General features: G+C 41.5%; 2 protein-coding genes and 1 pseudogene across 3 annotated transcripts; all 3 read left to right on the top strand.

The window, feature by feature from the left end:
• Nucleotides 1-15,546: 15,546 nt before the first annotated feature.
• Nucleotides 15,547-19,734, top strand: LOC121300459 (annotated as a pseudogene).
• A 136-nt stretch (nucleotides 19,735-19,870) lies between these two features.
• LOC121300824 (amyloid-beta A4 precursor protein-binding family A member 3-like) lies at nucleotides 19,871-37,511 on the top strand. 2 transcript variants are annotated; one of them, XM_041229716.1, is made up of 11 exons: nucleotides 19,871-19,974; nucleotides 23,178-24,327; nucleotides 25,439-25,469; nucleotides 26,834-26,979; nucleotides 31,425-31,511; nucleotides 32,626-32,814; nucleotides 32,965-33,144; nucleotides 33,583-33,795; nucleotides 35,572-35,691; nucleotides 36,777-36,917; nucleotides 37,098-37,511. In XM_041229716.1, exons 2-11 carry the CDS (start codon nucleotides 23,218-23,220, stop codon nucleotides 37,167-37,169), a joined length of 2,289 nt encoding a protein of 762 aa, XP_041085650.1. In that variant the 5' UTR covers nucleotides 19,871-19,974; nucleotides 23,178-23,217; the 3' UTR covers nucleotides 37,170-37,511. The 2 variants fall into 2 exon arrangements, with proteins under 2 accessions (XP_041085650.1, XP_041085651.1); XM_041229717.1 differs by lacking the exon at nucleotides 19,871-19,974 and adding an exon at nucleotides 19,998-20,238.
• Nucleotides 37,512-44,881: 7,370 nt separating this feature from the next.
• LOC121300827 (calponin-2-like) lies at nucleotides 44,882-58,316 on the top strand. The gene is made up of 7 exons (XM_041229721.1): nucleotides 44,882-45,216; nucleotides 48,526-48,647; nucleotides 50,131-50,197; nucleotides 52,066-52,203; nucleotides 52,690-52,806; nucleotides 53,319-53,465; nucleotides 56,324-58,316. The coding sequence occupies exons 1-7, from the start codon at nucleotides 45,154-45,156 to the stop codon at nucleotides 56,594-56,596; spliced, it is 927 nt and encodes a 308-aa protein (XP_041085655.1). The 5' UTR covers nucleotides 44,882-45,153; the 3' UTR covers nucleotides 56,597-58,316.
• Nucleotides 58,317-72,089: the final 13,773 nt, after the last annotated feature.

Raw genomic sequence — 72,089 nt, 5'->3', positions numbered from 1 at the left:
GGTCATGTAAGCAACACTGCTATGATCCCTGTCACAATTTGCTACACTGGCTTGTCTTGTGTTTAAATATATGCAAAATACACCAATGCAGAAAGACGTCTTCGTTTCACCCAAAAAACATGCTTCTGTGATGGTGACTGCCAAGACTGGTGTGAAACTGTGGTTTCATTCCTGGTGGTCACCATTGCAGAAACATATCTCAAAGGGAATGCCCTTATAAATGTACTGTTGTTAACTGCAGCAAAGTAACTGCAAAGTGCAGTAAAGCCTCATGCAGTCTTAGTGATGGTAACTATAGCTAACCATGGAAGGGAAAGTAGGGTTAGGTGCAAAAATAACAAAGCAAATATACTGTGATAAATTTTTATACAGGGGTGGACCGCTTGCAATCCTTGAGCTCCCTCTGGCATCTCTTACTGGTACTGCGCCTCATTGTGAGGTGTGTTCAGAGTGGCAGGTTGCTCCGGAACAGATTCCCATGCTCTGCAGTGGGAGGGATGGCTTTAGGGCAGTAGGAATCTCTCTGCAGGGTAGTGAAGTGGTACTGTTGGCTTGAGGGTGCAGTGATATGGCTATACTTCAGCTGTCAACAAGAAACTTCATTAGGCAGTCTGCAAGTGCATATGAAAGGGTTCAATGGGGGATTTGGCCCATGCCTGGCTTAAAAAATTCAAAGGTCTTTAAGATGTGAATTTTGCCTTAATGTTCTGACCAAAAATAAAACGTTTACCTTCTAAAGAAACTATTGTACAGTATATTTGCAGAACTTGCCTATTGCCATATTTTTTGGTGTGTATCATATTCTATGTAACCCCACTTGTGCAAATTTTCCAATCCATAAAATATGGTATTATTTAAAGATGGTGCTCACATTAAAAATGATGTTAAAGTAAGAAAAAATAACTTTAAAACTGGGCCTGGATAGGATTTGATAAACGTGTTGTACCACTGCCGTCACCTACTGGAGATGTTAAGTACAACAATAACAACACAAAAACGAGTGAAACAGCCCTAGGTCATTCTGAGGGTTAATATAAGACCACCAATTGTCAGATGATCTGAATTAATAAATACCTGCTGCAGGTGAGATTCATAGAGACGCTGCTTGTCTTGCTTTGGTATTTGGTAATCACTCTGCATTGTTGTCTGCCATGCTTTTCTATCTGATCAAACAGCAAACAAAAAGGTGTGATTAGAAGCAGCTTCAGCTTTGTCTTCTTTTCTTTGAGTGTCCCCTCATAGCTGTGTGGTGTTTGCAAACATGCAGATTCCTATTGCAACAACTTTGGGCAGTTTGACACAAACTTGCTGTTGATATACAGCAGTGTGCACCATTTACTGAGCATTATGTCAAGTTTTGCCTGACTGTCAAATTATGTTAATTCTCTCTCTTTTTTGTCATTTTAATAGTATCACTACTGCCCTGTAATACCTGTAAGTTATCTTGGGTAAAGGTGTCTGCCAAATAAATAAATAAATAATCATTAACAGGTATCACCAAACTGTACAGCTGTACTGAACCCTAACCCTCCCTGCATAAAAACCTCTGCGGGTGGGTCAATATCAGTATTCAGTGATATGGAAACAATAGGCACTCATGTGTGAAAATGTTAGACCATTTTGTGCTTTAATTAGGCATCTTATACAACTTCTAAAAAGTCTCATGCGTTTTTTCATCTGTGGCTGTGTGTTGCTTTTCTCTTACTGTTTTATGGTGAATCTGCAGAAGGCAGTGAATTCCGTGATTTCCAAGGAATTTTGTTACCCGCAGATTTGGGTTGCCTCTGGTTATTGCATGATGCTGATCAGCAACTGATCAAGAAAGAAGCCATTGAAGACGGGCGACAATTTAAAATAAAAATACGTGTTTCCAATAGCATGTTTCCAATAGCATGTGTTTATTTCAAAACTGCACATTATTGTGTTTGCTTTAATCATGTAATTTAACTGGGTGTTGGAAAATGACTTTGATGCAGTCCCCACTCTACTGTGGTAGAGAAGCAACAAGCTAACCACAGTTAACCAAGGTGGATCAGAGTGGGTGCACATCTAGTATGTATACAGCCAGACCTGGGATCAATATTGATTTCAAATATTTAAATATTTCAAATCATTTATTTGATACGATTCTAAATATACAAATTTCAAATAATGTTGTTGAGAATATTTATAAATATTCAAATATTTATAAATGTTTTACAATAACGCGCAACATAACATTATTTAGTATTATCACCTTCACATTTACACTAAATAGTTATGCAGTTATGCAGCATGTATATTTACAGTTTCAAAGCATGATTTAACTCATTAAAATGTAGTCTGCTATGTTCAGTATGGCCTATTGTTTTCCACTGTGTATTTTAACATCACAAGCCCTTCCCCTGAGACGCACAAGCAGGTTTGAAGGAGATTTCACTGCCTGGCATTGTCTGGTAGAATGAAATACGAATCAGCCCTAGTTCTAGGAAAGAACATGCTGGTAACATAAGCAAGTACTGTGTGAGTGCCTTGAACTGCAACTGGAGACTTATATAAGAACATAAGAAAGGTTACAAACAAGAGGAGGCCATTCGGCCCATCTTGCTCGTTTGGTTGTTAGTAGCTTATTGACCCCAGAATCTTATCAAGCATCTTCTTGAAGGATCCCAGGGTGTCAGCTTCAACAACATTACTGGGGAGTTGGTTCCAGATTCCCACAATTCTCTGTAAAAAAGTGCCTCCTATTTTCTGTTCAGAATGCCCCTTTATCTAATCTCCATTTGTGACCCCTGGTCCTTGTTTCTTTTTTCAGGTCGGAAAAGCCCCCTGGATCGACACTGTCAATACCTTTTAGAATTCTGAATGCCTGAATCAGATAACAATATATACCAAGTCCCTTTGATTGACTTGGAATTGATATGTTTGAGTTGGTTTTCAAATGAGGAGACAATTAGTAAATACAACTTCAAAGTTACCCAATTACCCAGATGAAGAGACAAGAGCTATAGAGTGAAGAATTAACCCATTCTGTCACCATTGGTTAAGGACTCTGTTAAACTTGATAACACACTACTTGTTTGATTATAGGGCTCCAAGGAGATTTACTGAACTTTTAAAGTGTTATTTGTATAAAATTTAAAATTTATTTGAAGCTTGCCCAATATTCAAATCATTTCAAATAATTATTTGTTTGGAGACAACATATCTAAATATTTTCAAATAAATATTTCAAATATTTAATATTTATAAATCTATAAACTGTAATCTCAAATATAAATATTTTATTTTATTTATTTATTTATTGCATTTATATAGCACTTTTTATACAAAAGTATCGCAAAGCAGTGTACAGTACATAGCAGAAAAAACAAACAAATCACAATACATTTGTATAGCATGTCACACATACAACTGCCACAGTCAGACCATTTAAATAACATATTTAAATAACAGAATACACATAATACAAAAGCAGCAATTTTAATGTTACATTAAAACCCACTAAGCCATTTTATAAAAGTGTGTTCCAGTTTCCCTGACAAATGAAGGCAGAGCATTCCATAATTTCGGAGCTCTATAAGAAAAAGCCCTCCCTCCTCCCGTGTTGCTTTTGTTGACACTAGGAATAACCAGCAGCCCCGCTCTTGTGATCTCAGAGTGTGGTTTGGAAGATACAGGGTCAGTAACTCCTGCAAATAACTAGCCGCTAATCCACTGAGGGCCTTGTAAGTTAACAGCAAAATCTTAAAATCAATTCTATACTGCACAGGGAGCCAGTGTAGAGGCCAAAACAAGGGTAATGTGTTCACTTTTCCTGGTTTTAGTCAGAAGTCTAGCGGCGGTATTGTGAACAAGCTCCAAGCAGGATACCGCACATTTTGGGACACCAGAAAAAAGTGCACTGCAATAATCAATTCTAGATTAAACAAAGGCATGCATTAGTCTCTCGACATCAGATACAGAAACAATTGGTCTAAGTTTGGCTATATTTCTCAAATGGTAAAAATACACTTCAGTAACTTCTCTAATATGAGTTTCAAATGAGAGAATAGGATCTCTCATTTGACCCCCAAATGCTTAATTTCTAGTTTAAGTTTTCATGAGAGACTGAAAGGGTCGAGCTCATGTAATCCCACATTTTCTTTTGGTTGGTTCTGTGAGCCCACTAGCATAACCTCTGCTTTACCTGAATTTAACATTAGAAAATTCTGTGATATCCAACGCTTGATGTCTGTAAGGCAAGTAGCTAATAACACCCAGGCAGAAAAGATTCCTGGCTTTAGTGACAAGTATAGCTGGGTATCATCAGCATAGCAATGGAAGTTCACTCCGTGTCTGTGGATAATGTCACCCAATGGTAGCATATATAATGAAAACAGCAAGGGACTTACAATGGAGCCCTGTGGCACAGACAACTTTAAAGATGATTCAGTAGGATAGAATGGTCTACAGTATCAAAGGCAGCACTTAGATCTAAAAGAATTAATACTGATGGAAAGCCTGAGTCAGAGCTTATCAGCGGATCATTCACAACTCTGACAAGGGTTGTCTTGGTGCTATGTGTAGCACGAAAATCAGACTGAAACTTCTCAAATATACCATTACGAGTTAGAAATTTTTGTAATTGAATTGCAACAACTCTCTCTAGAACTTTATCTAAGAATGGTAAGTTGGAGATTTGATTGGCGCTAGAGTATCCAAGATACCAGTCAAGGTGGTGTTGTAGGTATTAACCAGCTCAACTACTGATAAGGACTCAGAGAGTAGTAATGAGCTCAATACATCAGAAAGTAACAGCAGCTGAAGAATTAATTACCCAGGATTTAAATATATGGGCCAGTCTTTGTAGATAAAAGAATGGCAAGATGATCAGAAATAGTAACATCTAGGGTTATACGTTCCTAACAGCTAAACCATGAGAAATTACCAGATCTAAAGTATGGCCTCGATTATTCGTAGGACCTTTGACATGGCAGGATATAATCTAAGGAATCCAGTAGCCTCAAAATTTCCAAGGAGTTAGAATCAGAATCAATGTCAACATGAAGGTTAAAATCACCCGCTAAAATAATCCTATCATATTTGACTGTCTATATAGATAACAGATCCCCAAATTCAGAAATAGCAGCTTTGACTTAGGTGGTTGATAAATAATTACAATATGAACAGGTAATGGACTGTTTAATGTCAAGGTTAAAACTTCAAAAGATGAATAACCTTCAACAATTTCCTGTTTGATTCTAAGTTCACTACGGAAAACATTAGACCGAGCTTTGTGGAAAAAAGAATAGCTAGGTGGAGAAGCCTCAATCAGTGAAACATTGTCATTCAGTTCAAGCCAAGTTTTAGTTAAAGAGAGAATATCAAGGTTGTAATCCTGAATAAATTAACCAATTAACGGAGCCTTATTAGACAGAGACCTGGCATTAAATAAACCTTGGTGTAAATTGGTCCAATCAAGAGCACGTGACTGAGCAGGGGTAACAGGAATTTGACGAAGGTTACTGTAGCGCACACCTCTGTTTACTCAGCGAGTAGCGGGAATGGCAGGATACTTTAACCTGAATTTTACTTGCCTCTTTAGATTCCCTTTCCTCCCGAGTTCCTAGTTTTATACATTGCTATAAATATCTAAATATATTTGTCCCAGGTTGGTTATGCAGTATATGCATGGCTGAAGCAGTGGTAAAGAGTGGTAACACAAAGCCACTTTTTCAGGAACAGTGGCTTGAAACCAGGTTTCAGGAGACCAGGAGACCTAGTTTGAGGCAACTTTACTGTATCAAACCCCAAATCTGAGTGCCTTGCAGTGGCCTGAAACCCAGTCACCTGAAACCAAGTTCCCAGCCATATAGTGTCTCTGAGTTCCCTCAGCTTAAGGAGTGAGAAGAGCGTTACCATGATTAAAATAATCCATCGCTCATTGCCAATCTAATTGCAGCTGTACTCACCGTGGCCCCCTAGCTGCACCATGCTGTTGTGTATGCGTGCCCTGGTCATGGGGACAGTCACTGGCCAGTAGTGAGATGCAGTGCTGGTGCTAAAGAAACAAGGGTTCGGTTTGGGTTTCCCAATCTCTACACTGCTCTGTGTTATGAGCTGAGACCCGTCCACTGGAGGCTGACACTCCTTCATATCTGGCTGAAGTAGAAACACAGGTTGTTAAAAGTCTTTATGAGGCATGATAAAAAACACAAGTATGTCAGTAACATGCATGTGCTCCCGCCAAACATTAGAACTGTCAGTATGACGAACAAGCTGACGAGCATGACGTACTTCAACAGCATGATCAGAATATAGTATAGAATCAGAGCGAGGAGTTTAATGATAATTGGATCAGTGGTGTTGGTAATAGTGGCAGAAATAAGTATTTCATTAATATGCAATTAACTATTTGCTGAACATCAGCTACAGTCAAATAGATATGTCATGCATGTGTGTGTCCATCATTCGACTGCCATGGGAGCTCATGTGTATGTTAAGTGTGTTTTTGGAGAGTTTTCTGCTGCAGTAAAAAAAGACATACAAAGACAGGTATGTAGTTACCGATATTATTCTATAAGCTATCCGCACTACCTACATTGCTATTCACAATCACATTTTCCAATTGTGATAATTGGTGAATAGGGTATTATTCGTTTTTTTGTTCTGATGTTTTATTTAATGGGTTGATTTTTGCCTTTTTGACGACTGATTGTTGAGTTTGTCCAGGTTGTACCTTTTTTGTCGGTTATGACAATATATGAACAAGTGTAGTTTTTGTGCAACTATTCAGCAACAATCCTGAGAAACAGAAGCATCTCGTGATTTTACAGTGCTTGTAGAGCTCTCCTCTAATGTTGTGGGCAGTCAGTTTCTGAATACAGTGGCTAAAAGCCAATTAAAGGAGTTCTAACCAAGACTTAAACAGCCCTGCCCCTGCGAAGACATAACAGTTACTCAGCCATCCTCAGTCCTGGTCTTCCATAGCTATTACAATAGTGCTGAATTCTGAAGTACTCAATTCAACTTAACAAATGCAATGACAAATATTTCGACTAGAATATATTAACACAGCGTTTGTCACTGAATTGATAACATTTCTTTTAGTATTTGACATCCTCATTCGTGAAATAGCTACTTCATGAACACTCAAGGTGTATGTATAGTACAACACCCTTGCTCATTGAAACTGAATTTTGGGAGGTCTCAGCTCTCCTTCCTTGCTGTCAGTACTTCAGTGAAATGAAGAGTGTTCATGGTGATTGAGCCTCTCTCTCGATTCCTCCCAGGATCAGTGTCCCCCACTGGGATCAAACTGGAATTTTTGTTCTTACGAATATGGACCACTGGATCTAACACAGACAAGCAAGACAGCGTAACTTTAAACAGATGCGTTATATCAGAAGATTTAGTTCTATTATATGTGTACTCTGTCATTCTCTAGTGCTGTTTCAGCTTAAAACGATTGTTTATTGACAAAATAATTCTTACCTGTTTTTGCATTTCCATTAGATACATAGGTCTCAAATGTGCAGTTCTGAAAGACACACATGTTATAGCACACATGTAATTCTGTTTGAATTCATTGTAACTGGTACTGCACTAAGTGAAAGAAATAGCTCAGTTTTCTGTGCCTCACAGGAAATCTGCACTTCATAGGCCATTTCTCCTCAGCTGTGTCTTCTAGGTCAATGACAGGAAAAGAAGCCTTTGAAAGGATGTGGACAATTTCACTCTCCCGGTGAAATCATCAAGGAAGAGAGATTTCTAAAGCCTAGTTTAGCACCAGATTTCATGTTTTCAAATGGAAGTACAAATGTACTATAACATCTGAGTGCTATAATAAATCGAAGCGCACAACAGGTAAGATTCATGGAGTTACTTTGTGAGCTACAATCACTTTAAATCTGTTTTCTGTTTACCTCAGTTGCAGAATGGGGCAGCAGTTGCAGACATGCCCCCTAGTGGTCATTTCCAATAATGCTCTAAGCAGAAACAGCAATACTGTATTATCAGGGATGGAAATAAGACTCCCTTTGCATAGCAGTTTGATCCATTACTGGTTTTACCATGAGAAACAATGGATCTTGTTACCTATACACTGTGGATAATAAAGCTTGTAATGTAACCTGGAATGGGTGAAACTGCTATGAAATAGGAGTCTTATTTCCATCCCTGGTGTTATCCATGTGATGGGATATTAAACTATACTTATAAGCACCACTTTGCTTTGCTAAACTGTTTGAATTTGGACTTATATGCAGTTAATGAAGTACTTAATAAGTACTAATGCATTCAGACTGGTAACAAGCTGTTTACCACTATACATAATTACATACAGTGCATACAGTGCTGTGAATAAGTATTTGCCGTCTGATTTTCTGCATTTTTACACATTTTTCACATTGAATCTGGTGAGATCTTTTTGTGGGTTGTAGTAGTATATAGTGGGAGTCTGAAAGAAAAAATGACACCAAAGTTTGGTGCTTCTTTCATTTGTTTGGTGTGCAAGGTAATCAAACATGCAATCTTCAGGTGTGAAAAAGTTATTGTCCCCCCTAGTTAACTCAACCCAATTAAAGAGATAGTTAGGGTCAGCAGTTTGAATACTTTGGTAAACAATCAGGCCTGATTTGGGCCAGCGCTGCCCAATATAAATCTGACTAAATTTGGCCCTTACCATCAGAGTGGAGTTATCAGCACACATGTTATAGCGCAGTGGTCCTCAAAGTCAAATTCGCGCCCGCGGCAGCTGTTCTTAAACTATGGGTGGTGAACACATTTCTGGCGGGTCGTAATGTGGGAAAATAAAGCAAGCTTTAAACACGTTTTCCAACAAAAGCGCCACAGCAGTCTGTTGACAGCGATGTGCTCGTACATACGCGACATTTTTTTTTTTCCTGAACAGCTTTTGCGATATGATCAACCAATTGAATAGCTGCATTGTCTCTGCGGTAGCCCAAGCATAAGTTAGCTAGGTGGGACATCAACTGTGTCTGTTTAAAGTGCAGGCACTAACTGTAAGTTTAACCAATAGGAGAGTCAAATATCTGCCAAGTTTTACCCAGCTGTCCAATCATAAGTAAGCGGATGCCGTTCACTGTATTTGCATTAAAATTGAAGGCGAGTGAGTAGCCAAATGGAAAGTGAAAGATCTGACAGCTGTCCAATCATTCGTGAGCAGAGGCGGGGTGTTAATATGCTGGGTAAGCACTGAATTTCGCGGACTGCTATTGACAAAAATAATACATTTCAGTATGTAGAATTTAATTTTCTATCGCTGTATATTTTTTTATTTTATTTCACCAGACAATGGAAACACCCTAGTCGATTTAGTTTCGAATCCACTTTCTCTGAATAATTGTACTGGAGATGAGCGATCTTTAAACCAGAGTAGTGTTGACAAATTTGTCAAATTGAAACAAAGCGAGACGCTATCTACACTTTTTTATTTTTTTTATTCACGGTTATCTGTATACACATGCTATTTAAAAGATATTTGCATTGCGTATTTTATGTAAATTATATTTGAAGTATAAGCGCAGCACGCACAATTACTACCTGAGACTTGGCCTTATTAGAGTGCCTTCTCGCGATATAGGATAAGACCTCCGGAAAAAAGTTGTTGATGCCTATCAGTCTGGAAAGGGTTACAAAGCCATTTCAAAGGCTCCGGGGCTCCACCAAACCACAGTCAGAGCCATATTATCCAAATGGATAAAGTTTGGGACAGTAGTGAATCTTCCCTAGGAGTGGCCATCCTGCCAAAATCTCTTGAAGAGCAAGGCGTAAAATCGTCCAGGAAGTCACAAAGAACCCTAGAACAACATCCAAGGATCTGAAGGCCTCTCTAGTCTCGGCTAAGGTCAGAGTTCATGACTCCACCATCAGAAAGACACTGGGCAAAAATAGGATTTCCAGTAGCAAGGTGGAAACCACTGCTCACTAAGAAGAACATGAATGCCCGTCTCAGGTTTGCCAAAAAGCACCTGGATGATCCTCAAGAGGATCAGATGATGGACAGATGAGTCAACAAGAGGAACTTTTTGGCCAACATGGGCCCCATTATGTCTGGCGAAAACCAAACACTGCATTCCACAGTAAGAACCTCATACCAAGGTCAAGCATGGTGGTGGTAGTGTCGTGATTTGCAGATGCTTTGCTGCATCAGGACCTGGGTGACTTGACATAATTGAAGGAACCATGAATTCTGCTCGTTATCATGGAATTCCACAGGAGAATGTCAGGCCATCCGTCCGTGAGCTGAAGCTAAAGCACAGCTGGGTCATGCAGCAAGACAACGATGCGAAACACACAAGCAAGTCTACGTTAGAATGGTTGAAGAACAAGAAATTTTAAGTTTTGGAATGGCCTAGTCAAAGTCCAGACCTAAACCCCAATGAGATGTTGTGGCAGGACCTGAAACAAGCAGTTTATGCGCTAAAACCCACAAATGTCACTGAGTTGAAGTAGTTCTGTATTAAGCAGTGGGCCAAAATTCCTCGATGGTGCTGTGAGAGACTGATCAATAACTACAGGAAGCGTTTGGTTGCAGTTATTGCTGCTAAAGGTGGCGTAACCAGTTATTGAGTCTAAGGGGGGGCAATTACTTTTTTACACAAGGGCACTGGGTGTTGCATAACTTCCTTTAATAAATAAATTAAATTAGGGTCCCTTTTATCTAATATTAGATTTTGGTTGAAGATCTGAATACATTCATTGTAAAAAATATTTAAAAATGCAGAAAATCAGAGGCAAATACTTTTTCATGGCACTGTGCAAGTCTGGCTTTGTATTATAAAGTGTCACCGTAGTGGACAGTAATGTGCTCATTCATTGGAACGCCCATTGCTGCTGTAGTTTGGATTTGTTGTGCATATGAAATAAAACGACTGCAACTGAAAACCTTGGAAAGTAGTCAAATTAATGATTGTCTAATTTAATTGATGACTAATAGGCTAAATATGAAATTCATTTAAAATAATAAGAGAAAAGGAACACAGAGTCACAAATGGTAAAATGCATGAGTTTGTTGCTTGTTTGAGATGCCTAATTAAATCCCAAAGTGGTCTAACATTTTCACACAGGAGTGCCTATTGTTTCCATATCACTGATTACTGATTAATTGTAGGCAGTTATATAAAGGATACAGATGACAAATCTCAAGGCGTTCTAATGAATCTGCACACGACTGTATGAAAATAATGGCTAGAATGAAAAAGCAAATCCTTTGTACCTGATCTGGCTACAACGTATGATTGTGTGAAAGTGGTTTTATGATTGTCAGCGCGGTGGTCCCCTACTTTAAAACTGGTTTTGTGAAGATTTTGTATGCCTTCAGTTGTTGCACGGTAATTCCTAGAGAATTGAAAGAAACTTGAATCACAGTTGAATAAAACTTAAAATGTGAATATGATTAAAAACAGAGTATGATTACTATGGAAGTTGTTTCATCTTTAATTGAATTACCACACAGGGTTACATCTGCAGAAATGAACTGGTCTGTCAACTTCTATTCTTTAATGTGAGTGTCGTCTTTAAACAGTATTACCTCTTTATATTTATCACATCTCATAACACTAAACAATATACAGGAGAATGGAATGGTTTCTCTCTCTTTCTCTCACATGCACCAAAGTGACAGCATTTGAACAACAAAACTGACTTTTTTTTGTATGTTTACCTACCCTGTATTAATTTGGTAACAAGACTTCTGAGTGGTTGAGAATTCTTCTATTTTCTGCCTATCTCCCCATGCAATTGAAGAGCAAGTTTGCTGAAAGTAATTAAGTTAGTGATCTGGTACAGCAAATACTTTGAATCAATCACAGGGGCACCTACATTACTGCGTGATACCCTCTTGTGGTCATTTTTCAGAATTGCACCTTTTAGTGACCAGGCGTTTTTGTGCAGGAATTGTTTACTAAGTACTGACTTTCTCAAGATGTACACATAAAAGTGTGACAAAAAGATAGACAGATCTACATATATCCCTGCAATCTGATACTCTCAATACATTATGCTTAATAGTGTTAATACCAACTTTCAGCACAATTTAAAAAACAGCTTTCCAGATGAATGCAAAAAGTGTGACATAAAGGTAGTCACATTTATAGACCAACATACCCCCAACATTATATCCCCAGAATCGAATACTCTCAGTAACGTCTGCTAAATAATGTTAATACCAAGTTGCATGGATAGGCAGTTGGCAGATCTATGGTAAAATGTCCCATGGCCTCCACCTTCACAGTAGTTTTCAGGGGTAATAATCATCAGTGCAAAAGTATTGATTGCATTACCTTTTCCACTGGCTGTGGGGGTGGGTGCTGTCTCCCCTCAAACACGGCCCTGTTGTGGGTCTGGTATGAGGTTCCACCTCCCTTCTCTCCTCGCATTGCTGCGTCTTCACCTGCACAGAATGACACAGTTTCTCCTCCAAAACTCAAAGAGCAACATAGCCTCAAATGACATTTGAACAGTTTTTTACCTTTTAATAGTGCTCTAGATACAATTACTCAAGTGCTGTGTCTGTTTGTATTTGGTAAGTCTGTGTTAGGGGCTTTCGCTGGAGTTCGGGAGCTGTTCTTCAGTTCTAGATGCTTCCACATGTGTAATATAGGATAGGTCAGTGTCTTTGTAGAATAGCCAGTGCCGTCTAGCAATTAGCAAATCTGCTTTTTTTTGCTGGCAGTACACTACTTTGCACTAGAGGGTGCTGTGCACTAATATAAAGACACTTTGGCTTACCTTACATATGACTGGTAGCTAAAACTGAAGAGCAGCTCCTGAACTCAACCAGAACTCAGTACTTTTTCTAGGGAAACACATGAAGGGTAGTTTTTAATACATTTAGAAAATTACATTTTACCTAAATGTTTACAGGGAGCTTTGACAGTAGGGTGCAGCCTCACATCATGGCCCTTGTATGCAGACTGTTCTGTCAAAGGTAGTGTGAACTCCTTTCTATCTTCACACATTGGGCCCACGTAACCTCCACCCTTCTGATACGCCACTCCGGCCCTACTGGGAATGTGGCCTATCAGACTGGGTTTGAAGTGGCTCTCGTGAATGGTTGTGAAAATATTGTTTCTGGGGTCGCCATGCATTCTAAAGTTGGTGGTTAATCTAGACCATGCTGGGACCCTTACTACTGGATCCAGTTGTTTGAAGGAGAAGGCGTTGCAGGTTTCTGACTGGAATTCTTTGGTTCGGAGCAGGTCCTTGTGCTCCACCTGTGCTGGTTTGGGCTGCTGTGAAAGGGGCAGTTTGGGTGCCATGACAGGAAGGAAGTGGCTTTTGAAAGTGGATTTCATGGTGTCTCCCCACTGTCGTAAATCAAGGCCAAGCTGCATGTGGGTGGACTTTAGGAAATCTTTCCCTAGCAGTGGAGTAGGGATTAGGGTCTGAAGTGCTGCCATTTATTCCCTGAAAAGAAAATTCCAAATCAAAGAGCATTACAACACGTGTGTCAGTAACTCCACCAGCCCCACCAACTGTGCACAGACAGAGAGGCAGGGCTGGCAGAGTGGCAAAGGTTGCACTGTCACATGATTTGAGTGTAATGGAAAAAGGCAATTTAGTCCCAGCACTTAGGATTCTCCAGACAAGTTCAAAACGAGCTGAAGGTCAGGAAACGGCAGATCTGCAGAAAAACTCAATATTGGAGAAACCCAGAACCAACCAGAATGATCAGAAACGCCATAAAACAGGAAGTTAAAAAGCAAAATGACATCTGAAGCTGCTTACTCTTTCATTTGTACACTGATGATTGCAGCTCTGTTCATGCTAATGCAATCTGTCATTCATAAACAGTATCAGAAAGACTCGTTCCTGGGTGTTCTTTCCATGGAACATGTTATTTCTTTATGAGAGAACCATTGCTATTTACTCAACACAGAGGCTTACAACTGATTCATAGAACCATCAAGGATTCCATACTGTGATTCTTCATATTTGCAATACAAATGTTAATACCTTTAATTTTAATTTTAATTTTAACAGTATCCAAATATAATAATACCTTCAAGACAAATTGGGATTTTGTTTGCAGTTGTATTTTTGTAGTGTATATTATTATTATTATTATTATTATTATTATTATTATTATTATTATTATTATTATTATTATTATTATTATTATTATTCTAAATTTGATATATGTATAGTTTACCAAATGGTGACCACTTCACATATATTATATTATTAATTATTATTATTATTAAATAATAATAATAATAATAATTGTTCATAATATGTGATATTTCTACATACTCTAAAATGAATAAAACCTATTTTAAAAATACAAGTTTTTACAAACTCTATTAATGGGGAAAATTCCAGCCTATGTTGTAAAAGACTTTTCCTACCTTTTTGCTGCCTAACTGGAGTTCAGTTTAAAATGAAATTCCTGGTGCCGGACATTTTTCATAAAGACGATGTAATGAAGGGTCACCATAGTAACAGTGACATCAAACACATACCTTTTAAAGGCGAAGTCACAGAAATTAATCAACAATTTAATTATAGAGTGAATGAGTCCAATATAATTTTTATATGGATATAATAAAACAGAAAGGTAGCCTTACGATCTTGAAACACGAGTCAACCCTTTTTATGCTATAAACAAATAAACTTTTCTTTTTAAGTGATGAGTACAATATAATTCCAGTTATGTTTAGTACTGTACAGCGCACGCGAACATTTTAAAAATACACCATTGATCCCCATGAGGATTTTATTACCCTATGGGTTACAAGAACTGCGAGGGACAGACACGGTGGCAGAAACGTGGGAGTGGGAGTGAAATAATCGCAGGATTGTACCACGGGTGGGCGAGCGAGCCCACGGAGACGAAGGCGTGCTGATTCCTCCTGACTTTGTTTTAATGATGTTTTTATAATATACATTTCCAGAATAGGGTTTGGGAAGCCGGATATCACGGGCGAGGAAACACGCCAGTGTGTATCTGGATTTCTTGATATTGTTTTTGTTTTGTTCACTTGTTTATTCGTAGCTATATTATTACAAATACTTGCAGTGTTAAGTAGTTGGGTATGTATTATTTGCTTATGTTTTAGATCTGGGTGGGATATGTGTACAGTGGTAATCTCGTGGATATGGTGACACTTGATGTCCAGAAATCAGCAGTCTAGTTTGTGCTTGTTCTCCTGTGTGCATTAAATAAATTCAATTTTTAAAAAGTTTTCTTCAAGCCTGTCTCGTAGTGTCTTGGTACGGTACCCACCTACCTGGTGGTCATGTTGGTTATTGCACACTTGCTAGGACAGGGAGCTACTTCAGCTAATACACGATCAGCAGCAGTGTTGGCGGTACCTGCATTACTTCATGACAACAATCTGCATAGAATATTCTATCAAATGTATTATTACATTCATTTTCTTTACATACTATGCAGTCAATACACGTACTGTATACAGTCAATACAATAATGTTAAAACACACACATCGATGACTCACAGAGTGCCAGATGACACACACACACACACACACGTGTGTGTTTGTGTGTGTGTCAGTCATCTGGCACTCTGTGAGTCATCGATGTAAACGGTAACGCTTCCCGATTTAAAGTGTAAAGTCGGTGTTTCGGAAGGTTGTTGCCATGATCGAGGTTTGCTCGTATTATATCGGGTTCCATTCAAAACAGGCTTGTTTAAGCTCAGATAGTGGTAATATTAACGCCAAGAAAGCTTCGTTCCCCTAGCCCCGCCATTCTTTTTAGTGTAATTTTGTTTTTTTAACCGTACCAGTATTTTTGGGAACGCGTTGGTCAAACCATGGCGGGCTCAGTAAAGGGGTTAGTTAATGTACTGGAATCTTACAAGGGGCGAGATAAGGTGGTGAGTATGAGCCTTTTAAACTATGAAACGAGCAATTCAAAGTGTCTGCTGTGATTATATGAACTGGTTCTTACTTATTTCAGTAAATACTGCATAAGGCGACCATATGACTGCATAAGGTGACCATATGGCTCCCGTTGAGCGGGACAGTTGGAATAGTTCAAGCTTCTCTTCTCGGAACCCAGTGCATTCTGGTATGTTTTACCTGGCTCAGGTACCATTCTTACCTTTAAAGCAGGACTACGCTTACCAGAATGCATTGGGTTGTGAGTTGAAAAGCCTGAACTATCCCAAACTGTCCCGCTAAACACGAAGCCATATGATATGGTCACCTGAACACTGCAGACAGTACTGAACTAATGCAGTACGGGTCCTCAGCTGTGTTATGTACTGTATAATCACAGTACAGTGACAGGAATAACGGTGATGCGGGCTGTGTTGGTCCCTACTTTCAAGATGATAATGTACCGCTGGTTCAGGATCATGGGAGCCACTTCAGGCGTATTCCATGGCCACCACAATCCCTGGATCTCAATCCAATTGAGCTTGTTTGGGATGACTGAAAGGATTTCTAGCCCCTTGACTCTCCTTCCAAGCACCTTGCTGTGTCAAGGCTGTGATCAAGGCAAACTGTAGCCCTAATATGTACAGGCCCTAATAAAGGGTCCAGGCAGGGCATGTTTAACCAGTGTAGATCTGCAGCCCTTAATGCATGGTACTATGAATGCTTTGCCAAAAATGTTGACCTTGTTTTTTTCCCTAGCAGTTTAAGTCTGTGTTAAATAAGCTTGAGTTGTAACATTGCTTTCATTCTTGTGCAGATTTGTTGCCCTCTTATCTCTGCAGGTTAGAAAACTCTGCTATGGCTGTCAGCTTGCTGGTGGGGTTTTGTACCAGAAGGCATCAGGGAGATCTGAACTTGGAAAAAGCCTTTGTGTTTTCAGCACAGCTGAGTCAGTGTCGCGCGGTGCTCTGGCTATTTGATGACCTCTCCATGTACGCTTACTCACGAGACATACAGCCTGGGAGCCAAGGTGAGATAGAGCAGCTATCCAGGTATAAACTCTAAAATCAGACACGGGACATTGAAATATGGAGAAATGTCTTCAAACCTACTCCACAACAGAGACGCTCAAAATGATTGCAAACAAGGTACGATATAAGGGAAAGGAACAAATTATCACTGGCCTCATTCTGATTAAGATCAAATGTTTAGGTGTCAACTATACAGGGGATTTACAGTCATCTGTTCAATGTGTCCTGTCTTCTCCAGTCAGTCAGTTGGGTTTGGTTGCCCCTCAGGATGAAGACTGTGCCCTGCGTTGCCATGCCCAGGTCATCAGCATACAGTGTGGCAAGTGGTGGACTCTGAGCACAGCATTGTGGGGGATCTCTCTGCTACTGGGTATAATGAGGTCAGCAAGACTTTGGAGATGCAACCATCAGTTGATTCTTGATCGCCACCGCTTGTAGGTTGCGAGCCTCAATTAAACCCCCTGGGACCTTATTTGGAACCTGTTTTCTGTGGAAATGCAGTAACTCTTATCGTTCTATACAGCAGTGTGCCAATGTATTAGAACACCCCATTGCTTCTGTTTTGATTTGTTGTGCACATTAATTCAAACCACTGGACTGAAAATTGTCAAAATAGGCACATTTGTGATTGTGTAATTTAATTGATAACTTTAATAGGCCACACATGTAATTAATTTAAAATAGTAAGAGAAAAGAAACACATAGACACAAATGGTAAAATGCATGAGACTTTTTAGAAGTCGTTTAAGATGCTTAATTAAAGCACAAAGTGGTCTAACATTTTCACCCATGAGTGCCTATTGTTTCTATATCACTGATTAGTGACCGCAAATTGAAATTCTTACACCCAGAGTTTTTCATGCAGGTAGGTATATAAAGGATATAAATTGCAAATCTTGAGGTGTTCTAATAAATTTGCACACTAGTGTGCCTTAGTGTGTCATATTTTTATTCTTTTGCAGGTGTCTGCGAGCAATCGTGCTGTTTAAGAGAAGACTGAAACAACGGGAGAGAGACAGGTGTGTGGGAAGCAGGTAGAAAGATCTATGTTTCTCTGTAGTTGTGTTTACACTTTTACAGTATTGTGCAATACAGAAATGTTCTGTGATTGTTTGATCTCTCTTTATTTCCTGCGATACAGAAATGTCCTGTGATTCTGTTTGATCTCTCTTTATTTCCATTGAGACCCGTAATGGAATGGAGAACCAGCAGCAGCTGTGTTCTGAAGTCTTCAGCATCCTCAGCAGCATGGCAGACTTTGCAAATGCCATCAGTTGGATGCCCCCAGGATTCCTCTGGGCAGAGAAGTTCCCTGATTGGCTGGTTGGACTGTTAGGTACCACCTCCTCACTGATTGGTCTATACCAGATGTGTGCTGCAGAGAGCAGAGGAAGTGTTTAAAGTTATAGGAAGGCTTTAAAAACACTTCCATACCTCCCTTTAGAGCTGGTATCTGTCTTCTGTGACCTTGACTTGGAGGTCAGAGGCTTTCCACAGGAGGAACTGACAAACAGAATACATCACTGATATGAACATCTCATTTATACAGTAGTGTGCAAGTGTATTAGACCACCCCATTGATTCTGTAGTTTTAATTTGTTGTGCATATGAAATCAAACCACTATAACTGAAAATCTCAAAGTTGTAATAGGCAAATTAGTGATTGTCTAATTTAATTGGAGACTGTAATAGGCCACACATGCTGTTTATTTGAAATAGTAAGAGAAAAAGAACACATAGCCTTAAGTGGTAAAATGCTTGAGACTTTTTAGAAGTTTTTTAAGATGCTTAAAGCACAAGTAGTCTAATATTTTCACCTAACCGCCTGTTGTTTCTATATCACTGATTACAGACCAGCAATTGAAATTCTCACACTCAGAGGTTTTCATGTTTGTGTTCTGGGAGCAGCGGCATGTAAACAAACTGAATGAAAACAATTATCTAGAACACACGTAGTAGGTTGTTAAGTAAAATCTTTGGAAATTATAGATAATATAAATAATGCCTTTAAAAAAATAGTCACTGAATGAGGGCTATACCACTGCAATGCAATTCTCATATAACACATGCATTGAAGAAACAGGGCTTCTCACGGGATGCCCACTATTTAATGACGTTGTATTCTGCAGATCATTTGTTTTTGTCAGATTCAAAATGACCAATCCAGGAAGATGAGCAAACAAGAATGTGTAACGAAAGAAATAACAGTAAAATGCTCTTTGTGTGGTTCCTGAACTGTGTGGTTTACGATTGAAATTCCAAGTTTACACTGATGAATGCACTGGCCAAAACGTTTTGTCTACTTGATGTTTCTTAGCAATGGAATTCATGGAATTCTAACACAAAATGGTATCTGTTGTACAAGGTTTTACATTTTTTCTGCATTTCAAAATAAAAATGTTAAAAATAAATAAATAAATAAATAAAACATAGAAAGTTCAGCAGCACAATGATACGGGGAGCAGTGAAAAATGCAGAAAAGGCTAAACAGATTGACCAGTTAAGGAGGTGATGTGAAAATATTTATGGTATCTTACATGATTATATGTTTAATAAATAATATTGTGTTTACCTTCCTGGATCTTGTCTAGTTTTTTATTGTATCTTGGTGGTGCCACCAGTCAAATGAATCCCATTTGTGCCTTGCTTTGTGAAACTTGACTAGGGCATTCTGTAGTAAGTTAGGTTTTTTTTTTTTTTTTTTTAAGACTATGGGAGTTATGCAGACATCTATACGTATGTCTATAAAAAAAGAAAGCTGAGGAAAGATTCACTTTTTTTGTTTAATTTTATAATCTGTTCTAGTGTATAAAAATACATGATAAACATGTTATTTTTTATAGGAGCAAGACTCAACGTTATTGAATGTGGTTTACTTGTGTTTTTCTTCCTATTTAACGTGTAAATCTTTATTTAACTACTAATGTAAGTACAGCAGAGCAGTTGCTGAATCAGTGAACTGTAGCGATTGATGAATCGGGGATGGATTGATGGAGACTGAGCGTGACTGAGACAAGTGACGCATGCGATTGGTCACGTCACGACCGAAGATGGCAGAGGTTTGGAGCAAGGAAGAAATACTTACAAGTCGTGTAACAATGTAGCGAGTGTTGCAGTTAAGTAATGTTATAAACATTTGTAACTTTACAATGTAAACGGTGTTGTGTTTACATTTGTGAAAATTGTAGGTGTCAAACGTATTAAATTGGAAATACTTTTTTTTTTTGAAAGTTTATATAGCGATAAACATGACCGACTGAGCAGGTTTAAAGTTCATAGTATACGTGACATTTAAAATGGGTTGACTTTTCAGAAATAATCACTGTTGGCGATTAAGAGAAAGCAGACTACATTGGACGAGCACCAGTCATTTCATTTGGTGGCTATATATATATATATATATAATATATATATATATATATATATATATATATATATATATATATATATAAAGTTTGCTAAAAGTAAGAGTATATTTATAGGATGATTTAAAGTTACGTTAATTAGTCATGTTCATCAATGCATGCCTGATTTCTTGCTGACACGAAACAATGTTTATACCTGTACACAGATAGCTAGAATTAAAGTATATTATTAGTCCAGGCATTGCTGTATGTTTCATTGTAATTGAGTATGTTATCATTATGATCTGTAAGCCAGATGCATGGCCCGGCAGAAGTTCTATCACAAGCTATTGTTTTTGTTGAAAGTAAATTCAGATAGTATCAGGGCTTTCTAATTAAGTTAATGCAAGTCATTTTTAGACTCTATTGCATTGCAGTTTCAGCTAGTGGCCCTATCTGAGATATGCTCGAGTCTTAATTTCTGTTCCTGAGTTTTTACTTGTTAAGTATTTGTCATATGTTTTGTATTGAATATTTTTTTGATGTGTATGCAGAATAGATGTAACAGCTCAATTACATTAGTGTGCTCTCCTCCTAGTATATAGGAGTGCGTGAGTAACAGGGCAGGGTAATGTAACTTGACTAAGACGGATAAGATTGCAACACCAGCCATGTCTTTGAAACTCTGGAATTAGTTCCATAGTTTAACTTCTGGTTATTTCACTTAAGCAGCTTATATTCCTTTTTAATGTTTCTTTTTTTTTTTTTTTTTTTTTTCCTGAGTCTGTTTTTATGACTAAAATACTGTTGAATAAATTAATGTAACAACTGTCTAGAACAGTTTCAGGAATATCAAACTTTATTTTATTCATAAAAACAGACTTTGAAAGAAGAAACATGCTTTTAAATAATTCATGAATTAAAACTGGATAGAGTGTGGTATCTCCAATGTGTCAGACTGGCTCAGTGTATGTGTTATGTGTAGGTGTAATTTAGCTTATATATATATCACACACACACAGTACTGTGCAAAAGTTTTAGGCAGGTGTGAAAAAATGCTGTAAAGTAAGAATGCTTTCAAACACAGAGATGTTAATAGTTTATATTTATCAATTAACAAAATGCAAAGTGAGTGAACAGAAGAAAAATCTACATCAAATCCATATTTGGTGTGACCACCCTTTGCCTTCAAAACAGCATCAATTCTTCTAGGTACATTTGCACACAGTTTGTGAAGGAACTCGACGGGTTGGTTGGCCCAAACATCTTGGAGAACTAACCACAGTTCTTCTGTGGATTTAGGTAGCCTTTGTTGGTTCTCTCTCTACATGTAATCCCAGACAGACTCGTTTAGATCAGGGCTCTGTGGGGGCCATACCTTCACTTCCAGGACTCCTTGTTCTTCTTTACGCTGAAGATAGTTCTTAATGACTTACGCTGTATGTTTGGGGTCGTTGTCATACTGCAGAATAAATTTGGGGCCAATCAGATGCCTCCCTGATGGTATAGCATGATGGATAAGTATCTGCCTGTACTCAACATTGAGGAGACCATTAATTCTGGCCAAATCCCCAACTCCTTTTGCAGAAATGCAGCCCCAAATTGCAAGGAACCTCCACCATGCTTCACTGTTTCCTGCAGACACTCATTCGTGTACCGCTCTCCAGCCCTTCAGCAAACAAACTACCTTCTGCTACAGACAAATATTTCAAATTTTGACTCTTCAGTCCAGAGCACCTGCTGACATTTTTCTGCACCCCAGTTCCTGTGTTTTCATGCATAGTTGAGTCGCTTGGCCTTGTTTCCACGTCGGAGGTATGGCTTTTTGGCCGCAAGTCTTCCATGAAGGCCACTTCTGACCAGACTTCTCCAGACAGTGGATGGGTGTACCAGGGTCCCACTGTTTTCTGCCAATTCTAAGCTGATGGCACTGCTGGACATCTTCCGATTGTGAAGGGAAGTAAGCATGATGTGTCTTTCATCTGCTGCAGTAAGTTTTCTTGGCCGACCACTGCGTCTACGGTCCTCAACGTTGCCTGTTTCTTTGTGCTTCTTCAAAAGAGCTTGGACAGCACATCTGGAAACCCCTGTCTGCCTTGAAATTTCTGCCTGGGAGAGACCTTGCTGATGCAGTATAACTACCTTGTGTCTTGTTGCTGTGCTCAGTCTTGCCATGGTGTATGACTTTTGACAGTAAACTGTCTTCAGCAACCTCACCTTGTTAGCTGCGTTTGGCTGTTCCTCACCCAGTTTTATTCCTCATACACAGCTGTTTCTGTTTCAGTTAATGATTGTGTTTCAACCTACGTATTGAATTGATGATCATTAGCACCTGTTTGGTATAATTGTTTAATCATATACCTGACTATATGCCTACAAAATCCCTGACTTTGTGCAAGTGTACCTAGAAGAATTCATGCTGTTTTGAAGGCAAAGGGCGGTCACATCAAATATGGATTTGATTTAGATTTTTCTTCTGTTCACTCACTTTGCATTTTGTTAATTGATAAATATAATCTATTAACATCTCTGTGTTTGAAAGCATTCTTACTTTACAGCATTTTTTCACACCTGCCTAAAACTTTTGCACAGTACTGTATGTGTGTGTGTGTGTGTGTGTATATATATGTGTGTTTGTATATATATATATATACACACAGCTCTGGAAAAAATTAAGAGACCACTGCAAAATGTAACAATGTAATACATTTTTTCCAGAGCTGTGTATGTATGTGTATGTGTGTGTGTATATGTGTGTGTGTGTGTGTGTGTGTGTGTGTGTGTAGATATATATATATATATATATATATATATATATATATATATATATATATATATATATATATATATATGACACACACACACACACACACATACATTTTGGTCAGTATCTTGGAGACATCCCACCCAACACCAAAACACAATCCTCCTGTGTGTCATAACCTCACAGCTGTTTGAAATGTTCTGCCCATAGACTCCCACAGTGTTAGGACCCTTGTGAATGGAAGCGTGTGATGGATCTTCACTTGGATGGCTTCCTTGCACAGGGCATTGTAGCCCCAGACACCATGGTGGACGAGTATCAATGTGAAATAATAGCCGGTCGCAACCTGGGGCTAGGAAGCCAACCCCCGGAAGAGGAAGCCAGAACTGATGAAACAGGCTCCCCCCTCCCTGAAACTTCACCCCCAGCAGCAGAGGAGAGCTCTGCACGCAGCTTGCGCAATAACCTGTGTAACCCGGCCGGGGATGCAGAAGAATCAGACTCCTTCAGTCTCATTGAGCCCCCTCCTTTGGACTGGAGTGAGTCTGGAAGCCTGGATTCCTCCACTGACAGTGTGGGCTGCTCTGTCCTTGAGGCAGACAGGGGTGGCATCTCCCTTAAGGCTGAAATGGATTTACTGCCAGATCAATTTAGCCAGCTGGAGCCACTCCCGGACCTTGGGTTGGACCTGTCTGGCACTGTGGCCACAGATCTCCACAGAGGCGGATTACAGCAGAGCAATGATGAACAAGAGGACAGGTTGGCAGGCTGTGAAGAGGAATTGGATACTAGTGGGGATTATAAGCTAGAAGATGAAGACCACAGCCAGATCCAGGTGCTTCTAGCCAGGCTCCAAACATACAGCCAGCCCCCAGCGACTCGTTCCCTCTCCCACTTCCCCAGCGTGGGGGAACGGGTCGACTCTGCTGTAGAGGACTTGGTTTCAAGCGTAGCGCTGAGCGGGAGGCTTGAAGCAAGAGACTGCAATCCACAGAGAGACAGGAACAGCGGGCTGCTCTTCTCTGAGGCAAACCAGAGAGACCTGTTGAACCTCTTGGATGATGGTGGGCTGGAGGAGGAGAGAGTGGCGAGAGAGGAGCGAGCCCCTCCTCCAGCACAGTACAAGGCACAGGGCAGCGAGGTGGACTCTGTGGTGAGCATCACTTATGGCGAGGCGGATGGGGGATTTGGAGAGAGGCATGAAAAGAACTCTCTTGGGCATGGCCAACCGGCTGGAGCAGAGGTCAGCATGTACCCCTGCAGCCCTGAGGAACTGCTGGAGCCAGTTTGGATGAAAACGGGCAACTCCTCGATGCCAGAGGAAGAGCAGCAGCAGCAGCAAGCACAGGCTGAGGAGACTGTGAGTGTCTCTCCTTTTCAGTGCATGATAACGAGAGGCAGTCCAAACCTATGGGAAATTTGAAGTAGCTATCTGGGGAGTGTTTTGCAGTGCATCTTATGTGTTTAGTATTTGTATTAAAAATGGCTTAGAAAAATGTAAATCAAGTAAATATAATCATATCAAAAAATGTATGGGTTAAGAACTTCCAATTTAATATGTCAACCATTTTTGTAGGTAAAATCTTTAGAAACGGACATAACTCCCATCTTGACCGAATTGACTCCTGCTTTTTGGAAGGCGACAAAACATCTGTTAATTTAACAAAACTAGGACCGAACAGCTAAATTACATATTTTGGGTCACTTTAGCAGTCTTTTTATAATGATTGTGAAGTAGCTGCAAACATATTGTGAATCTGTGGAACATTGTGAATTCCGTGGGAGCCTGCAAATTCCGCGATTTCCAAGGAATCCTGGTATCCAGATTTGGATTGCCTCTAGTGATAACCAGCACAGTAATGTTGTATCAGAAAAATTAGCTTTACCAGAGTTCCCCTGCAAAACTCTGCAGCAGTTTGATGTAAGAAATCCCACATTTGTTCTGTGTGGTATTTCTTGCTGATGTGTTTATTATTGCCACTGGCGGCAGAGTGTTGCAGGGGAACAGGTTAATGCAGGTGTGGCCAGCTCTGGTCGTGGAGAGCCGTAGAGTCTTCTGGTTTTCGTTCCACCTGAGTTCTCAATGACTTAATTGAACCCATTATTTTCTTAATTGGTCATTAGCCATTGATGGTGTAAAAAAAACTTAAAAAAAAAAAACTGCAGGATTGCGGCTCTCCAGGACCAGGTTTGGCCACCGCTGGGTTAAAGGTTACACTCTGAGAAACTTTGAGAAAATACATGTTTGATTGAGGGCACTGGTTGCTTCTGTGCTTTTAAAACTAAATTTGATTCAGAGCTGCTCTACACAAGTAGAATTCATTGAGATAGCTGTGGTATTTCAGACCAGAGTACTTACCTACAAATATTTTGTAGGTAAGTACTCCTGTTTCCTGTCCAACTTTTTCTTCAACATAGTAACCTTAAACTTCTACGCACTTATTAATAGTATGTTTACCTTTTGATTTCAGAGTAGCAAGAACTGTCCAGCTTACAAGGAAGGTAAGCCAAAATATACTGGGTCTGTTTATGTCTCGCTTACCTTAAGACTGTTTTTCCCTTTATTTGTCCCAGGCAAGATTGGCACTCTGTAGCTTTGAGATGAGCAAAGCTAATGAGACTCGTCACACCAGGGCAGGAATCTATGAGAAGTTATACATGACTTCAAAATGCTCCGTCAGAACTCAAATGGAAAACTTCAGTTGGAGAAGGCACAAGACTAAAAGACTAAGCGTGTGTTCATCTTCACCCCCACCGAGTCAGCGCGGGGGTGGTGGTGGTGGTGAGCTGAGCCTAAAAAAATAATTGGACACGACTAAATTGGGGAGAAAATAAAAAGTAATAATTGGCGACGACCAAATTAAAAAAAAAAATATATATTTTTAGGAGTTTAGAGGTGTATTTAAAAAAATAAGATAACATAAAGCACAGAGACTTGTGCTTGTTGATATATCTGGAGCACTGTTTATCTCCAGAGCCAGAGAGATAAGATTTTTAATTTTATTTTTAGAAATGTTTGGTTACAAACACCACGTGAACATCGTTTCAGATGAAATTATCGGAAATTGTGAGAATCTTGGTTTTACTGGGTTTTTTTTGTTTTGTTTTTACTTTGATAAATAATTTTTTATAATTTAAAATGCTGCCTCCAAGTCATTGGAGGGTGACGTGTGATTACTTCCAAAATTAAATGAGACGGCGTGAGCTTGCTAATCATACAATGTTTACATGTGAAGGTGAGCCCCAAACCTTTGTGTTTGTGGAACACGTATTTGTTTCAATGCATTAAGGGACTTTGGGCTAAAACTGTATTGTGTATTGAATTCAATGAGTTACACACTGTATTCTATAAAGCTGTTCCATCAATAACTTACAGATCATGTTACCAGCATTTTGTTTGACATATTTTGATTTCCTCCTGGCTTTGTTTTGTACACAACAGGTAAAGGTTGTGACCATTCACAGTAATTTGTTTATGTTAAAACAGCACATAACAGTAATAGTATATAGGTCCTAACTGGACACAGTCAATGAAGTTGTTTTAAAATAATTGTTTGTTGTATAATCAATGTTGGGTTTTTTTGCACACTTAATTCTCTTATCAGATTCTTGGCTTAATAGAAATATTAAACCTGCCTAACCTGTAAATGATGTTAGTTATAAAAGTAGAATTATTTGGTTGGGTTAAATAGTCATGATAGTTCCATTCTTGTCAGCTCAAGTTACAGTATGTAAAATGTTTTTAAGTCACTGCGCTGCTCACATTTCCAGATGGTTTGGAGTCTGTCTGAAGATTTTACACAGTCTGCTATTCTGAGTTGCTCTTTGCTCAGTGTTTTTCCCTCTCTCTCTCTGTCTGTCCACAGTGCCTGGTCCCTGTGACCCAGAGGATCTGCTGGATGGAGTGATCTTTGGGGCAAAATATCTGGGCTCCACCCGACTCCTCTCCGTTAAGAACCCCTCTACCAGCACCCGCATGGCACAGGCTCAGGAAGCCGTTGACATGATTAAGGTACCGCACCCTCGAAGTCCCTCTGGTCTGAGAGGCTTTAGGTAGTCCTCTGTTGAAACTTTCAATATTGATTTTGCAAGACTTGGTTCGATTGAAGTTTGAATTATTAGGACCATATTAATTGCCGTATTCCTTTGAATTTAAGATGCCCTCAGCTTGAGGGAAAAATAAAACATCAAGTAAAGATGCATTTACAAAGATGCATCCTCAATTATGCATATAAGAAAAAGGCGTATGGAGACAGTTCCTGATCTGTGCAGGCGGATACTGTTTGTTAGAACAGATTTTGATAAAGAAACGCTGAAATGTAAAGCTTCTCTTCAATAACGCTTCTTTGAAGATGTGCAGTTGGGCAGTCAATCACGTTCCTGTTTGTGCACTCGGGCAGTAGCGTTTTTGTTTGTGCACTCGGGCAGTCAATCATGTTCCTGTCAGTGTACTCGTGCAGTCGGTCGCGGTTTCGTTTGTGTACTCGGGCAGTAGTGTTTTCATTTGTGTACTCGGGCAGTAGTGTTTTCGTTTGTCTTTTCTCGGGCAGTCAATCACTAGAAAGGAAGGGGGGAGAAATCAACAAAAAAACAGAAGGGAGACCGCATCAAAACAAGAACAACAACTCAGGTAAGACAACCATTAAATGTATTTATCTAAATGCTAGAAGTATCAGAAACAAAATTCTAGAACTTGAAGCTACTGCACTAACAGGTAACTATGATGTGATAGGTGTTACTGAAACTTGGTTGTCTGAGAGTGATGGGGACGAATATAATATTTGTGGGTATACACTGTATAGGAAAGACAGGCAGGACAGAAGAGGAGGAGGGGTAGCGCTATACATAAGAAACAGTCTTGAAGCCCAGATGTTAAACCTGGACAAAGAAAATAAAACCGAATCAATATGGGTCAGAATAACGGACAAAAATTCAAAGGGCATAATAATAGGAGCATGCTATAGACCGCCAGATTCAGACGGTGAGCACAATAATCTGTTATACAATGACATTAGAAATGCATGTAGCAAAGGAGAAGCCATACTAATGGGGGATTTCAACTTCCCCCAAATAAAATGGGAAAACCCGATGGGTAGCACGAAGGATGAAATAGAAATGGTGGAAATGAAAAATGACTGCTTCCTAACACAATTTGTCAAGGCACCGACTAGAGGGGAGGCATGCCTTGATTTAGTCTTTTCAAATAGCGAAGATGGAATAACTAAAACAGAGGTCAGAGAACCACTGGGAAACTCAGACCACAACATGGTCTCATTTGAAGTGTTTTTTAAAACCCCAAAAGTAATGACTAAAGCTAAGGTTTACAATTTTAGAAAAGCAAACTATGAAGGTATGAAACAGAGACTAACAGAAGTAGATTGGAGTAAAATAGAGAAAACACCCACAGAAGAAGGATGGTTGTTCTTCAAAAATGTAGTACTAGAGGCGCAAAACAATTACATCCCTAAAGTAGACAAATCTAAATGTAAAACTAAATTGCCAAAATGGTTTAATAGATCAATTAAAAAAAATATTCAGTGAAAAAAGGCACTTTACAGCGCATTAAAAAAGGACCAAAAAGAAAGTACGCAGAAAGAGTCCACAGAACTGCAAACGCAAGTCAAAAAGGAAGTTAGAAAGGCCAAGAGAGAAATAGAAATGAACATTGCTAAGGGAGCTAAAACCAATTCCAAAATGTTTTTCCAATATTACAACAGCAAGCGAACATTCAAAGAGGAGATTAAATGTTTAAGAGATACAAATGGCAAAATCGTAGATGAAGAAAAAAAAATAGCAAATATATTAAATGATTACTTTTCACAAGTTGTTACAAAGGAAGATACTGACAACATGCCCCACATGTCACCCATTTCCTATCCAGTTTTAAATAACTTTAGCATAACTGAGGCAGAAGTGTTAAAGGGACTAGGAGCTCTTAAAATAAACAAATCCCCTGGGCCGGATGAGATCCTCCCAGTAGTACTCAAAGAAATGAAAGAAGTAATTTACAAACCACTAACCAAGATCATGCAGCAGTCTCTTGACACAGGGGTGGTACCGACAGACTGGAAAATTGCAAACGTAATACCGATCCACAAAAAGGGAAACAAAACTGAACCAGGTAACTACAGACCAGTAAGCCTGACTTCTATTATATGCAAACTTATGGAAACTATAATGGAAAATAACCTATATGGTAACAGGGTCCTGGGAGACAGTCAACATGGTTTTAGGAAAGGGAGATCGTGTCTAACTAACTTGCCTGATTTTTTTGAGGATGCAACGTTGATAATGGATAATTGCAAAGCATATGACATGGTTTATTTAGATTTCCAGAAAGCTTTTGACAAAGTCCCGCACAAAAGATTAATTCTCAAACTGAACGCAGTTGGAATTCAAGGAAACACATGTACATGGATTAGGGAGTGGTTAACATGTAGAAAACAGAAAGTACTGATTAGAGGAGAAACCTCAGAATGGAGTGTGGTAACCAGTGGTGTACCACAGGGATCAGTATTAGGTCCTTTGCTATTCCTAATCTACATTAATGATTTAGATTCTGGTATAGTAAGCAAACTTGTTAAATTTGCAGACGACACAAATGTAGGAGGAGTGGCAAACACTGTTGCAGCAGCAAAGGTCATTCAAAATGATCTAGACAAGATTCAGAACTGGGCAGACACATGGCAAATGACATTTAATAGAGAAAAGTGTAAGGTACTGCACGCAGGAAATAAAAATGTACGTTATAAATATCATATGGGAGATATTGAAATTGGAGAAAGAATCTATGAAAAAGACCTAGGAGTTTTTGTTGACTCAGAAATGTGTTCATCTAGACAATGTGGGGAAGCTATAAAAAAGGCTAACACGATGCTCGGATACATTGTGAAAAGTGTTGAATTTAAATCAAGGGAAGTAATGTTAAAACTGTACAATGCACTAGTAAGACCTCATCTTGAATATTGTGTGCAGTTCTGGTCACCTCGCTATAAAAAAGATATTGCTGCTCTAGAAAGAGTGCAAAGAAGAGCGACCAGAATTATTCCAGGCTTAAAAGGCATGTCATATGCAGACAGGCTAAAAGAATTGAATCTGTTCAGTCTTGAACAAAGAAGACTACGTGGCGACCTAATTCAAGCATTCAAAATTCTAAAAGGTATTGACAGTGTCGACCCAAGGGACTTTTTCAGCCTGAAAAAAGAAACAAGGACCAGGGGTCACAAATGGAGATTAGACAAAGGGGCATTCAGAACAGAAAATAGGAGGCACTTTTTTACGCAGAGAATTGTGAGGGTCTGGAATCAACTCCCCAGTAATGTTGTTGAAGCTGACACCCTGGGATCCTTCAAGAAGCTGCTTGATGATATTTTGGGATCAATAAGCTACTAACAACCAAACGAGCAAGATGGGCCGAATGGCCTCCACTCGTTTGTAAACTTTCTTATGTTCTTATGTTTCTGTTTGTGTACTCGGGCAGTAGCGTTTTCGTTTCTTTTCTCTGGCAGTCCTGTTTGTGTGCTCGGGCAGCCGGTCGCGTTCCTGTTTGTGTGCTCGGGCAGCCGGTCGCGTTCCTGTTTGTGTGCTCGGGCAGCCGGTCGCGTTCCTGTTTGTGTGCTCGGGCAGCCGGTCGCGTTCCTGTTTGTGTGCTCGGGCAGCCGGTCGCGTTCCTGTTTGTGTGCTCGGGCAGCCGGTCGCGTTCCTGTTTGTGTGCTCGGGCAGCCGGTCGCGTTCCTGTTTGTGTGCTCGGGCAGCCGGTCGCGTTCCTGTTTGTGTGCTCGGGCAGCCGGTCGCGTTCCTGTTTGTGTGCTCGGGCAGCCGATCGCGTTCCTGTTTGTGTACTCGGGCAGTAGCGTTTTTGTTTCTTTTCTCTGGCAGTCAATCACGTTCCTGTTTGTGTACTTGGGCAGTCAGTCACGTTCCTGTTTGTGTACTCGGGCAGTCGATCACGTTCCTGTTTGTGTACTAGGGCAGTAGCGTTTTTGTTTTGTCTTTTCTTGGGCAGTCGGTCACGTTCCTGTTTGTGTACTCGGGCAGCCAATCACGTTCCTGTTTGTGTACTTGGGCAATCATGTCTTTTATTTGTACATGCATCACTATACTCGAATTGATGGTGCAGGCTATTTGTGAGAAGAAAACATTGGTTTAAAAAGTGCGTCTTCATTTGGAAGGAATACAGTAAATTAATATCGTACGTAATTCATGGTTTTTCAACCCAGTAAGCAGCTTATCTGGAGCGCTGACTAAAACATTAATATGGATGAGACTACATGCACACAACATTATGTGTTTATAAATAAACTTACACTAGCTAACCGCTACTTTGAAATGCACATCTCTGATAATGGTTAAGGAAAAAAATGTAAACATTTAACACCTGAAGAACATTTAAACTCTAAACTGTTGTCCTCCTGCTGGGTCTCTGTGAGACTGATTTGGGGTGTTTTGAATTCCTAGGCTCCTGAGGGAGAGTCCCAGCCGATGACAGAGGTGGATCTCTTCATTTCCACCAAGAGGATCAAGGTGCTCAGCGCGGATACGCAGGTAAAGATCGCTGGGCAAAACAGCCCTGGCAATAGCTGTTAGAAAAGCCACTGGGAAGTGAAATTCTATACCTGTGTAGGAGCATAACAAAACAAAACGTTCCTCACTATACATAACACTTACCTTGCAAGTTGGGCCAGTGTTAGGAAAGTGTGAAGCGTTTTCGAGTGAGGTACAGTACCTGCTTCTGTATCCCCCGGTTCTGACCCGCTTGCCACATCTGAAGCAGCACTTTTGTTGATCCTGTTTTTTGTGTTAATCCCACACAAAACTTGCCATTTTAGAAACTGTCTCGCAAATTCTGGGAAGGTGGTAAATCGGTGGGAGGCAAAACACACTGTGACTGCAAAGTCAATACTATACAGATCTCGATCTGAGAAGCATGAACCCTTTCCGGTCCATTTATTCAGCGCCTGTCAGGCACGTCGGGTCCAATTTATTTTCACACGCGTTGTTTATTTTACACTCGCTGTTTAAATTTTTTTTTCCCCAAGTAAAACTACAAAGACATCAGTACTGCATCTCCACCCAAGCTCCACCCCTTGTTCGCTGTATTTTTCACATACCTCTTTATAGACGTGCATACTGATAAGTCCTCTCCTGATTACTCGTTTTATCACCAAACTCCTCAATAATGCAATCCAAGTCATTATTGTATTACTATAACATCTCAAAGAGCTCTGCAAACGTCTGCTATTCTTTGAGCTCTGGATGCAGAAGCAGCTACCTCCTTTGTTTATGTCTGCTTGTCTCTGTATGGCTCAGCTTCCAAGGTTATTGCTCACACGCCCCTTTCTTTTCGGTTTCATTCGGCTCCTATTGGTCTCTTTCAACCATTAAATGGTTTTCTCAGCTTTTTCTGGAGAAAAAAAACAACTAGAGACCTGTGCTTTACGTCTTTTTGATGATGTCGGACAAGGTCCGATATTGGACTGGAAAAGGACAGTCGTAATGTCGGACCTGGTCCGACGATGAACCGCAAAGGATTAACTATATATGTAATAAGAAATAAAGATTAGTTGATCCACGTTGAGCTGTTTAACAGATGAACTATGAGCTCTAAAGCCTGTGTCAAGAGTGCAATAGTGAACATGTGCTGTTTCTCCGGGCTCAGGAGGCCATGATGGACCACTCTTTGCAGTCGATCTCTTACATTGCCGATATCGGCAGCATCCTGGTCCTGATGGCTCGCAGGAAGCTGCCAGGCCGGCGCGCTGCAGAGGGAGATGGGGAGAGGGAAGCATCCTGCTCACCAGCCCAGAAGAAGTGCTGCATGATCTGCCACGCGTTCCACTCCGAGGACGTGAGTACCGGTTTTAAAATGAAACTGCATCTCTGCTGTAATACGTATTTCTTGTACATGTGCATGTGCAAAAATGAAGGATGTGTGTGAAACCTTCGGCCTGTTGTTTTCTGAGAGTCCTTCCCTCTGATTTTGGCTCATCTCTGGCAGGCTCAGCTCATGGCTCAGGCAATTGGCCAGGCGTTCAGCGTTGCCTATCAGCAGTTCCTGCAGGTGAACGGCATCAAGCCCAGCGAGCTGCAGCCTAGCGAGTACAGCGACTACCTGGGGACTCAGGAGCTCTACAACGGGGACCTGGTGCACTTCTCCCGCTCTGAGAACATCCGCCAGGTGAGGCCACTCCACCCCGCAGTACCAGGCACCACATAGGGGCTGAAAGCACTCTGAATGAGAGCGAGCATGGTCCCCAGTGTGCCACTGGCTCTGCCCTCCCCACAGGACCTGTTTCCACACTCCATTCTACAGCAGTATTTACTGTTTACTGATGTGGCGGTGTCTGTCACTGACTTTCTAGTTTAACAGTTCTTTAATGATGGATTAAATCAAGTTTCAAATACATAGTGAATGGTTCCATGCAGGTTTAAGCATGTATACAATGTTTCATTTAATCCATTAAAACACAGTTTTGTGACTAGGTCCCAATGTGAAAGAGTGCCGACTGTCAACCCTAAATGTAATGGTGTGTAGTATTAAGCTCTTTCCCCGCGCCCTGGCCCGGAAGCATTGTGCTGTATGTAACCCCTCCCTCCCTGTGCCTCTGTCCTGCAGGTGTGCATTGAGAAAACTCGTGGGGAGATCCTAGGCCTGGCCATCGTGGAGTCTGGGTGGGGTTCCATACTGCCCACAGTGGTAGTAGCTAACCTCCTCCACGGGGGGGCAGCAGAGCGCTGTGGGGAGCTCAGTATCGGGGACCGAGTTATGTCTGTCAACGGCACTAGCCTGGTGGGGCTGCCCATCACCACCTGCCAGAGCATCATCAGGGTGAGTTTACCCCAGCACTGCCTCTGTCAGCATAGCCACTCGAAGTGACTGGAAGCGTTAAGCTTACCATTACCCTGCTGAAATAACAGGTGCAATCCAACACATGCATGTACATGTTATTATACATAGCAATATATATTGACATTGAGAACTGTTACTTACATTGTTAAAAAGCTAGAAGACTTTTTTCTTGGATTCTGCATAGGCTGTGCTACTGGGTAGCGAGCAACAGGGGGCTACAAACAGGGCACCAGGGGGGTTAATCGATCAACGAAGGTTTAATTGAAGTTGGTAAAATAAAAGCCATGGCGGTCAGTAGTTGATTCATTCAAGCAAATGTGTTTTGCTGTGAAAGTATAATACTAGATTTTTTTAATGACTTCAACGGTGTTAATTGGTAAAACATTTAAACTTAAAGAATAAAACTGTTTAATATTTAAACTTGCTTGTTACCCATCATAACAAGTCTTCCAGTATGTGTTGTAAAATGTGTAGCCCAGCGCTGTTTAACCTTTTTGGCTGAGAAATCACATCGATGGCCAGAAACAAAACAAGAATTTACAAAGGAAAAACATTTGTTTTAACTGGACCTCCCGTCGCTTCTGTGTTCTTTGCTCTTTAAACCGGTTACATGGTTAAAATATTGTTTTTGGACTTTGACTTTCTTCTAACAAAAACTACCTGCCTTGTCATTGCGAGCCATAATGTGGAGCACACTGACCATGGCTCAAGGGCGTCCCGCTGTGAACTGTAACACCCCGAGCGGGGCTCTTACAGGGGTAGAGGTCTAGTAAAGAACACCCCGAGCGGGGCTCTTACAGGGGTAGAGGTCTAGTAAAGAACACTCCGAGCGGAGCTCTTACAGGGGTAGAGGTCTAGTAAAGAACACTCCGAGCGGAGCTCTTACAGGGGTAGAGGTCTAGTAAAGACAGTGAAATCCAGTTAGCAGTAGAGAATTCGCATGCATAGTGTTGTACTGCCAGATAGTATAGATACAGTTAACCCAAGACACGACTTCAAATTTAGCACAGAGAGAACAAGAAGAGAGCATAAGTGGAAGCTGAGTAAAAATAAGTTTAGAACACTTTTTTAAACAGAGTGTTATAAATTTATGGAATAGCCTACTAGACAAAGTACGATATAGAACACTGGGAACATAAAGGTTCTGTACTTTTTCAATTATGTCCCCCAGAAGGGGAGAATGGTGTGCTAACAAGGGGCAAACCTTGATGGGCTGAATGGCCTTTTCTCATTCCCAAACTTTTGTTGTGTTCTTATGAGTCGGTCCTTTTAGCTCGATTGACACTGGGGTACATGTACGTACTCCTCTGGCTTCCAAGCTATCGGAGACAGTGGTTTTCTAGGGGCATTGCAGAACATAGCTTGAAAACTAAACTATAAAGTGTTGGCTAGATCTGGGTTTAGCATGCTTAGTGAGTGCAAATAAAATCCTAGTTTAGTGTCAAATAGAACATGCTTGTGGAAGCATTGCAACATTTTAATACTAGTTTGTGTTTATATTTACATGCGTAGTAAAGGCAAAAAAAACCAACCGATATTCAAAGAGGAATCCGAGACAGTGACCACCCCCAACAAAACATGCACGACTCTCACAGGGTCAATAGCAATACAGAAAATGAACAGAGTTTGCTTTAAAAAAAAAATGCAGTGCGGAATAGGCAGTGGGATGTGTGTGTGGGTTTTTATTTTTAATATAAAAGATTCAGTTGTATTGTAAAAGATGTTTAAATATGTTGGAATTTATTTATTTTTAAGGATCTGAAGAACCAGACAGAGGTGAAGCTCAGCATTGTGCACTGCCCCCCTGTTACCATGGCGATCATCAAACGGCCGGACCCCAAGTACCAATTGGGTTTCAGTGTCGAGGATGGAATTGTGAGTCAGCCTGGGGTGAAAGAGTCACCTCTCCCACTCTCTGACCACCTTCTTTCTGCAGTCCTGTGAAGTACATGATGGTGTTTCTGCACCATGCTCTGGAAACATCTGCTTATAAATCTGTTTTTCACTGTCTGCCAACTAGAGAGAAATAGTTTAGTTTCTTGTAGTATTTCTGCATGTGTTACAATGTGAGTGTTTTACAGTATACGTTGATACGTCATATGTAGGGAGTCTCTTACTGTTATAACAGATTTCATCTTGTGCAAAAGCTTCTCAAACTGCAAAATGATGTCTATAGTATTAAGACACCCTACACAAAACACGAACTCTATAAAACGCTAAAGTGGAAAATTATTATGTCATTGCCGACCATGACTGGGGGTTCCTAGGGGGTGGTACACAACTGGTTGAGCGCCGCCCAGGTAGGGAGGGCTTATGTCAGCAAGGCAATAATAACTGGGCATTCCACATTGGGGAGAAAACCGGGGTAAAAAAAAATGGAACATTGTACTACTTTTACTTTAGAACGCTGCTGTATTTTCTGTGGATCTGCAGCTCTGGCCAAAAGTTTTGCATCACCTAGAATTTTAGGATTGAGACCAATTTAAAAAAAACAAAACAAAAAAAACTATCAAAACATAGGTACATAATTTAGTTTTTTTTTTTTTATTTAACTTCGTGTAATCAAAGAAAAGCCAAAATGATAACACAAGTGTCTACCGGAAGTAAATAGTATTTACAGTAACAGTATTTCATGTTAAAATTCGGAATGTCAGATTTTTCTATTTGTCATTTTTTGTTAATGATATGGAAAACTACAAAGCGGTATGTAATTTAATGTTAATGTAACATTATTCAGCAGGTTTCATTCGACTTTATGAAGCAAAACTTGTTAATTTTATAGCGATGCAAAACTTTTGGCCACAGCTATATACACAGGATGAGATGTGCTGGAGAGAGAAATCCATTTGGTTCAATATACATGATTTATAATTACTGAAAAATACATCTAATGGAGCCTGTTTTTTTCCTTAAGGTCAAATACCTAGAAGGCTTCTCCTGACCCTCTGCTCTCTCCCCAGATCTGCAGTCTGATGCGGGGTGGCATTGCGGAGCGAGGCGGGATTCGTGTGGGGCATCGCATTATTGAGATCAACGAGCAGAGCGTGGTTGCCACACCGCACGAGAAAATCATCCATATCCTGACCCATGCTGTGGGAGAGGTGAGTAATCCTGCAATCCTCACTGGGGTTAACAGTCAAAATTGAAATCAAACTGATCTCGATCTGCAGCTGATGGAAATAAGCGAGTCAATCCTAGGGGCAGATGGGAACATAGTATCAACTCTGGTGCATCTTACCTTTGCCCGACACGTGTAACCCTGGCCTCTGTCTCTGTTCCAGATCCACTTGAAGACCATGCCAGCCTCTACCTACCGCCTCCTCACAGGTCAGGAGCAGCCTCTGTTTCTGTGAAGGCCCCCAGAAGCTGATGCAGGCGTAGGGAGCAACACAGCCCAGAGGGAAGAGCCCAACACTGGCATGAATTCTCACCTATGTCCCCTGCACATTCAAGCAGGGTACTCCATTGTGCCTTCTGCTGTAACCTCATCACGTTAAGTGCTGGCTGTTAGGCTGCGGGATATTGCATGGGAATATCCTCATTTATTTCATGCACTGAACTTGTCTTTGCATCTTTTTTTTCTGTCTATTCCTCCAAAGGCACCAGACTGTGAACCTGCCAGCAGTACTTGTTGAGAGATGTATGGAGCTCATCCATGCTGTAGTATTGCACTCTCTTCATGCTATTAAAGGAATTATTAATCGATCCTACACATTCTGCTAAACTGTCGGTGGTACTCAATCTGGTTTCCAGAAGCAATGTCCAATTCAAACTTCTTATGTGTAATATTTGAGAATGTACACCAATGTCAAATGTTTCTATTTCTTTAGGTTTAAACACTTATATCCTCTTCATTGAAGTGATTTGAAAAATGTCTTTTCTTCACAACAGTCCCCCGATAGAATTTTGCAGTGTTGTGCTTGAGTTATCCGATGCAAAGCACAGTTTGCTGTCTGTGGAAAACCAACTAAAAGAACACAGAATGAGCGGCAGCAAAAAGCCCATCGGGATCGCCTTGAGTTTGGATTATCCCCCACACTGTGGTTCTTTGGCAGGACATTGATGGAATGGGATAAGTGGGGCTTGCCTGTCTCCTCACACCAGATTCAAACCAAATCACATGTTTGTTTAACGGGTAATAGCCAAGGCATCAAATACCATATCCTAACAATAGCACAGCAACTTTCTCCCATGTATATCAATTTGTTGTGTTTCTTCAGAGAAAGAAGTTAGTGTTGTGGCAGGCTAAATGAACTTAAAGAAAGACAGTCGAATTTCTTACTGAAGGCTTTCAGTGGGTTTGAAATGTTTGTCTTTGGTAGAAGATACCGTTAAAATGCAAATAATCTAACATGTTTAGCACATATACTGTTAGTGTCTTTGTTTTATAAAACCTTTTTCTCAACTTTTGTCTCAACTTGACAACACATTGACCTCTATCATAGGATCTTCTTCTAACTTTCTTAACGGGATGGTACTCCTACGGGATGGTTATATATATATATATATATATATATATATATATATATATATATATATATATATTATATATATTCTATAGATATAGGATTTCGTCATAACGCTGCAAATAAAATAATTAAATACTGATGTGAATTTTTGTGTGTGTAATATTTTAGTATATCTGTTTTGCCAATGCTTTAGGTTTGATAAGAAGTACAATTTTACCTAATTTTAATTCCTGCCACGTAGTACTGGTCCACTTGTTCTGAGTTTGCCTACTAATGATTTGTTATTTTGGGGGAGTGGGGAGAACATCAGTGTTGCAGTGAGGTACCTGGCTGCCGCCACTGCAGCGACTTGGATTACTTCAATAACAAAACAGCCAAAAACAAACTGCACTTGACTAAGAAAATCAAATTGCTTGGACAGAAACTGTGCATGAATCCCAGCATTGCCAATAGAGCGTATTACACACCATGGCCTTATAGTGCAGATACCATCTAAAACATCAAGTGTTTTTTTTTTTAAACATTACAGTCTAAATTACAGTCTTAAACCTTAATGCATTAGAATTTAGCAAACACACTGGGTGAAAATCAGCTTGTATCTCACACAGCCCTTTATACTATATATTTGTTTTATAATATATAAACAGTACAGGGAATTTTAATATGATGTCATTTCCATGTGATGCAATGAAATTTTGGATGGCGTCATCACGTCAAGGTCTATTTCTTATTATGCATGTGTTTTATATATAATTCACAATAATGAGTTGAGCTAAATACCTCAGAAGTGTGTCTAGAATAAGTACCACATAATGGTAATCTTCTCTGAGTGGGAAGTGGAGTGATGTGTCCGATTACGATCTGGGGTAGAGAATATTCTTTCAGAAAGAGGAACAGGTTTTACATCTGGTTGGTCAGTTTGCTAAAAATAATAAAAAAGCAGAATTCTGACTTGTGTTCCAGCTTTAGAAACACATGACTGTAAGCAAGCTTAGAATAACAGTGCTGTAATAACAATGACTATATACAGTATATACTGCAGCACAGACACGAACATTAATAATTTAATACAAAGTCCCCAAGTCTAACAACTTAGTCTAAATTGACAGTATTATTAATAAAGCTGATGGCAATGTAAAGTCACCCTCAATATTAAGACCACTGTGTATTCAGGAATAAAGCTGCCATCTGCAGTCCCAAACTTAACAAGTCACTGTTAAATGACCTCTCTAGTAAGACCACCATTTTCTAAACTGCCAGCCATTTTTTACACTGAACAAAAATATAAACGCAACATGCAACAATTTCAAAGATTTTACTGAGTTACAGTTCATATAAGGAAATCAGTCAATTGAAGTAAATTCATTAGGCCCCAATCTATGGATTTCACATGACTGTGAATACAGATATGCATCTGTTGGTCACAGACACCTTAAAAAAAAAAAAAGGTAGGGGCGTGGATCAGAAAACCAGTCAGTATCTGGTGTGATCACCATTTGCCTCATGCAGCGCGACACATCTCCTTCGCATAGAGTTGATCAGGCTGTTGATTGTGGCATGTGGAATGTTATCCCACTCCTCTTCAATGGCTGTGTGAAGTTACTGGATATTGGCGGGAACTGGAACACGCTGTCATACACGTTGATCCAGAGCATCCCAAACATGCTCAATGGGTGACATGTCTGGTGAGTATGCAGGCCATGGAAGAACGGGGACATTTTCAGCTTCCAGGAATTGTGTACAGATCCTTGTGACATGGGGCCGTGCATTATCATGCTGAAACATGAGGTGATGGTGGCAGATAAATGGTACGACAATCGGCCTCAGGATTTCGTCACGGTATCTCTGTGCATTCAAATTGCCATCGATAAAGTGCAATTGTGTTTGTTATCCGTAGCTTATGCCTGCCCATGCCATAACACCACCGCCACCATGGGGCACTCTGTTCATGACATTGACATCAGCAAACTGATCCCCAACACAATGCTATACACGCTGTCTGCCATCTTCCCAGTACAGTTGAAACCAGTATTCATCCATGAAGAGCACACTTCTCCAGCGTGCCAGCGGCCATCAAAGGTGAGCATCTGCCCAGTGAAGTTGATTACGACGTCGAACTGCAGTCAGGTCAAGACCCTGGTGAGGACGAATAGCACGCAGATGAGCTTCCCTGAGACGGTTTCTGACAGTTTGTGCAGAAATTCTTTGGTTGTGCAAACCCACAGTATCATCAGCTGTCTGGGTGGCTGGTCACAGACAATCCCGCAGGTGAAGAAGCCGGGTGTGGAGGTCCTGGGCTGGTGTGGTTACACGTGGTCTGCGGTTGTGAGGCCAGTTGGATGTACTGCCAAATTCTCTAAAACAACGTTGGAGGCGGCTTATGGTAGAGAAATGAACATTCAATTCTCTGGCAACAGCTCTGGTGGATGCCAATTGCACGCTCCCTCAAAACTTGAGACATCTGTGGCATTGTGTTGTGTGACAAAACTGCACATTTTAGAGTGGCCTTTTATTGTCCCCAGCACAAGGTGCACCTGTGTAATGATCATGCTGTTTAATCAGCTTCTAGATATGCTACACCTGTCAGGTGGATGGATTATCTTGGCAAAGAAGAAATGCTCACTAACAAAGATGTAAACAAATTTGTGCATAAAATTTGATAGAAATAAGCTTTTTGTGCATATGGAAAACTTCTGGGATCTTTCAGCTCATGAAACACTTTATATGTTGCGTTTATATTTTTGTTCAGTGTATATAACTCTGAAAACTTGGATTCAACATGATGTAACTCATTGTATCATAAACTAAAACAGTAAATGCAACATTTTGCATCCAGGAAACACAATCATCAACATCTAAAATGGTTACCCAGATGCTGAATTGATTATAAACAATATAGTGGCAATTCTAAACTCTGAAGACACCAACAAAATGGTTTGCCTCAGAAGAACCCTGCTGATGTATTGAGCTACAGCAAAGGAACCTGGCCCTTGTTATCAGAGGTTACATCACACTATGTCCCTTACAACAGGAACTGAATCAAATACCACAGCTATTTCATCATTACCTCATTGCCGAGGAGTGCTGAGTAAATGCTTCTTTACAAAGCGCTGTATCCAAGGCAACAGGGATAGGTTGGTTGCCTCTGACTGGCGGGTTCCAACCTGATTTCCACCCAGGTTAACACACCTCACTCGCAAACACGTGCTTCCTGTTCCTCTGTTCTGTGTCTAGCCAGGTGTAGGATTGAAAGGATTTCTTGCTGTATATGGTGACCCAGGGAACGGGAGGGTGGTGTTGATCTTATATGTAATGTGTGCAGGGTGCACAGGACCATCTATAGCACAGTGTCCCTTTAAAGAAGGTTTTAAATTCTTACATCCTAAACCGCACCCCTGATGGGGATCAGATCCCACGTGCAGGTGATGAAGTGGAGGCGCCTGTTCACTTTACATATTTCTCCATATATCTGGAGAACCTAGATATATCCAATTTGTCATGAAACTTGGTATTAACATTATTTAGCATACATTATTGAGAATATTAGATTCTGGCGCTATAGAGGGGTGTCTATCTGTCCATACAATGGTCCCCTAGATTATGTCAACAGTGTTAATGCAAGGCTAATTCCCAAGTGCTGTCAAATGCACCGAAGAAATTCAGCTGTAGCTTGTCCCAATGTGGTAGAGTGTAAGGGCTCTCCTACTATTAATCAGGGCGTTCATAATACTGACATCAGCATAATTCCCTCTTGAATGGAAATACTGTAGTCTTTGAGCCACAATGTAATTGAGTTCAATAAGCTTAGATGCACATTACAATAGGTTGATCATGTCAAGTGATACTAGAGAAATATTTGCTTAGAATAACTGTCTTATAGGGAAAAAACAAAACTGGATATGGAGTGAATTTACCTTTCCTATACTACTAAAGTGCAGGTATTGTGGAAGGAGCTAATGTAGGAGAAGTAGATCTTTGAAATACAATGCTGTTCTTGGTTCCTGATCACTTATGGCAGTTTCACAGACCCAGATCCTGGACTAGTGTTAGTGCTAACACTGCTGACTGCAATGTAATTGAATTCAGTGAGCTAAGATGCCCATTACTGACCGTGTTTACATATGTCTGTACCCTTATTCAACTTGTAGGACTCTTCACAAGCAGACACACTGGTTGAGAACAATTTAGACCACACAAAATATTAAACATTAAATATCTTTGAAAATGTAGAAGCAGGAAAGAGGAAGGAAGGAGGGGGTGACAAAGAGACGCTGTGGTCAGACAACCACTATCTCAGTTTGGCTTGAATTGAATTTCAGACCATTAAAGACCAATGAGATTGTCATCTGGTCGCAGGGTTCATCTTCTGTGGTTGCTTTTAAAGAAGAAAAAAAACTAAACTAAACTAGAACCAAAACTGCACTGTTAATAGTCTGAGGGAGTGCTAATTAGGGTTTTAAAATCCTAACCTCTTCGTAGCAAGCAAGCACAACTCCTCTCACCTTCAGCAAGCAAGCAAGAACCACAGTCCCTCTCACCATCCCCAAGCAAGCACCACAGTCCCTCTCACCATCCCCAAGCAAGCACCACAACTCCTCTCACCATCCCCAAGCAAGCACCACAGTCCCTTTCACCACCCCCAAGCAAGCACCACAGTCCCTCTCACCATCCCCAAGCAAGCACCACAGTCCCTCTCACCATCCCCAAGCAAGCACCACAGTCCCTCTCACCATCCCCAAGCAAGCACCACAGTCCCTCTCACCATCCCCAAGCAAGCACCACAGTCCCTCTCACCATCCCCAAGCAAGCACCACAGTCCCTCTCACCATCCCCAAGCAAGCACCACAGTCCCTCTCACCACCCCCAAGCAAGCACCACAGTCCCTCTCACCATCCCCAAGCAAGCACCACAGTCCCTCTCACCATCCCCAAGCAAGCACCACAGTCCCTCTCACCATCCCCAAGCAAGCACCACAGTCCCTCTCACCATCCCCAAGCAAGCACCACAGTCCCTCTCACCATCCCCAAGCAAGCACCACAACACCTCTCACCATCCCCAAGCAAGCACAACTCTGCAAGCAAGCAAGTAAGCAAGCAAGCAAGCACCACAACTCCCCTCACCTTCCGCAAGCAAGCAAGCACCATAACTCCTCTCACCTTCCCCAAACAAAGGCTTTCTCATCTTGTATACAAGTGGCCCCTAACTAATTAGCACTCAGTTACCTAGCTGGAGTATGGCCACACCTGGGATTACTGGCAGGGACAGATTTAACCCCATCCTTCCAAACCTTGCATTCCCACACACACATTGTTTGCACTGAGGGCTTTCGCCCTGTCACGGTGTGCTATAACAGGGTTTTTAAAAACTGTACATGTGAGGCCTGTGCAGCTGGAAGTGCAAAACAGGTAAGATATATTATTTTTTAGCTGCCATTACTTTAAATGGGATACTTTAAAATCCTGAGCTAGATACTTAGGAACTATCTGTTGAACAACTGAAGAGACTCCAGTACCTTCTGTAACTGCCTATTGAATGCTTCAGCAGCAGCACTGCCTTCTGTGCAGGGCAATGTCAGAAGTGAAGACGTCAGTCCCTGTGTGAGCGTTGAAAGACACCTCCCCAGCAATCCGGTTAGTGCAGATAACAAAAGGTCTGCCCAAAGGCAGATTAAAGCATGTCAGCACTTGTTTACATCAAACTATCAAAATATGAGACCAGAGCCGATGAAATAGATCGTCTAGCTTTTAGGACGTGCAAGCATATCAGATGACCTGATAATAAGGCACAGAAAATTAACCTAGAGTCGCACCAGATATCATGTTTTGAATTCAAACACGTGTGCTATTACATGTGCTTCTTTCAAAACTGCACTTGAGACTAATGTAGCGGATTTAAGTAAATACAAAATAACAAAACCGAGACGATCGAACAGTTTCGCTGTTTCTGACCGGGACAGAAAATGAAGCTTTCCCAGGATGCCTGGTAATTCCAGCTAGTGTCTTCATAGAAGAGCGAGTGCTGTCTAGTGATCTGCCCGTTTGGAAACATGTTTCCTGGCAGGTCAACTCAGCAAATCACAGCAGCCATGAGGAATCAGGTGGTGGGCATTGAAGGGGATAGGACAGTTTTACTCCCCAGGAGAAATGATCCAGGAAATGCAACACTTTATAAAAGTAAATGCATGCAAGCAGAGCTGTCATTTAAAAGCTGCTATATCATGAAAATACACGTTTCTTTCAAAATTTCACAGTTTGAGTATTTCATAAACTATAACCACCACAATGTATTTGAAAATTCAAATCTGCAGACGCAGATCAATCCACATTCATTCACTACCCGATATGTTTTGTTAAATATTAAATTGATTACTTCTGCATTCTGTACTGAACATGTAAAACGTAAAAGTATGCAATTTGTCATAGCAAAGACAATTCACATATTTGCATATCTCATACACTATTTTGTAATACTCTTTTGCATTCTTGACGGGTGACGACATAAACGCATAACTCAAAATATACATAATCACTTCAACGTTCTTTACTCAGACCAGGTGACGTCAGGCAGCTGTGATTCAGGGTATCCTTCTCATTGTTCTGCACTGACTGGGAATCTTGTATTTCGGAAACTCCTATCCTGGACAAATTGGGGCCTTTCTGTCCTTTTAAGGACTTTTTCGATATCAATCAAAGTTAACAAGAGTAAAGGGAGGAGCTACACAGGCGGGACAGTGAACCCACAGTGGAGAACGAAACTTCTCACACACTGCAAGGAAGTTGCTACAGCTACAGAGAAGTGAACAGTCTTTGAGTTTTTTTTTTTTTTTTTTTCTATAAAAAAATTAATTTTTAATACCGTTGGAAAAAAAATGTCCAGTGGTCAGTTTAACAAGGGACCGGCATATGGCCTGACTGCAGAAGTGAAAAGCAGAGTAAGTTTCTTTCTATTTTTTTCTTATAAAATAAAAATAAAATAAAAAGTAGTTTTGGGTTGTGGCGCAGAAGGTGATCGGGAACGAGCTACGGCTAAATATTGTTGTCTCTTTTGTGCACATTGACCAGTTTAAAAGCAGCTGCTGTATAGTGTTGCTATGGTACATGTTTTAATTACACCGCTACTGTATAAATGTACATGTATTTATTTAATGAAGCGATTTTGTTGTTTTTTGTATTTTCAGTGGAGTTGATAAATATATTAATTGTAACGCTTTTTTTTTTTTTTAAATCAGTTTTTTACAGTTTGTTGTTGTATTTAAAATTAAGCACTGCCATGCTTAATTCGTTTTCCGTGTTGTGTAATCCTTTGCCGCATGTTGTGAATCTGGGACTGGGCGTTGCCTCTTTGGGTAAACTATTTGGATTTGGGGACAGAAATGTTTTTTTTTAAATGAAACCAAGAAGAAAATCGAAACGTCACTGTTTTGTTCTAAGCTAGATGGTTTGAAGTCTGTGTACAGATCCGTTCCCCGCTCTCATCTCAGCACATATTTGCGATAAACGCCACAGATACCAATGAAAGCGAAAGGTTGGGGTTTTTTTGGGGGGGGGGGGGGGGGGGGGGGTTTTTTTTTTTTTTTTTTTACATCACCCAAACAGTGATACGTTTTATTTTTTAGGGTTAAACAATTAATGTCGGGGGTCTGCGAGTTTTAATGTCAACCTGTCGGTCACTTGAGTGTCCTGGGTATGTATCTGAGGGATGTAGTTCTGAGAGGCGGAGTTGAGGGGATGTAGATCTAGACCTGAGCTCTGAGAGGCAGAGTTCAGGGGATGTAGCTCTGCCTGAGCTCTGAGAGGCAGAGTTGAGGGGATGTTGCTCTGCCTGAGCTCTGAGAGGCAGAGTTGAGGGGATGTTGCTCTGCCTGAGCTCTGAGAGGCAGAGTTGAGGCGATGTAGATCTAGACCTGAGCTCTGAGAGGCGGAGTTGAGGCGATGTAGATCTAGACCTGAGCTCTGAGAGGCGGAGTTGAGGCGATGTAGATCTAGACCTGAGCTCTGAGAGGCAGAGTTGAGGGGATGTTGCTCTGCCTGAGCTCTGAGAGGCGGAGTTGAGGCGATGTAGATCTAGACCTGAGCTTTGAGAGGCGGAGTTGAGGTGATGTAGATCTGGACCTGAGCTCTGAGAGGCGGAGTTGAGGCGATGTTGCTCTGAGAGGCGGAGTTGGGGGGATGGGGGGGTTATGTTGCACTTGCCAGCAGCATTTCAGTAGTGAAAGCAGCAGTATTTCTATCAGTACAAACAAACCACCTCTCTCATTAAAGGGATCAAAATTTAAATGTGGGTGGGGGTCAGATTATCAATATTTGTGATGTGAAACTAAAGATAAAAGGATCAGCGTCTCTGCTATAGAGGTGTTTGGTTCCTCTTGTTTATGGAGATGCTGGTGGCGGTGTTACAGTAAGTGCATGTAATCAAAGCAGGCTTCAGAACATGACTTGATTCAGCCCTCTCTAGCAAACATTAGCACCTTCCAAATGGTTTTATAACACCTGCTAGTCTTCTTTTGTGCTGCATGTATCCTTCAAACAGTTGCTGGGAACAAGTAAACAAAGGGGAGTGCATTTCTAAGTTAATAGAACAATAGTCCATGTGGTTTGGCAAAGCCGAGTATTGGAACACATTCACGTTATATATGGTGCAGCATTGTGGGCTGGACTTGATTGTAAGTAAACTTCAGCTTTCGCCAGCCTTCTAGAGTAATCGAGGGACCTAGGGTATACCAAGACAACCTGTCTAAATCCTGTGGGGTAGATATTTTTACATGTGCACTTTGTGGCATTGATTGGGCAGATTTGTTTCATTGTTTTTATCTCGCTATCTCTTTCTTGTGATAATGTATTGGGGTGCATCCTATGAAAATAAAATGGAATGTAGCTTTTCAGAAAACTTGAAGATGGCAAACACAAGCCGTCAGACATTGTGAACGAGCGCCGAGTTCCTAGAGCTGCATTTCATGTGGTTTTGTTGTTGCCGGGATGGGGGTGTTGGGTCCAGGCTTGTAGAGAGGTCTGTGCAGTGTGATGGCAGTCTCACACAGGTTCATGGCTCTTGCTTCCTGTGCTGATGACAGCAGGATGCCCTGCAGTGCTGGCTCTCCGAGCTGCAGCATGCAGGAAGATGAGAGGTGGCTGTGCTGAGAGAATGTCTTTCTGGTGTATGTCTCTTGTTCACTGTCACAGATTTAGCTTTGATTCTAAATAAATACTAACAGGTGCCCACTGAAATAATCGAGGCACACACTGAAAAACTAAATAAATAAACAAACACAATATAGCACAGTATTGCCAACTTTTATTTGCTGTTGAACATCTATAAATATTTTTTTTTTCTTACATGGCAACGGTGGAGTTAGGGTTATTTATTATTATTTTTTTAAATCAACTGCAGCTACTTGTTTGGGTCACTTTTTTTGTAGTGTGGTCTCCCAGAATGTTCTGGTTGGTCAGTCTGCCAGCTGTCATCCCTCACTGCAGGGCTCCAAGCTTTACTTTTTTCTTAGGTGAAATATCTAAGTGCACATGGGCAATATTCAGCACATCTAAAAAATTAAAAAATCTTCAAAAACTACATAAAGCGATTGACCCTGCTGTAGTATTGTACTGCCACCTACAGGTAGCATAGGGGTACATGACTTTAGGTGGGGGATGGAGATTAGATTGGTGTGCCATGGCGCAGGTTGTATGTAAGCAAGCTTTACTGCAGTGAATACAAAGTTTAAACCCCCTACCGGAGTCCCTTGAATATATTACACCTGCCCTTAAAGTCACACTTCCAAAAGGACGCCCTTTTGCTGTTTCACGATGTATTCGCATGACTGTAGAGTTGATTTTTCATGTAAACCAAGCCATTGAGTAGTGAACACTGATCAAAGCGCACGTCGTGGCACGCATTTATCGGTAACGCTTGTGGTGTGTGTGCAGTTTTTAAAACCTTGCTAGCAATAGAAATAATAATACAATGGACTACAATCCCATAGACACACCGTGATATATTTTACACAGGTTATCAGCCCTTTTAAAAACTGAGAATAAACTAATAAATCCACTAAACAGTTTTAAAAGTTTTCATGATTTGTGATTTAGTTAAAAAAAAGAAAAAAAAAAAAAAAAAAAAAACAGTTCCCAACAAAACATTCCTTTGAACAGTCCTCAGTTTTGTGAAGGGACCCATGTTTGAAGGCTGCTGGGAGACGGTTTCCTTGCTTGGCTGCGTTGCTCAGGGTGCTCTTGTTTCTCTGCAGATCGCTCAGAAGTACGATGCACAGAAAGAGGAGGAGCTGCGGGTCTGGATCGAGGACGTCACGGGCAAGCGGATCGGAGACGACTTCCAGAAGAGCTTGAAGAGCGGAACCATTCTGTGCGAGTGAGTAAAGCACGGCCATGCAGCACCTGTACAGGGGCTGGACCCTAACCCCAACCCAACGTTCCCCGAACCCTAACCATAATCCAGTGTTACCTGAACCCTAACCCTAACCCAATGTTACCGCAGGTAAAGCAGTCCTGGATTAGGGTTAATCCAGGTGGGTGAGACTAGGCACAAAGTGTTAAACCAGCATTTACACAAAAGGTTTAAAAATTCAACTGTCCTATATTTTTTTTCAGTAAAACGTTGACCGGTGTTTCTAGTCATATTTGTATTTTAAATGTGCATTTCATTTAAGTTTTGCACATATAATATTCAATCACAGTGATTAACAGTGCATACAAATACAATGAAAAGCAATGCAAGATTGTGCTAAAAATATTCTTTGTTTAGTACAGTGCTGTTTAGAATATTGTTGGTACAGTAGACACTTTTCCATAATACAGGCTGTGTGTTTAACAAACTGCACCAGATTCACACTGTCGCCATTCATTAAGAACAGAAGCAAATGAGCTGCTTTTCCGTCCCAATAGGATAGTTGCCTGGAAAACTGGGAAATTATTTTTTACCCAAATTTCATCTGTGTTTATATATTTATTAATTTTTAATAAACACTGAAGCTCTTGGGATATTTTATTTAAAAAAAAATAATGTATATAAACGACTTGGTTACACCCTTAAAGATGTTGCCACCAATAACATTAAATTACAGTATATGTAATAAACATTTAAACAACACTGTAGTCATGGCAACACGTGTATGATTCTGTATGTTGAGTTTCAGTCAAAATATTCAGTGAACAGCCCCTGGAAATTGCAAGGGAATTTCTTCCATTTCCAATGCAGTATTAAAGGACTGTGTGTGACCAGCTAATTAAAAACCTACACATTTCATTACAAAATATAGAAAAGTCTGATTCCTCTTGAAATGGCTCTGGGAAGAACCCTTGTCTAACAAGGCCATTTCCATTCTGCTAGCTGAGAAATGTGATTAAAATGATTGTGACATTTTTTACTGTTAAAAAGGACTGAGCAGCCTTGCTATCAGCAATGAGCTCTACCTGCAAGAACATCATTTTAAAGTAGGAGACAAGTTTTCAGCAATGTTACCCAAACATTCAAGTGACAAGCTTGCATCCATTTTGATTTGAAAAAATCTGGGGTGTTTGGTTTCCATTTTAGTTTTTATAGATTTCAACTTTAAAATGAACCATGTTTTTAAATGTTTAACTCACACTGGGAACGTTGGTAACCAAGCTGAAAAGCCCTGGTAACAAGTCCTTCATCAATGTAATATACTGCACAGCCTACAGGCCTGTGTATTAGACTGTATGAGTACAGCATTGTGACTGTGAAATCAAATTGCCCTACACTGTTCTACTCTGGTGGAGTTTCCATGCATTTAGAAACTGCAGATTCTCTCTCCATTCTGGTGCCAGTAATATTCACTAATATTCGGTAATATTTTTGCAATTCTCTCCAGACTGATTAACATCCTCCAGCCGGGCTCAGTGAACAAGATCAGAGAGTCTGAAAAGAACTGGCACCAGGTGAGGGAGCAGCCTGATTCGGACTTGGAAATGTATTCTACAGTGTTTACCCCAAGAATGAGAGAGCTGTGTTAATGTACTTCATAATGTCCCGTTCCAGTCACTTTGTCCTGGAACTTTTTAAAATGGACCGCCCAAGTGACCCGCAAATTAGCATTCAGACCCGCGACAGTCATTGCGCAACCTGCAAAATAAAACATTTTTAAGGTTGGATTTAAGATCAATCTTGGCTGGTTCCCCATCTCGGTGCAGCACAAGACTAGAGTCCCAATGAGCATATGAATGTAGAAAATGGATTTAAACTGTTTGGGTAATGAAAAAAAACTGAAGCTTGTAATTGTCAGCATATGATTGTATGAACACTCCATTCATTGATGGATTGTAAATTTGTATCATTTTAAATTAACCAGTGTTGTTGTGGTGGTCTTTTTCTTTTATTGATTAGAAATATAATTAATAATTTAGGCCAGATTACTTGTCACAAATTCTCGGAAGGGGGGTACCGCCCCCCCCCCCCCCCCCCCCCCCCCCCCCCCCCCCCCCCCCCCCCCGCCCGCCCGCGTTCATCAGCATCGGACCTGGACGTATTCAACTACATTGAACCCTGGATACGATATCTTGTGAGTCTGTAGACAGAGACCTTGGAAAGCTGGTACACCAGAGTGTAACCAGTAATCTACCCCCTGCAATGTTCGAGTAGGTGGAAGAAATGTCTCATACTAATGACTGATTTGTGGCATCTCCTGGGGGTGGAGTGTTGCAGGATAGTGGTGGCACTGTTGTTGGCACTGGTGTAGCAGCTGCTATAGAGCATCTCTATGGAGACCACATGGGTACTTCTGAGTTTATAACAAGTCCCATGGATGAGATGCCTGAAACAAAGTGATACTCAAAGACCACAAGATTGCTGAAGAACACATTAAATAGATGAGATGTTTCACTCCCACACCAAGCTGCTCTTAAGTATTTAATTAAGCAGTAGCAGTGAGTAGACAGCTGACTGATCCGACACAGGCAGTCTTTGAAACCACAGGCAGTCAGTGAGGCACCGTGGGGGCACCTGTCAGTACGAGGGTTTGTGTAGCACTTAGATAAACCTTAGGGCTGGGTTACACAAGGCAATCCGTGCTGGAGTAGCTGTCGAATTGCATAGGGTAGCATGATTTTGCATGATTGCTTTTTACACATCCATTTCAAATGTTTGTTTAAATGTGTGAGTAACACAAATATATCATTAAAGAAGTGGCGGTGTTTTAAAATCCATTTTTTTGCCCCGTTGGAAATAATAATGTTATCACTGGCCCCCCTTTATGGGGTGATAACCCAAGCTTTAACATTCAATTAGTGCTATCAGTATTGGAACTGGAGTCCCTCATAAGAGTCCAAACCAAGGTTTATCTATAGCATCGTATTTGATAAATCTTGTATGCTTAAATAAGATTTTTTTTTTTGTAAACTTCTGTAATCACAATTTTTTAGGCCTAAAGAAGTTACATTTAAATAAGTGCCTTTTCACACTCTGCATGTCATTGTTCCCATGCTGTTTGACATGCTGCATGTGGAATATTCCCATGCTGGTTCACACTCTTCATGTGGAATATTCCCATGCTGGTTCACACTCTTCATGTGGAATGTTCCCATGCTGGTTCACACTCTTCATGTGGAATGTTCCCATGTTGTTTGACACTCTGTATGTGGAATGTTCCCATGTTGTTTGACACTCTGCATGTCGTTGTTCCCATGTTGTTTGACACTCTGCATGTCGTTGTTCTCATGCTGTTTGCCACTCAGCATAGGAACAATGACATGCAATTTGACATGCTGTGGTGTCACTAACTTGTGGATTTTCTTCCCTTGTTCTGATTTAGCTGGAAAATCTGACCAACTTTATTAAAGCCATCACAGCCTATGGACTGAAGCCCCACGATATCTTCGAAGCAAACGACCTATTTGAAAGTGGAAACATGACCCAGGTTCAGACCACGCTCCTGGCCCTGGCTAGCATGGTAGGTTGTCAGGGAATGCAATGTCCAGCTGTACAGTGGTTCGGATTAAATCCCTGTCTCTATTGTGCGTCCCTATTGCAGAGACTCTGCTTGGGTAGGCTATGGGTCATGGCACTCTACCACCTATATGAATGTATGTGATTCTCTTTAGTTTAATACTTCTACTACTACTTTTGCCTGTTTTCTAAATATGTTCTTATGTCGACCCTGCAAGTGCAGCTGGCACCCCAGCGTGTAAGCATGAAACTGTCCCTCTGCAATACTCTGCTTCAGTGGCTGTAAAAAATGCATCAGTAAGAAACACCACATAGAACAAATGTGGTCTTTTTTATATCCAATAAGAACAGGGTGTTGCAGCTTAATAGTTACATTATGGAGTACCAGATGAGAGGCGTTTTAAAAAGTCTCTAGAAGTTGATGACTGAAAATAAAACTGAGCGAGTCTAGATAAAAGGAATACATTAGTCTTGTTTTACCGGTTCTTAGGCAAAGACCAAAGGCATCCAGTCTCGAGTGGACATCGGAGTGAAATACGCAGACAAGCAGAAGCGTGCCTTTGATGAGGAGAAGATGAAGGCAGGAAACTGTGTCATTGGGCTGCAGGTACAAGCTAGCTTAGCAACGGCACGGTGCATTCTCACACAATCCCTTATCATGGGGGCCAATCTGTCCATGCAAAAGCAAGTCGCATGTCTCTAGAAGACAAGGTATCTAATTGCTATGCAATTTGGTAAGGACATTCTTTAGCACAAGTTATGCAGGCTAGTATCAGAATCTGGAGCTTTTCATCTGTCTGTATCTGTATGTATCTAGCTGTACAGCCGCATAACTTTGTTATGAAAGTCTGGGGCTATATGGAGGAACCTGCACTCTTGCACTTACATTTTTGATTGCATATTGACCATGGTGATCTACTTTTTTATGATGTAAATATCTGTACATTTGTACAGCCATCAGAAATTTGCCACTTGCCTTTGCTCCCCTCTCCCATCTGGGACAGCCAGCCTTTTTCCATGCCCTGCGTTGGTTATGCACTTATGACTCCTTTCCACACTGACCAAAAGGACCTCCTGCCCCTCCACAGTATCCCTGAAGCCCATGTTTCTTCTCTCCAGATGGGTACCAATAAGTGTGCTAGCCAGGCGGGGATGAATGCTTACGGCACAAGGAGACACCTGTACGACCCCAAGTCTCACATCGAGCCCCCAATGGACAGCTCCACCATCGGCCTGCAGATGGGCACTAACAAGGGGGCCAGCCAGGTAAGGGCAACACCACCCCAGCTGTAGCATGTACGTGGTGGAACAGTTCACTGTCTACCAATGCTGCGAGCTTCCAGTCATTGGCCATTTGCAGAAAATGCACTTTGGGGTAGCACTACTTGTGCCAGAACTTTTTAAATCATTTTCAATATCAATATCGATTAACACCAGAACAGCCGGGTTTACGCCACTACCTAGAACTGCCAGTGGTAGTCATTTTGACGGGTACATTTAAACAGCTTCAATATGAAAGTGAAATGCAAACTATCAGATACAACTCCAAAGATTTATTTATGAACATCATACCTAACATTTGCATAGCAGAAACACCGTATTTAAATGAAAAAATTAAACGTAAGGCTTTATTTTTTAAATTGGCGCATATAATGCATGACGTAAAAAAATGAAAAACTATAATAAACATTTCAAAAGAAGATATTGTGTAAACTGTTGTGTACATACAAAATTGTAAAAACAAAGTAGTTATTTACAAAAGTAACATAAGAGCCATTTTTTTCACATTAGCCTAATGCATAGCACAAAAAATGAAAACTAATAAAATAAACATTTTAAAAAGAAAGTGTAACCAGCTGTAAACTGGTTATATGTAGAACTACATACAGAATTGTAAAATCGAAATAATTATTTATAAAAAAGAAAATAAATGTTCACATTGTGTATAGGGAATTGTGGCAAAGTGGTTGGTAAGGGGAACAGATGTCGCGGTGATGCGGTGCAGGAGTGATGAACAGACAACAGTGATTCAGTGAATAAGTGCTTTATTGCTCTTTTCCAGGTCTGGCGACCGTCAAAAATAATAAATCCCCGGCAATACACAACAATGTGTAAAGCACGGGGATAATGAAAACAAGGGCACAGTCCTGAACAAAAACAACGGTACGGTCACCAGTCCTGGGTGATCGAAAACGTGCAGGTGCTCAGTGCAGTGGTGCTCCGGATAGTGCTCTCCTTTCGACAGCTCCGGAGATGTGCGTTAACTGTCTAGTGCTGAATACAAAAACAGACAGTTACACGGACAGACACAACAATACAAAACACGAACACAATCCACTCTGAGAGCTCCTCTCTCAGTCCTTCTCTCTCTCCACTCGTTTAACCCAAACGAAGGAGAAGATCAGCGTTACCCTGGCCCCTATATGTAATCCCGCATGATATCGAGATAAACGGTTGCAGCTGCCTTATTACTTGCAGCTGCCTCTCGTTGACCTTTCAAATCAATACGGTCTTACAACAGAGTCGCGCTTCCCTCCAGGCTGCCCCACTTCCCTGACCCGGAAACGAACTGTCAGGCCAGCCCTTCCAGATACTTCTCCTCCCGTTCTTTAGCGCCCTCACAGGTCGGGAGGAAGATTCATCACCAGAACTCATCTTTCCGTCACAGGAATGCACATTCAGGGAAACATGCTTCAAAGTAGCCCCCGTATCGGCACAATCCTCACCGATGTAACGCTTCTCAACTTGTCGTGTGCATTTACCATTTACCATACTGCTGTTTCACACTAGGCACAGATATCAGACATTTTATTTTTATTGCATTTAGTTACCTGGCATTGTTTTCTGTTGCGTGTGTCACTTGATGCGCACTGTATCAGGGTTGAGCTGCGTTTCCCTGCCACTTTGGAGAGTTCTGATCGAAATGTTTCTGCCAAAGCTCTGTGGCTAGCATCATAAGATGGTATTTTCCCGGTGCATTCATTGTACAAAATAAAGTAATTGATGGATGCCATGCCCAGTACATTATAAAATCCAGCAACTGGACACGAGTGATTGCTTTGACAGAGTATTAAGTTTTGCACAGATGGTGGAAACTCTTTTCTAGCTTTGTTTACTGTTCCAACCAGGCTGTTTTTTTCCCTTCAACTGTTTTGCTAATTACAGTGAAACAAAAAAAAAAAACATTCATCCCTTTTCCTAAGCACGGTACATCGGCCTAAGTACCAGTTTGCCACCCAGTCTCTGACCAGCTGGGCGAGTTTCATCTTTGCACAGGCAGGGGTAGGGTCCGCTGCCAGCCAAAACTTGTTTGACGTGTATTGTGTATTTAGTCCAGCGACCCCGTGCTTTTGTTGGAAACAGCTGCTTGTCCATGTATTGTTTTATGTTTAGCTTGAAACAGGCAATGCTGTTTTCAATTTAAGTTGTTCCAAATTCCTGCTGCCAATGCAAATATATATGTAGTTGCTCTCAAATCAAAATGCAAAAATATGAAGATTTCTTGAAAAATTCTTGTAATAGTAAGATTATAAGACAGCAGACTATATGCTCACGTAGACAGCCAGATGGCAGCTCTCCAAGGAATTGATAGGATTACAGTAGAGACTTGGATAACACATATCTAGACTTCAGGAGCAATATTTTATTCAAATACATACTGCTGTAAACTCAGTGGATGTAGAGATAACAAACTGGCTTGTATACAAAAAGTAATGTATTGTAGGTTATATTGACAACAAAAGCATGTATTGTAACAAGCCGTCAAAATGACTACTTTTGGCGGTTCTAGGTAGAAGTGCTTTTTTTTTATTCTTGTGATTCTGTCTTTTAAATGCCGTCAGGATATTTAATATATGTATTTGGGAAAAGTCAAGAACAGACAACCACGGATCTTTAACACATGCAGAGTAATTTAAATTTTAAAAGTGAAAACCGTCAAAATGACTACTGTGGCACCTCTAGTGTTAGGTAAGCAAGCAGTCTGAATGTAACCTAAACAACCACGAACCAAGCAGGGGTTGAATACTTTGAGTCTACGATTTTTATTTTATTTTTTCATGTTAGCTGTAATTTTCAATGCGGTTACACTGATCTAATATATATTTTAATATTTCTCCTCCTAGACTGGCATGACCGCCCCTGGCACCAGACGTGCCATCTACGACCAGAAACTGGGCACAGAGAAGTGTGACAACAGCACCATGTCCTTGCAGATGGGCTACACCCAGGGAGCCAATCAGAGTGGGCAGAATTTTGGCCTGGGCAGACAGATCTATGATGCCAAGTACTGCCCCAAGAGTGAGCTGATAGAGAATGAAGCAGCTGCGGGCAATAGCTACAACCAGGAGTACCAGGATGAGGGCTACCAGGGATACCAAGAAGATGGGCAGGACTAGTTACCCTGACAAAGAAGGCCACGAGGGGCGGGGCGGGGCGGGGCGGGGGCTGCAGCACATCTGGACTCCTTGCCATGTTTGTTTTTAATTTGTAGTGCCTGCTTCAAAACGACCAGACAAGAGCGCTGGATTTATATTCCTTGTTTTGAGGGTGATGCTTTTGACTATGGAACACAGGGTGTGTGCTAATGAACATAGCCTTCTGTAGCTTGGGCTGTATCGAAACCCGAGAGGATTCACAGTATGGAAAGGAGGAGATGAATTTGCTATCCTGCATATAGTCATGTTGCATATTAGCTGATGCTAGTTGTTTTGAATTTTGTAGTTTCAATTCAACCCAGGAGGTGTTAAAGTCAGATATCGCCCAAATGCATACAGAAACCAATATCTCAGCAAGGTTCTTGTTGTCTAAGTATAAAAGTGACAGTTTTCACATCGGCTTTTCCATTTACAAGCTATGCAGCCCCCATGATTGGGCTGAAAAGAACTCTACCACTGAGTAGAACTCGAGCCACGGCAGGTTTTCACAGCTGAGCTGATTTAGACAGACTGTTGACAGTCGCAGCTCTCATAAAGTTCTGGAGTGGCTCAGCAGCTAAGCAATGGGAGTCTTCTTTCCGTCTCTGTAATATACAAATGTTTACTGAAAGGTCACCAATTTATAGAAGACGTGAAATCGGAAGGACAAACAATTTTGCATACAAAACTCCTTCAGTAACACCATGTAGAGAATTGTATGTAACTTGTAATTTTTATCATTTTTTTGTATTGTTGTATACAGTTTTGTATACAACAATTTTAAACAGTTTTGTTTTAGTTCCACTAACTATCTTATGCCTTTGTAAAGTTTAATATGTATTGCAATTAACAAATGTAGGGCTCATCCAATATTGATGTCAAAGGGATTTTGAAGGGGGGTTAATGTGTGTTTGTTGCTTAGTCTGAACAGCAATCCATACTAAAGGTTGTGCTTAATCTCCTGAAAATTAAATCGAATATAATTTAATAAACTTTGCTTTAAAGTACTGAATTATCATGATGGTGCCTGACTCCGTATGCATTGTAGTAAAATGGATCGATTCTTATCCTGTAAACTGTAGCACTCCAATTTCTCCCATTCTTAATAGGATCCTGCTATTGTTTTAGTGGAATGGTGACAGTAGTTGGGTCCACCACTGTTTGAATAGTTTTAGTGAATCCTGTATTACCTGCACTCTGATATAAATCATGTGTAAATCTTAGAAGAAACTACTCAAGAAGACACTAGACGAAAGTTTGTCAACTTGACTTGGTTTCTTTCAGTTTCACCTGCAGTATGATTTGAGTGTTTTGAATTTCTAGATGACTGTATTTTTCAACAACAATCGGTTGTTGAAATGTGTTTCTGTTAGATGTTATTTGCCCATAATGCCATACTGTTACGGGTACAGTATTTTGAAAGGTGCCAACATGAAATGTTTTTAAGGTGTTTTTTTTTATGCATCTTTTTATACAATTCCAAAGCAACACTCTTTCCATTCCAAACTCAGAACTGGAATCTTTGTTTGTTAAAGTTGTCAATGATTAATATTTGTAAACTTCAAAAAAAAAAAAAAAAAAAAAAAAGGAAGTATTTGACTGTGAAAATAATTTGATCCTTTTAACTGGTTCTGTGTTTAAAATTGTTTTTTTAAAATTGAGAAAATAAAAATAAGGTGCCATGTGTACTATTTGTACCTGCCTTGTGTGTCATGTGACTTAAAAACAAACGTTACTACATCATGTATATAAGCAGCGTATGGCTGTTTATTAAGATCTAGAAAATCATTTACTGTATTGTGTATTAAGGAGCCAGTCCATTCAAACACTTTGGTGGGGCTTGAATTGCTGTCTTCTCAAAGATACAGTGCCTGTAGAAAGTCTAGACCCCCTTTCAAAATTTTCACCTTTTGTTGCCTTATAGCCTGGAATTGAGAAAAAAAATTATATATGTATATTTTTTTATTTATCAACATATCCTACCCCACAACTTCCAAGTGAAAAAAAATATTCTAGAAATTTGTAGAAAAATAATTAAACATAAAAACTGAAATAGCTTGGTTGGATAAGTTTCCACCCCCCTTGTAATAGCAATCCTAAATTAGCTTGAACAGTTTTGTAAAGAAGAATGGTCAAATATTGCCAAATCTAGGTGTGCAAAGTTGGTAGAGACCTATCCCAACAGACTCACAGCTGTAATTGCTGCCAAAGGTGCTTCCACCAAGTATTAACTCAGGGGGGTGGAGACTTATCCAATTATTATTAAAAATGATTTTTTTTTCACATTTTGTTGTGTCACTTTCATACATTTAAATGAGGAATTTTTCCACTTATCTACACACCATAGTCAAAAAAAGTTACACACCAAAAAAGTTATATATAAAAAATTCAAAACTGAAAGATCATAATTGGATAAGTGTATGATGAAAGTTTGATGCAAAATTGAGGCAGTTATCTTGTATACCATGTAGATTGTGACAGAAGGACAGACAAGATGAACATAAGCTCCCTCGTTGTTACAATGAGTATCCTAAGAAGCAAAAATCTCCCAGATTTTATGGATTTAAAATAATTTGTTATTAGGTACGATAATGGCAAAGGCATTCAAATACCCTGTGAAATCCTAGCGACAGGGATGTAGTGGAAGCAGGCGGATGCATGGCACACCTAATTTCTCTGTATATTGGGGAAGATGCTTATCCATTTGCGATGAGTCTTGGTATTCAAATTATTTAGCAGACGTTAAGAGTATTCACTTCTGGGGATGTATGGGGTTATCTCTCTGTGCATCTGTATGTCACACATGTATCCTGATGATACAAGAAGTTATTCCACAAACTGTAGATCTGTCATTTTAATAAACTTTACCATGATACTAGCTTGAGTCTTTTTCAAAGCAGTTTGTGCGTACTAGTTTGTAAATAATGATGGTAGCAGAAACCACATAACACTGTTTAACAAAAAAAATTTTTTTTTTTTTTTTTTTGTTCCTGGGTAGTAAATGTTATTTCCTAATTGCTTATGCCTCAAAAGTATTGTGTTACATAGTGTAATCAGATACAGGTCAGAGATTAAGTATAAAGAAAAAGTAGATCTGATTCCTTCAGCTGATATCCACTTACTGTTTCTGTGATCTTGTTGGTTTGCTGGTTGCTTTCCTTCAGGATTATCTTTGGAAAGGAAACTGGTGATTTGGGAGCTAGGCTGTGATTGGAGAAGCTGGCCAGGGTGCTGTCCCCTGAGACACTAAGCAAGCCTACAAAGAGAATCCGCACAGCCTCCTCTCTCTCGGAACTGAGGCTGTGATGAGAAGCCGCTTTGTAAGGTGATTCAGCCCCTGCTCTGGGTCGCTCATCCTCAGTACCCCTCTCTCCCAGTTGACCTCTTCAGAGTCACACAGCTCTGTGACGGATGCTAAGGCAGGTCGAAGGTCAACACAGATCATGCGGACCTTCCTTTGAGTCTGAAGGGCTGAGCTGCTGTCCAGGCTTGGTCTTGTAGGTGACTGAAAGATGACTTTGCTGGTTATCCCTCCAGGCCTGCCTGGTTTCAGGGAAGCTCTACACGCCCCTGCTTTTTCAGAGCTGACCCGGCCCTCCAGCCTCTTCTGAGGAACTGGGTCTTTCCAAAGAGCTGTACAATCCACCACACTCCAGGACAACGCCCCACCCTTGCCCGGCATCGGTCCAGCTTGGTTCAGGGAAAATTTTCGAATGTGATGGGGAATGCCGTTCTTTTTCATTTTATTTCCTTTGAGAAAAGTTCATGAATCCCAGGATCAAACAGTAAATTATACACTTGTCTTGTATTAATCTTAATGTATGACATCTGTCTTCTCCATTCTTTAAAATGTGGCACTTTTTTTTTACCTTAACATTGTGATGTTGAAGGTAGGGATGATGATATACACAGATCTGACCAGCAGGTTTCGAGAATGTTGCTCATATGCAACCCTGGTTGCATAATATCATTAACTATTAGGTGCTATTTCTTTTAACACAGACTTCTATCTACTGTGATCAGACCAGTTAATAGTATTTTGCTGCTAACTTTGATTAGTTCACCAGTTTCCGATCAAATCATAACTGAAGCTATAAGCTGTTTGTTTAAATTTCAAGCTTGAGTTAGAGGACAGGCTATTAAATTGATCCAATAGTTACTTTGGCATCTCCTCAGATCCTTTTAGCTCCTATTATCACAGCCAATCAGGGAATTGTTTTTTTTTTAATTGGTTTATAACAATTGGCACAAATAAAGCAGTTGCACAAATGCAACTTTAAAAAAATGATCAAAACAATCATAGAGTGTTCATCGCACGGTCCCTTAAAATATTCTGTGAAAATACTCAGTGCCATTGTGATTGCTACAGGGCTAAGTCTGTGCTGCTCTGGTACAACAATGTTGCAATCAAATTGACAAACAATACTACTCACATACTATCATCTGCTAGCAGACTGTAACCAAGCAACAGGGGACTGGCCAATGTTGGGCTTGCTAATGCAAGGTGAACGTATTGGGTTCTGTTAGCTGCTTCAATGCCAGAGAGTATTGATTGCAGAGGAGCATTCTGAAACAGCTCACTATAGATCTTATGTGAGCGAGTGGTCTCTCCAAATTTGGGCTCCTCATCCTTGAGGAATCCATTGCACTCCAGGATCAAGACCTACAACAGCATCAAGACCTTGCTGGATGCCTTGAAGTATGATGAGTACAGCTGGGAGGTCATAGGAGACTTCAAAATGGTGGCATTCCTGATGGGTCTCCAAGGCGGTTTTACCAAGTTTCCCTGCTATCTTTGCCTTTGGGACAGCAGGGACACCAAGGCGCACTACCACAGGCGGGACTGGCCACAGCGGACCGAGTTTTCTGTGGGGAGGAACAACGTCAAGTGGGAGCCACTGGTGGACCCCCGGAAGGTGCTGATGCCACCACTGCACATCAAATTGGGCCTTATGAAACAATTTGTCAGAGCTCTAGATAAGGAGTCGGCAGCCTTCAAGTACCTTCACCTCCAAGTAGACTTCTTCCCTAAGCTGTCTGAGGCAAAGGTCAAAGCCGGTGTCTTCGTCGGACCACAGATAAAGAAGATCCTGGAGTGCAATGAATTCCCCAAGAAGCTCACTAGTAAGGAGAAAGTGGTTTGGAACAGCTTTGTCGCAGTGGTTCGGGGCTTCCTGGGCAATCACAAGGCCGAAAACTATGTGGAGCTGGTTGAGACTCTGGTGAAGAACTACGGCACAATGGGCTGTAGGATGTCCCTCAAAGTCCATATCCTTGATGCTCATCTTGATAAATTCAAGGAGAACATGGGAGCGTACTCGGAGGAGCAAGGCGAGCGCTTCCACCAGGATATACTGGACTTTGAACGCCGCTACCAAGGACAGTATAACGAGAACATGATGGGAGACTACATTTGGGGGCTGATTCGTGAAAGTGATTTACAGTATAATCGTAAATCTCGAAAAACTACTCACTTCTAAATCTTTTGTAATCATTTTTGTATTACTTTAGTATAAATACATGTTAATTTGGATTCATATGTTGTTTTTTTCTGACTTTATGTGAACAAAAAGACACAAACTCGTCCGTTTTCTCATTGGAAATAGGTACATTTCAAAATATCACTGTCCTGGTCACAAAAGCAAAGTTTATGGGGAATAATAGCCATTTTCTATACTTTTGAGGCATAAGCAATTAGGAAATAACACTTACTACCCAGAAACCAAAAAAAAATTAAAAATTGTTACACGGTGTTATTGCACACGTTGCTCCAGATCTCCAGCCTGCAGGGGCAGGCCCTGGGCCGGAGCCTGGCAGACCTAGTCGTTGCACGCAAACAGGTGTGGCTGTCACAGGCGTGGGTGCCTGATGCTGATAAGGCCGTGCTTTTGGACACGCCTATATGGCCAGGCCATACCTTTGGCCCAGCAGTGGAGGAGATCCTGCAGCGGTCTCTTCAGAAACGCAAGGCGTCGAGGCAGGTAGCCACGTTGCTCCCTCCCCCTGCTCCGGCACGGAGTAGGTCGAGCCGCTGGCACACAACCCCGATGTGGACAGTCACCAGGATGGTGCCAGTTCTCACAGCCCCGCTAGGTGACCTTAGGCATCTCCTACAGGCCTCATCTCACGCGAGTGACAGGATCCTCCCGCAACGTGGTGGGCATGGCCATGGCCAGCCCACACAGCATCCTAGAAGGCGGTTCCAGGGCACCCACCCTAGGCAACCGCCACACCCTCAGCCGCCCCAGAAGGGCCCCTGAGGGCTTGTGGCCTCAGACCTAGTTCACGGCACAACAGCTACACTACTGGCGCGCGTGCACCTTCGACGAGTACAATACGGTTACGCACTTTAGTTTTGCTTGAGTCCCCCTCCTTTTTGCGGTATCACGACTACGTACGTGACAGATCCGCTTCAGGCCTCGGTGCTCCAGACCAAAGTGGCAGCCTTGCTGGACAAATGCGCCATTCATCTCGTAGACACCACCTCTCTGGGAGAGGGGTTCTGCTCGAGATACTTTCTGGTACCGAAGCGGGACGGTGGCTTTTGCCCCATCCTGGACCTGCGGTTTCTCAACCGGTTTCTAAAACAGAAAGAGTTTCACATGCTGACTCATCGTCACATACTCCAGTCTGTCCGGCCAGGCGACTGGTTAACCACTGTGGACTTGCGGGACGCGTATTTTCATGTTCCCCATTCGTCCACAGCATATACGGGTTTTCCGTGCTGCCGTTCGACCTCTCCCTAACTCCCCGTATGTTTCCAAAGTACAGTGGCTCTCAAAAGTATTCACCCCCCCCCCTTGGACTTTTCCATATTTTATTGTGTTACAAGAGGGAATCAAGATTGATTTAATTAGGAGTTTTTGCCATTGATCAACACAAAAAAAGTCCATAATGTCAAAGTGAAAAATAAAATCTACAAATTGTTCTAAATGAATTGCAAATATAAAACAGAAAATAATTGATTGCATAAGTATTTACCCCCTTTACTATAACACACTGTGACCAGGCTGGTTGCAGTGGTGATGTCAGAACAAGAAAGTAATACAGAGATGACTGATATGATGATGAATGTACTGCTGTGCATTTATTTAAAACAGAAATAAAAGTTTTGAACAGAAAACCCATCAAAACAGGACATGGCACTTGCAGGCCAAAATAAAAAGGTAAACAAAACGGACAAAACTAAACAAGACAGTGGACGAACAGACAAATAAGTGCCGTGCTGACACTTCCACCATGCTGTAGCAATTGTTATTTTTAATCCAAAAACTCCTCTCTCACCTGTTCTCCAATCACGAACACACAACCCCGAGTGAGTGAATACATGCAGCTTTTTTACAGCTGTGCCGAGACTCAATTGCTAATCAATCATTCAATTGGAGTCTCGGTACAACTGCAAGTGAATTAATAAAAGTGCAATTCCCCGTGCTCACATTTTATTTTACCTGCACGTGAAGTGCTGTGCAATCCTCGTGCCTAAATACAAATATACATTTTAAACACTTGTGCTCGTAACCCATATTTATATTCCGTGTATTTTATACATAAACACCAACATTAACACGCTACATACAACATAAAACACTAATAAACATAAAGTGGCGGAACACTTTGCCACACACACCTTAATAAGCTCTGGTGCAACCAACTGTCTTTAGAAGTCACATAATTAGTTGAATGGAGTCCACCTGTGTGCAATTAAGGTGTTTCACATGATTTCAGGTTAAATAGTAAAATAGGAAATGTACTAACCAAAGAAGAATGGGCAAAAATTGCAGTGTCCAGATGTGCAAAGCTGGTAGAGACTTCTCCAAATAGACTCAATTGCTGCCAAAGGTGCCTCTACCAAATATTGACTCAAGGGGGTGAATACTTATGCAATCAATTATTTTCTGTTTTGTATTTGTAATTAATTTAGAACAATTTGTAGATTTTATTTTTCACTTTGACATTATGAACTTTTTTTTTTTTGTTGATCAGTGGCAAAAACTCCTAATTAAATCCATTTTGATTCTATGTTGTAACACAATAAAATGTAAAAAAGGGGGGTAAATACTTTTGAGAGCCACTGTACGTAGGGGTCAGAGTGATGAACTACCTTGACGACTGTTTGATCGGTTCCCAGTCGAGGGAGGGAGCGGTGGCCCACACAGCGCTGGTGATGGAGCATCTAGTGAGGCTTGGCCTCACCATCAACGATGTCAACAGTTGGCTGGCGCCGGTGCAGTGCACAACAGGGATCGAGGGTACCCCTTGTTTTGTGCCAGCAACTACTGGGTCTGATGGCGGCAGCAGTATGGGTTTATTGCGCAGCCCGCTACAGGCGTGGCTCAATGCGTTCCACTTACATCCCAAGAGCGACAGGCACCGTCGCCTGACAGTGTGCATTGGGAGTGGTCTACAACTGCAGGGTGGTGACTGCAGGGGCGCGGTCTGCGAAGGCAGAGGAGTCAGTGGATCCTGGTCGGGTCGTTGGACGTCTCTGCATGTCAACATGCTGGAGCTGCAAGCAGTGTTCCTTGCCCTCCAGCACTTTCTACCCATAGTGCGGAACAGGCATGTGCTGATCCGCACGGATAACACATTAGTGGTGGCGTATCTCAACCACCAGGGTGGCCTTTGGTCCCCGGGGTTACATCGTCTTGCCTTCAGGCTCTTGATTTGGGCACCCACCCCCCACCCCCCAAAAAATCATCCTCCTGTCAAGTATCTATGGTGGGGATGATGGAAAATGAAGTGCTGAAGTTCTCCTAAATGGGGGGACGATGACACAGCACTGTGGATTGCAATTCAGTGGTGTAAAAAAGTGGTCGGGATGTCAAATAATAAAAGCAATATGCATACCTTGCTTCTACAGATGCAGCAACATATGGGAATGTGCAACACGCACTACTTGATTTTCCCTTTAAATGACTGTAAAGTAAAAGGTACAAACTGCACAAAAACAATACAATGTACACATCTTGGTACAACTTGAAAGATGTGAAGAGTTTTTTTTGTTTTTTAAATGGCCAGTGTCACTTTATCCTGGAATTGCCACCATACAGTGCATGGGTTGGTCATCCTAAACTTAGACCAGTAGGAAAGGGACCCAAACAAATGGCTAGCTATGTTTTTGATTTTAGTATTTGTATATCCCAGATTATATGGGAAATAAATTACATTGAAATATGAGAGCACAAAGGCAAGAAATAAATCACTGTGGAGACACAATAAAAAGTCTTAAGGAGGACCGACCCATGTTCTGTATAATAATTTCACCTGTACTTGAATCTGTTAGTTGCTGGAGTACAGCCTAATTAGGAGCAATAACAAAACCCTATCAAAACTTTGACCCACATGCAACTTAAAAGCCTGGTACTGATGGTGACTTTTTGCTTGTCAGAGAGATATTCCTTCTACCCCAGAGGAAACCCGTCACTTGTAGGGGCTTGTAATTTGTGATTACCGGGTGGATCAAAGTTTTGATTTGGTCTGGGTCTGTGTTATGTTTATTTATTAATTGTTTAAGTTGTTAACTTTGGGGTAAAATTATTTAAAATTTCATTTAAATTTTCCCCATATGGGGGAAAAAAGAGAGATATAAATGATAAATGCATTGCTTTATGTAATTTAAATATTTTAATACATAAAGCAATATATTTTTCATATTTTTCATTTATAAAAGGGACCAATCTTATATTTATTAAATAAGGATAAAATGTTTTTCCTGTAGAAATGTAAAAGGCATAATAAAGGTGTTATGCAACTCAAGTTTTGAAGTCTTAAGTATTCACCCCCTTTGCTATGACACACCTAAATAAGCTCTGGTGCAACCAATTGTCCTTAGAAGTCACATAATTAGTTGAATGGAGTCCACCTATGTGCAATTAAGGTGTTTTGCATGATTTCAGGTTAAATACACCTGTCTCTGGGAGGTCCCACAGTTCGGTAGTACATTTCCTAACAAAAACTACATAATGAAGACTAAGGACCATTCAAATCAAATCTGGAATAAGGTTCTTCAAAAGCACCAATCAGGGGTAGGATGTACGAACATTTCCAAGGCATTTGCTCCTAAGTAACAGTGCATTAGCAGTGTACCTAGAGATGACTCAAAAGCAGTGTGTAGGTACTGAAAATGTGAAGTCCGAGCACATCGCAGCAATCTGTTAGCTCACTGTAAGACCGAAACATACTACAAACATGGCTCCATTTTCAAATGCAAGAAGCTTATTTGATATGGGATTTAAGAAACACGTTGACAATTCCATTAAAATATGAGTTGAAGCTGGCAGCCCATATTGATTGCCATTCCAGTATCCTCATCGTAGAATATTTGGGATGCATAGTCAGGGAAGTTGCACATTAGGGTATTAGTCTTCATAGAACAAAATGCTCAGCACTTATAAAATCTGTCATCAGGCCCGTTATACATCAGGAGATCCACAGACATCGGTGCAAACAAGCGACTCTGTGTGGTGTTAAGGTACTTCAGCAGAAAACTTAACATATTGTGACATCATTTTTTCGGGATTGTTAGCTTGCCAGCCGGTGATTCTCACAGCATTGCAACAGCCTTATTAAAATTCTTAAAGGAAAAGCAATTGGAAGTGTAAAGATGCATTGGTATGGCAACAGACGGTTGCAGTACAATGTGTGGGAAAAATAATTTAGTACTAACAAAATTAAGGGAGGTGAATCTAAAAATTGTGTACATTAAGTGTGTTTGTCATTCACTGCAGCTCTGTGCATCTAAAGCAATGGACTTACTTCCTCGAAACATTGAGTATATGGTATCACAGACATACTGTGGTTTTCCCACAGCACACTGCATCAAAATAAGTACCGCAATCTCTATGCTACCGTTAATGTTGGAGAAGCCCCGCTGATGATTTTGCAGTTTTGACACAAGATGGCTCACAATTAGCCAATGTGTTGATCAATTGCTTTCTCAGTACGAAGAGCTGAAGTTGCACTTTCATCTTACAAAGGACACTGAAAGGAACTACAATGCTGAACTACAGTACCAGTTGTATTCAGATCGTGTAAACAGAATGCATCTGTTTTTTCTTCTGCCCGTTGTCACTGAGGTCAACAGAATAAACAAGCCATTTCATCTTAACCGCGCCAATCCAGCAAAACTTTTTGCTGATTTAATGACATTTTACTGCAGTTTGATCCAACGAATCACACCATTAGGTTAGGTCAGATGTCCAGGGGCAGTGGGGGGATGGTAGAAGAAGGGCAATGCCTGCTTGCTTGCTAGGTCATAAATTCCAGGCTGAAGTGAACATAACAACCGCAACGGAGGGGGCAATCATGCCCCACAGCTATCCTTTATTGGTTGAGTATATGAGTTTAGGGGGTAGGGATGGATGAACTGTCTGCTGCATGTCAAATCCTGATAGGAGCAGGGAATTTTATGTAGAAACTGTATAACCCAAGTATGTGCCTTACCCCGGCAGAATACACTAGTTACTGATGAAGTGACTGTTATTCTCCGGAGCGCTCTGTATTTTGATGACCACTGCAATAAACCTTTGATGCAACGATCGGTGTGATTGATTGTCTCTGAACATCTATGCACTTTATCTTGCGATCCTACATGTGGGCGAGCTGTGCTGGAGCTTGTCATTTTTATCACATCTATATTAGATATCTTTTCTTAAGAAAATTTTTTTATGCATAAGGCTACTTGTTAATAGCAATAAGCTTGGTTTCAGGAAAAAAAGGCTAGTTTTGAAGTGACTTTGGGCTATAAACACTGTAGAAATCTGGCAACCCTGCCTAGCAGACTGTAGTGTTTCTACTACCGCATCTGGTAGACCTCGTATGAATAAAGGGCTACATTCAACGGCCAGACCCAGAGTTGGAGTTGGAGCTGGGCTGGGCTGGGCTGGGTTCGGGTGCTATAATAACCCTTCTGCTTGGCTCAGGAGGTCCTTGCATGGCGGGAGCTGCCATGGCTGACCCGTGTCAGAGAGGAAAGAAAACCAGGGGTGTCTCGGCCATCTTGGTGCAACAAGCAAAACCTGTGCTCTCTCCACCCTGATCCTCTTTAGTGTCAGGGGTAATAATGGTAGCAGAGGGAATGCATACAAGAGCCCCTGTGGCCAGGGGTGAGCTAGCTTGTCTCACTATGGAGAACCATAGTGGGCAATAAGTGGACTCGGCTGTGGCAAAGAGGTCGACAGGTTGAAACCTCTCCCAAATCTGTTTCACCACTTGAGGATGCAGTCTCCATTCCAAGCTGTCTGGAACTACTCTGGACAGGAGGTCTGCTGCCTTGTTGTCCACACCAGGGAGGTGAACCGCCCTGATGGAACGCAAGTTTCTTGGTGGTTCATGTAGGCTACCACTGTAGTATTGTCCATCCGGACAAGCACATGTTTGTGCACTAACTGCTGGCGAAAATGAGATCACACCAAGTTCACTGCTTGCAGCTCTTGGGCATTTATGTGCGCTTGCAGTCAATGTCCCTTCCACTGACCTCTTATTCCTCTCACATTCCAGACCGCTCCCCAGCCCAGGCTGGATGCATCTGTAATGACCACTTCCCTTCTGTGAGGGGAGATCCGAGGCGCAGATTGCCAGGACGGAGCCACCACTCCTGTGTCTTCCGGCATTGTCTGGACACTCGCACCAGCCGGTACCGATCTCGGACCAGGTACACCTTGAGCATATTTACCCAGGCTTGAAGCGGGTGCATTCTCAGCAGCCCTAGTGGAAGGATTCTTGAGGCAGCTGCCATCAGTCCCAACAACTTTTGATATACTTTGACCTGTAGGAGAGCGTCCTTTCTGAATAGGGAGAGTGTGGCCTCCAACGTCCAAATACTGTCTTCCGACAGTGAGGCAACGATGCTCGCAGAGTTCAGTCTGATCCCCAGGAACACTGTGGACTGAGACGGTATGAAGTTGCTCTTTTGTTGATGGATTGAGAGCCGTAAATTCATCACATGATCTAATGACATGTTTTATGTGCGCCTCTGCGCGTCTTTTGGAATGCGCGCAAACTAGCCAATCCTCCAAATAGTTCAGGATCCGAATACCCTGCAGCCTGAGTGGAGCCACTGCTGCATCCATGCACTTTGAAAATGTGCGGGGCACCAGCGAGAGGCCTAATGGCAGCACCCAGAATTCGTATGCGTTGCCTTGAAAGGCGAAGTACAGATATTTTCTGTGTGCGGGAATGATTGGGACGTGAAAGTAGGCGTTTTGCAGGTTGATCGATGTGAGCCAGTCTCCCAGTTGGACGGACTTGAGAATTCGCTGTGCTGTCAACATGTTGAACTTCCTCTGTTTGAGGAACAAGTTGAGGACCCTGAGGTCCAGAATTGGTCTGAAACTGGCGTCCCTTTTGGGCACCAGGAAGTTCCTGGAGTAAAAACCGCTGAGGGCATCGCTTGGGCTTACCAAGTGTACAGCGTTCTTCTGTTGAAGTAGTATCTCTTTCGCTGGTTCGACGGTGGTGAGGAGCACACCCTTGAAGGGTGGCAGACCTATACGAAATTGTAGAGTGTATCCGTGTCTCATTGTCGATAGCACCCAGGAGTCCTGAGTGCAGCCTTGCAATGGGTTGTTGTCGTTGGTCAGTCCAGTTGTGGAAGGGTTTGGTGGCAGCAAGGGCCCCTCGGGGCCGGTCTCCCTTGGGCTTGGGAGGGGGCAGGTCTTTCTTAGGCCTCTGTCTCCAGCTGGAGAACTGGTTACTCCTGGTCGGTGATTGTCCCTTGCCGCCAGCTCTGCTGCTGCCTGCTTTTCTGCTCTGGGATGTAGGGCGGTGTTCAGGCCCTTTTGCCCTAGCAGACTGTGAATGCCACCTTGGGCACTGACGGTAAGCTGGAAGGCACGAGAATTTGGAGGCAACCTCCGTAGCCTTGTGGGACCTCTCAAGGCTCACATCAATGGTCTCCCCAAATGTCTGCCCCGGTGTAATGGGGGCATCCAGTAACACCACCCTCCCTGTCTCCACGACCTTGGCTTGCGTCAGCCACAAATGCCGGCGAGCGGCCACCATCGCCGCCAGCGACCTCCCTGATGCTTGGCCTAATTCTCCTATTAGGTAAGTCATCGCCTTTGCCACCGCCTGGAGCTCCCCTATGTCTGCCTCTGTGGATCTTTCCTGCAGCCTGTCTGGTAAAGCACCAGTATAGCCATGGCATTCGCTGCTCTAACTGACAGCACTGCTGATGCGTACGCTCTCCTCCGTTGTCCTGCAAGGCTTAGACAGACAGGTTTGGTCCTTATCGCCCTTGGTGAAGGTGGAACCTTGCACCAATACCGTGACCGTGTCCCCAATAGTGGAGAATGTGCCTAGGCTCCTGCAGTGTGCAGCAGAGACTGCTGTTCTGGAGGCTGAGGGTGCAGATGCTCGGTTGCTCCAGGAGGAGTGCACCAATTCCAGGAACTCCTGGTACAAAGGGAGGGCTTGCTGTGGTTCCTCTTTCCCTCCTGTTTTGCTGGCCAGGAAACGTCCGTGGCTGCAGCTGCACGCTGCATTAGCACCCAGAACTCTTCCCTCCATGAGACGTGGCAGGGGTGGTAAGGAGCCCTCCGCTGTGACCTGCCTGATGGAAGTGGCTGGGTCCGAGACATCTGATCCTGACGCAGTGAAGGACAGCTCACCTGGGCTAGGAAATCTAGGTAGTGGGGATGGGGAACGAGACTGTGGAAGTTGGGGCTGCCCAGTAGGGGGCAGTCTGCCCTGCAATTTAGTAGGGTCTCTAGCATTGTCTGCTGAGCCCTTGCAGTCTCTGCTAGCTCTGCAAATTCTCATTCTCCCTTGGCTCGGGAAGAGAGACTCTGCTGGGGATAGGGCTGCTCTCCTGTGCTTAGTTCGTTTAGAGAACTTTCTGCACAGAGCCGGGCTGTAGGAGGCGCCGAAGATAGTTACACCGGTGCCGAGTCAATCGGGGCCGGGTAGGCACTGTTTTTCTCAGCCTCAAAGTTGGCCTGAAAACCGTGGTTGATGCAGGGGTATGCAGCCGGTTCAGTCAGCGTGGTCGCAAAGGGCAAGCGCAGCCGCGCTAGGAGAGCCCGAGGCTTGAGAGGGGCGCTAGGACCGAGCTGTGTTTTGTTTTTTTCCGGTCGCTGTGGCCGATTTAAATCGGCATAGAGGACAATGCCGCGAGCCTGCGGGATCTCCTTACAGCACCCGAACAGCTCTCAACACGGTATCTGGAAACTGCATGAAGCCTTGTGCAGTGAAAAAGAGAGTAATGGCTGCTTACCAATCTCCCGAGAGGGGTCGAAACCAGCTCTAGTCAGTAAAGTGATGCGAGAATAAGGTAGCAGCACTCAGGAATGCTCGGAAGTGTGATTCTACCGTGGAAAAGTGAAATTTGACGGTAAAAAACCAACAAATCAGCCAAATTCGTGGAAAGAAAACACAAGGCAATCTGTGACCTGTCACGGTGAAGTGAGAGAGAAAATGGCGATATGCTACTGTGAGGACGTCCCTCTTCAGCAGGAGGTGGGAGGGACTTTACCCT

Source organism: Polyodon spathula, chromosome 26, assembly GCF_017654505.1.
Source record: "Polyodon spathula isolate WHYD16114869_AA chromosome 26, ASM1765450v1, whole genome shotgun sequence".
Taxonomy (NCBI): Eukaryota; Metazoa; Chordata; class Actinopteri; order Acipenseriformes; family Polyodontidae; genus Polyodon; species Polyodon spathula.
The sequence above is the reverse complement of the archived record's forward strand: the minus strand, read 5'-3'. Positions and strand labels throughout refer to the sequence as shown.

Bases quoted from the DNA above. Each gene is read 5' to 3' on its own strand.
- LOC121300827 (XM_041229721.1), top strand. From the start codon at position 45,154: ATGTCCAGTGGTCAGTTTAACAAGGGACCGGCATATGGCCTGACTGCA. The intron at 52,807-53,318 runs GTACAAGCTAGC...TCTTCTCTCCAG, and splicing joins ACTGTGTCATTGGGCTGCAG to ATGGGTACCAATAAGTGTGC. The intron at 53,466-56,323 runs GTAAGGGCAACA...TTCTCCTCCTAG, and splicing joins CTAACAAGGGGGCCAGCCAG to ACTGGCATGACCGCCCCTGG.
- LOC121300824 (XM_041229716.1), top strand. From the start codon at position 23,218: ATGGATCTTCACTTGGATGGCTTCCTTGCACAGGGCATTGTAGCCCCA. The intron at 24,328-25,438 runs GTGAGTGTCTCT...TTTTGATTTCAG, and splicing joins AAGCACAGGCTGAGGAGACT to AGTAGCAAGAACTGTCCAGC. The intron at 26,980-31,424 runs GTACCGCACCCT...TTGAATTCCTAG, and splicing joins AAGCCGTTGACATGATTAAG to GCTCCTGAGGGAGAGTCCCA.